Source organism: Anopheles ziemanni, chromosome 2 (genome assembly GCF_943734765.1).
Source record: "Anopheles ziemanni chromosome 2, idAnoZiCoDA_A2_x.2, whole genome shotgun sequence".
Classification (NCBI taxonomy): Eukaryota; Metazoa; Arthropoda; class Insecta; order Diptera; family Culicidae; genus Anopheles; species Anopheles ziemanni.
This window is the reverse complement of record NC_080705.1, coordinates 72,787,877-72,859,965: the sequence shown is the minus strand read 5'-3', so window position 1 is coordinate 72,859,965 and position 72,089 is coordinate 72,787,877. Positions and strand designations below refer to the sequence as shown.

Here is a 72,089-nt window from a genome sequence, read left to right as displayed (position 1 = left end):
CGTTTGATCTAACAAATTCTCCAACAAATTGCACCATCTCCCACTGTCAGCCTCCGTGGCCCGAGGTGATTGCAAATCAACGACTTCCTTCAAATCACTTTCATTTATCTGCCGTTGAGCAGTTTACGATATCTTTCGATTTAGTTTTTCCCTTTTCTGGTCCATCGGCGACGAAGGCGAAAGGGCTGAAGTACGCCAGCGGTACGCCAGCGGTACGCAACGCTCGCAGGCGCAGCTGTTCCGTGCGCGAGTCGACATCCGTCAGGTCAACCGGAGAGGTTAATGTTTGTCGGCGCAATGGGCGCAATCCCCGCCCCCTGCCCACCGGTCCGCGTTTCACACACTATCAACACCGCGTGCAACCGCAGCCCAATCATTATCCGTCGGCTCATTTCCCCCCCATCATTTGCCCTCCCAGGAGCCCTTCCCCATAGGCGTCCTTTGGCCTTCAACCTCGCGAGATCGCGCACCGGAGATGTCGAATAAAGTCGCGAGGCGTTGAGCCGTCCGTTTGGCGAGTGTGCAGATTACGGTTCTAAGCGAGCCCGCTGTCTTTATGCGTTTGTCGCCTCCCCCCCCCCCCCTCCCACCCTTCCACCGCTTCGGATCGATTGACGGAACAGACAGCTTACCGCCTAGACCGCCGCTTCGGGTGGCGCTGGGCGCTGTCGTCTCGGGCGTCGCAGGAGATCGCGACAGGTTCAGGGCGTGCTTTCTGTCGGCTCAGCCCGACCCCCTTCCGCGCCCCGCTCTTTGCGGAGCGGTGTCTAGATCTCAGTGATGTTTGCCGACGATAAACCCTGTCGCGCCCTTCCATTCCTTCTCCTTCGGGCAAGTCCTCGATTATGCAACGCACACTTGCAGCAACTTGCGTAGAGCTGCGTGTCACACCGGAATGGCAAGCGGCTGACGCCGCCGACGACGACGGCGTGACAGCGCAGAAAAGTGCCATTTGCGCCAGGGCGAACTCGCGGAATCCGAGGACCCTCGGAGCGGCGCGCACGGAAAGCTCTATTTGTTGTCAATAACAAATGGAGTGTGTGTACGTTTGGCCGCGTCGGGTGACAGCATTGATTAGCTGCCTTTTATTTATTTTTTTTTGTCGCTCCATGCCGCGATCGACCCCTACCCCTCGGAAGGTTTATTGTACTGCCTAAAGATCGGGTCAATGGGCGCGATGAAAGCGAAAGCTCTAGAAGAAGGTTGTCTATATGCTCCATATATCCTCCAATCGAAGCAACGGATCCCGACCGCAGACTCTGAAGTCGAGCTTAAGACTTCTTTAAGCCGGTAAATTATTCGATGGGCACAGCAAGTTCTCCGCCCGGCATGGTCCATTTCTTCGCCCGTGGATTAGCGCCCATTCCGTCAGCATTTTAGGAAGAAAAGGAGAGCTGGACGTTCGACTTTTCCCTAATCCGATCCATTTGAAGCGTTTGATTTCAACTGGTCAGCGATACCTAGCCCGATGAGAAGTCACCTTTGTGGTGTCTAGGGAAGGGCTGTAAATCCAGGTTGACCCGATTATTCAACGCACGTCGTGTGAAATCGACGCGGATCGTGTGAAATACAGAGGGCGCCCCCGGTCCAAAAGGCGTGCATAATCCGTTCGCCAATTTATGGCATCGTAAAATATACATTTATCACCACGGGGTGCACCGGTGCGTGCAGCAAGTGCAGCCCAGAGCACCGTTAAGGCACCACCCCGGGAGAGCAACGGTTGCAATAGTTTTCTTGGTCGGTTGACGCATACCGGTTTGAACTATTTTTTTTTTTCACAAAACAAACCTACTTCGACGACCGAACGAGTGGAGATCGTAAAATTTAATTATGTCGAGAACTGTTTCAAGAAGTAATTGCAAGAGAAAAGTAAACAAAATGGGCCCGGTGGGGAAAACGAAAAGAAAACGCACCGAGACGCCGGCCTTTGAAAAAAGACACCCGGTTTGTTTCAATCGCATTCGACCCTTTCAATAGCCGAGAAAGTGGTACAGATTAAGGGTTCGGATCAAAGGGTTCGAGCGAATGTCTAGTCTAGAATCTAATCCCATCGAGGGGAGTTCTCTTTGTTTTGGCATAAAAACGCACCGAAAACGAGCTTTCCCTCGCCGAGCGGTAAATTCGTTCGCTAACGCCGTAAAGTTCGCCAAAACGATGAACCTCATTAGGCCGGGTACATTTTTCACTAATTGAAAACACACCGGCACATTTAAGCACAGGTGGCCCCGCGCGTTTTCAAAATATAATGAAGAAAAAATTCACCTAGCTCCGCTGCTTAATTACATAACCCACTCCGAGGCGCATCAGCATAAAAAAACATGCTGTACATTCGAAAGGTTAAGAAGCAAACTTTCGTACCTCGGTCGCTCGGTAGCGCTGGCTTTTACCTCTTCATGCCTCATTTCGGGGTGGTCTTTGAACATTCCCTCTAAAATGAGCCTAAGAGCCGCACGGGGATTTTTTCCAGCCTCTTTCGTTTGATTATTTTAACCAACCCGGCGAGCCATTCCGGGGAAATGGGACGGAGATGCATTTTCGTCCGTAATTAAGCCAAGGTTGGAAGTTTGTAATATGCAAGGGTCCAGTATTACTCGGCTTATCAAGCTAAAGAGCTCCCATTCCTTGCACCGAGAAAGATTGTCCTGGGAAAGCATGAGTAATATGTTGTATTACAAAACGCGAAATTAATTGCGAAAATCCATACCACGCATCATGTACTAAATGTTTTACAAGTTTATCAGATAAAATAACCTTTGATTTTGGATATCTTATTAGAAATATTTGGTATGATTTTATCTCTCGAGATAAAAATATTTTTTCTGGGAGATTAATGTTTCTAGTAAATGTTACATTTTCATTCTCTGTTGAAAAATGTTTGAGGAGATGCAATGAACATTGGTTTTTTCTCTGATAAACTATTTAATGCAAAGAAACTTGTCTTAATACTATCTCATTGCATTCTGATGGCATTCCTTATTAATAACATAAAATAAAATTATTGTAATAAATTAAATTTAAAATGAACAAACAAATGAAATAGAAATGAGCTAACACACACGTTTATCGGTTTGATCAAATTTTCTAGAGTGCAAGAATTATATTCACGATTAATCAATTCAGTGAATCATGAATAATTTGGCTCTAAGAAATGAACTCCTTCTGGGAAATTATTAGAAGCGAATACGATTATTGCTAAACCTCCTGGAGATTTTATACAGTAGATCTTATTAAAATCTCTCTCTTATTTAAATTCCCACGAATGGAAGCGAAGGTACAGGAATGTAAATCAATTTGGTTTAATGATTTAGGGACACAGGTATACCACATCATCATTCGGACAAGACAGGTAATTTGACTTGACTGTAAATTTGCATTTAACCCCTTTCTGCACCACGGCCGTGACAGACCAGATGTCTATGTTTGAGGTCCCGGTCCCAGCGAAATCCCCGTTGCCCCGAAGCCGCACGGAATGGAATGGTTGCATTAAAATAAAAATAATTGAATTATTATTATTTGCTTCATTAAATCGATATATTCGTTTCGCTCAACGACTCCGGCCACCGTTCGCTCGATCCGCGTATGATCGACGGTCCCGATTGTGGGGACAGTTTGCCCTGAGCCCGCGGTCGGCTCGTTGGAAACCCCGCCAGACCCCTTAATCGGTAGCCAACGATCCACTGGCAAAAGGCTCGCGAGGGTTTTGCGAGCAGCAAACGGGGGATTATTCGGTAGCTCCCTGGTTTCGGTTTAGTTAACCTCCGTCCCGCAAAAACGAAAAAACTAAACGGTCTCGGTCTTGTGGACCTGCCCCGGTGGCGTGCAAAACAAATTGTGAGCTTAGCGGTGGCTCTGGGCGTCCACCCACAAAATGGGCGCCGGGCAGACATGGCATGGCACTTGATCGGTTTCTATTTCGCCTGCAAAAAGGCACCTTTCGGTTGTTGGCAAAGATAACAAACGGTCGCGGGCTGTCTGCAAGGGTGCTGCTGCTAACTACATGCTGCTTAGGGAACCTGTGCACGGCCAATCTGATCGACATGGTGTGAACAACAATGTTTTCCACACTCGAACACACGCCCGCGGGTGATTGGAACATCACTTGTGCCCACCCACGAGTGTTTATGTTTTGACCGTGTCAAAGAAACACATCGCAAATGGATAATGATTATTTTCAAAAATCAATAACATATTAACCTGTTGCACGGTTTAAATAAGTAATAATTTAGGCTGAAAAGTCCAATCAAATACCTAAAGCTTTAAAAGTATCTAAAACCTATAAATCATGCTGATTGCCAATTTATTTCAATAACATTTAAAAACCGGCTGCTCTCCATTGCTCTATTAAAAAAAATTACTGCAGGAAATGCAATTCAAAATCTAAATTAAATACCGTAAATCGACCACAGCTTGCCAATAAATCGCTACCGGTATTGGCGATCTTACTCGGACACCTACGGCCCCTTTCGATGGTCGATGATGCAAATGAGATTTTAGTGGCGTTTTTCAATTGCTCATTTCAAACTCGTTATCGAAATCTTCCCTGAGGGGCCCGAAGCGTGCGAAACCGGGTGATACTTTTCCCCTGTTCGTGGGTCGAACGGGTTGTTGTGACCGACGCCAATTCCAATCCGGAGCACTTGCACGTTTGAACAGGGTCAGTGCGTCGTTTTTAGAAGGCGTAGAAAGGATCCAGTAATAAATGATAGTTATTAATAATTTAAACATATTATGTCATTATTACAGGGTCCCACACAGCACCGGGGGTTGGAAATGGCAGTACTAGGAAAAACCCCACCGGTTGGGCTGGGTCGCCTTACCGGCCCAACACCTCGTCGGGATCTCCGGTGGACGATCTCGGGAGTCCCGGGCTAGGGTTCGGGTGCGTGCGCCATCTCACGCGATCTGTCCCGTACGGCGTCTCGTGGCAACGGCAGGCAAACGTACAGATTGATCTACGTACATGCTGGGGCCAACGAACAGGTCGCGCCCTGGGCCAACCTTTGCTCGCAGGGTTCGAAAACGAGGTTAACCCGTACTCCTCGGCCCAACCCCGCCCCGGAGGTTCGTTGCGTTCGAAACGAAATGGAAATGTGCATCGTCAGCATTTGCCAGTCGGTGGACAGAGGGTCCGAAAAGGGCGGCTCCAGCTCCCCCTATGTTTCCACAGGGATTCGACCCGTACCAGCGCCTCACTGGAGCGATCGCTTGCGGTGATCACTTTACATAGTTTGCCATAAATCGACGGCGCACTTTTTCCCCCGCCCGTTCTTCGGGTCAAAACTTGACAAACATCTCGAGAGTGGCCCGAGTTTTCTCGGTTTGGTAGCAAGTCTTTCGGTTTCCCCTGTTTTATTTTTTTTTCTACATTCCCGTCACCAACTGCATTAGTTTCAGCGGACATTACCATTGCAGGTTGTTTAGTCGACGTAATGACTCGGATCGGTTAACGAAAGCGAAAGGGTTTTTGGATGGCGATAAGGAAGGAGTCGGCAGTCGGTCGCGACACACGCAAACGCTGGAAAAGTTCCTCTCTAACGCTCCTCCCCGTTGCCACGGTGCCACCCACCCCCCGGGTTGACAAATGATCTGTTTGTTTTATGTGCGATTTTATTGTTGAGCTGCAGCTCGCCGAGCGCCGAGAGCAGAAAAGATAAATCGTTCCGCAGTTGGCGCGCTGGTTTTTGATGCATTTTATGCATGTTTGATCGAACGCTGAAGTGTTTTGTTCACCCTTTTTGTAGGGTGGGTGATTGTTTAATGAGCACTAAACACGATCGTTACAGGTTTGCTTGGAACAACGCGTCGATGTAATAAATTACCACCAGTTAGACCCTTCCCGATTTCTGATTAGGCGTGCAGCAGAGGCAGGCGCAGGTCCGTTTGGGGGCGAAAAAAGGTGAAAAAATATGGCCTCCGAGTGGGTGGCAATGGTTCTGGTTGATTAATGAAGGTTCGTACATTGTCCGGGCGCACGGTTGCAGAGATACTTGTCTGCGGGTACAAGATGTTTTAATTAGGATCAACTCGATCGCGAAGAGGTTGAATTATTGTTAGCTGCCAAACAGTAGAAATGGGTTATCGTTTTGACGATAACTACGTGATTGTTAGTAGGAGCGATAATTAAAGTAAATTAGTCCTAAATTACGTTTGGATTGAGGTTTCAAGATTGAGATCCTTAAATCGCATGTTATTTATGACAATTTGTGTAGGAGTCGATCGATTAAAACTTGTCATCAATCAAAATAAGTACTGCATTGAAGTAATATTGTCTTTTGTTTAGCACAGAGTTTCCGTTTTTAAATTCGAATGTGGAAAACTGATCAAAATGTTTTATAACATTATATTCCCTCAGGATGTCTGCTTTTCCTATGCTCGCCACGCTTGTAAGTAGTACATAAATCCCACGCCTAACGAGTGCATGCAAATAGACACATAAAACAATTGATGATGGAATGATCACATTAGACCGCGGCAGAATGGGGTACATAAATTGTATCACATTTAATCCGCCGACCAAGCAGCCACCGACTGCTGATTTATAGGGTCGTTTATGAGCAACCAATAAATTTAAATTTCAATTCTGCCGATCGATCTTTTTTCCGCCGCGCCGGCGGGACGAACGCTCTCCAATCAAATCGCGGTTCAAACGGTTCGAACCATAAATAAGCACCGGTGCAGCGGACAGCGGGAGTGCTTGCGATCGGCACTAAGTAATATAATTACCACCTTCGCCCCCCGGGGGCCTGACCGCAGCACAGTCGTGAAAATGAGTAGCGAATGAGTACGCAGTTATTATGCTGCTGCTGCGTGACGAGCGCGCCAGTGGAAATGGTAAAGTCGATCAGTTGTTTTTGCTGCCCGTTTCTCGTTTCGATTTCTGCCCTCGGGATGACGCCGGTACGCACACCGAAACTCGTTTACCGAGCTGCTGTCGAACGTGATTGGCCGTTCCCGGTCGGGAAGGAAGTGCAACTGGGCAAACCTGAGCCGCATACAGTGGTCACGAGTGGCAACGGTGCATTCGTGTCATCCAACATTAGCGAATAGCTGAGGGGTTTAAAAACATCAACCTCCCAATCGGCAAACCGTTCGTCACGATGCGTACCACCACCACCGAGCACGTTCTCTTTCCCTTTGCGTTCGAACCAAAAAAAAAACCTGAAGCTATCCTAGAAGCTTCCTTCCGCAGCCCGGCCCACCACCAACCCTCTCTCACGGGAGCCGGTGCGTGCACGGGATTGAAAACTTGTGCGAGCCCACCAAAACTGAACCGCACCGAACACCGAACGCGCACCGCTAATCGATGTCAAGGTGCACCACCATCTCAACACGACGACGACGACGACCACTCCGTTTGGTAAGTTTTTGTTGCCCGTTTTTTCCAATTTTTTGCACCACCTCAGCCCGATGAAACGTAGCGAAATGCAGTTAACTTTACGTTCGTTGCCGATCACGTTGGCTGTATTTCTTTATTTCTTTTCCGTCCCTTTTTTATGTTGTTTTTTTGTATATATTTTTTATTTCTGTCAACAAGCTACAACTTGGCCAGTAAATCAGTCCCTGCTGATCGTTCTTTTGCCATTTTTATCAGCCTGTTTCGTTCGGTTCTTAATACCTTTTGCATAACGCTGAGCTTTGGTCTTAAAATGGCAGAGCAAAAAAACACATCAAAGATAACTTTCTACAAAACATGGTAGTGGACACTATACATTCTTAAATCCTATTACAAATGCACCTTTGACCCAAAAATCATCGCATTGAAACGAAAGACTTCAACGACCGGTAAAGAAACGAACTCCAAATAGAAACAAAATAAAAGTTATTTTTACTGCTCATGTGATGATGATGCTTTTTCAACACCCTTTTTCACCCATTCTTTGCTGGCGGAGAGGTTTACGTGCAACCGGGTGCACTAGTCACCAAGATGGCCCTAGAAGAGATGCTAGCGGTGGTGATATCAGAATGCATGCCCGCCTCGGAGAGGGTCGCATGAAATCGCCATTCGCAGCCACTTCTCGTTCGACGTGCGTGGCGCAAATCGGATAGCACCGGTCGGACGAGTGAAGTGGAATCTCGTGACTTCGGTGTGCAGCCGATGGGAGTGGTACCCGCGTTGACATGGTCCAACTAGTTCGAACCATCAAACCGACGGGCTGGCGGATGGCGGGCCGGAGATCGATCGGTTTCGAGAGGCCAAGGGGTTGAGATTATTTCCACACCACCCGAGGAGGGAAGCGAGGAGTGGTTTCTATGTTTTCTTGTGTTTTTGCTTTTCATTTTCACTATTACGAGCGGTCGGTTTCGTGCAATGATCTAAGGAGCGTGCCTTTGCGTCAACAGGAACCTCCGTTTTAATGGAAGGAATGGAACTGATCGTGTCGTAATAATTGCACGGCCCCGGGAAAACCCGCATCTTCGAAACAGGTGTCAAGAGGCCTTGACAAGATCGCTGCCGTACTTGCTTGTGTTCGTTCGAGTAGCAACGGTTCTGCTGTACATGCGATGAGAATGTTGATCCATAAATGGGATCCATAGTTGTGAGTCGTATTCAATCAAGCATGGATTCGTGGGAATAATGGAATACTTTCTCGAATTATTTAAAATAATATTGCAAAACGTTTCCTAGACTTACTTCTATGACGTTTTTCTTTTTCTTCACTCGGCAAATAATTTGCTTCAATTCCTCCTCCAGCTAATTGAAATCGAACCGCCAATCCCCAATAAGCCGCCTAATATCCTTTCACTATCAACGGCTCTGTTGGGTAAACATTGTCTACTTTTACTGCCGTCTAGCGAATCGAGTCCCCTCTTCCTCTCCGTGCACGCCCTGCACGTCTCAGCATCGCCCCAGATTCTGGTATAATCGGCTCCAACCAGTCCACGAAGGTGCGCGCGATATCACGGCGCAACATACATGCGCCTTCCCCCCTCTCCGATAGCGTCTTATCCTTAGTATGCGTAAGCTTGCGCACACAGGTCGCCCTCAGCTGCAACCAAGCTCAATTAATGTTTACTGCGTCTGTGTCACTTCACCCTTGAACGAGGTGCATGAACCATTGAACCCGCCACTCGAGTCGTGATAAAAGGGTGAGCTGAACGAGAACCAACAAAAAAATGGTGGCAATCGCTGAAACTGAACCAGGTGGGCACAGCCGATCGATCGTCTCCGCATCGAACGCACGAAACGCACAAGCATGTGCACGCAGACACTGATACAGACACCTTGGGTTCGTTTCGTGCCCCGGTGAATGTTGTTGTGGGGCAATTATTAAATCATAGCTCGGGAACGGAGTGCGTGCGTGCAGAAACACAAAAAAAAAAACTCCAACCCCCTGAGCGGAAAAGCAAAAACCTGCCACCGGACTGACAAGCTCGGCTTTTAGCACTACGGTGCAGCCGAGGAAGGAGGAAGAACACTTAAGCGAACGGGTTTTGGAGGCGAAAAACAAAAGCGCCAAACGAAAATGGAAAAACACCAAACACCTAGAACCGAACGCACCCCAAAACAGGATGTTGTACGCACGGTTTTTCCTTGCCGGTGCACGCGTGAGGTCGTCGTGGTGGACGGTGGAGGAAAAAGTACTGCAGGTAGCACTCTTTGCCCCATTATTCCGCCCGACCGGTGGATGGGTCCACTTTACACCGTTTAAGATTGAACCGCGAGCGCGTTCAGGGTAAACCAGAAAACCGGTGCGTAATCGAACGAACCCGGTGTGACAGTGCGAAGGTTTTTGGGTGCAGTCCATGCACTTCCTTTGGTCATAACGGAAAACATTTCGCTCGCATTATTCAATTCGAAACGGAAATTGAGTAGTAAACAAAAAGTTTTGCGGAGAAAATATAACTTTGTACCTTCCTTTAGAAACTACTTTTTTTTCGAAATAAAATAATATTGCTGCTAGATTTCATAAATGAGGTTATTAAAAAATTGTGAAGGGCACGGTAAACGAATCGCTGTTCTGTCGTGTATCGTCGATATTCAGGCCAAGCGTCATCTTTGCTTTGTTTATATTTTGCATTTTGGTAAAAATGGCAACATTTCTTGAAGCTGCTGCTATTATTTTGTTGTTTAGTTAAAATACAAAAACTACGCTAAATAACCATAGAAATTTGATAAATAATCACGGATGAATAAACTATTGATTCGTTTGCTTACGTTCTGACAAGATTACGCATGCGATTATTGGGTAGGTGAGTCAAAATTCTTTTTGACAGATTGACCAGCAGAATAACACGATTACGCTAGCGATTACGCTTCGTTTCCCGTCCCATTAACTATACGTCATGTGTCATGATGTTGATTTTACTACTTTTATACTAATGGTTATTTTTACTTGTTGAAGTTTTTTCGCTTAGAAAGAGGATGTTTATGTTGGTTTCTTGTTGTTGTTATCTAAATTTAATGATGAATAAATAATTCAAAGTTCGAAAGTTCTGTGATCTGTTTCCAAAATGTGTGCTAAGTATTTTGAAGTAATTTCTAAATGATCTCCAATCAAGTTTATATGACATCTAAAAACATGGCGTATCTAGTTCAAACCCTACCATGACGGCGTTGGTTCAAATCCCAACCGACTGACCTATTCCGAGGTCCGAACGTTCGAGATTTACGTTCGAGATTCGATATTTGGCATTAGCAAATTCGAATTCGAAATTCATCAAAGTGTATGCGAAGTATATAAAGGCGTTACACTTAATGTTTTAACACGTAGCGTACCAAGCGTTTTAGCACAATTTTTAGTACAATTTTTTTAATTACAATTTGTTTATAATATTTGTTAAACCAATTGTTTTCGAAGGCCAAGCAAAAACTTAGCTTCACAAAAAGTTTACATAAATTATTACAATAATTTTTATGTTGCATTTTCATTCATTTATGGGTCAAAAACTTTTTAGAACTTAAACTGCTGTCACCCATATTTGGGTGACGCGGTACGGAACGTGTTAAATAAATTTTGGGTGACGTTTCGACCGCTCGTGTTAGAATACCAATTAAATCTCGATTCAAGACAATCTCGTTCGAGACAATCTCGAATCGAGTTTCATAATAGCTCCGCGCGTCCGGACTCTCCCCTGTTTGAGAGGACTCTACAGTCTAAGCTAAAGTAAGCTAAAGTGTAATAAGCTCATTAAGGAAAGGTAAGCCCAAACCGGTTGATGAAAGATGAAAATTAATTTAATTTATCTTGGAAATGTGCATTAGAACAAAGCCCCAGTTCGTTTTTCTTTTCGTAGAAAAAAAGTTAACTCTTTCATTTCAAGCTTTTAGAGCTATTACTTCAATCTAAACATAAATATTGTAAACAACCTACTCAATCGTTTAGCCGGTTGCATTTGTCTCCAAACCTAAGCAATCGACACCAGCGGAGAGGTCAATTTCACTTTCATCCATAAAAGGGGATGGCAAATATCATGCGCCAAGGATTGCAACCCTCCCAACAAACGCCACACGACGCCACATACTTTGCATAATCGACCTACTCGCCATCCATCGCCCCAAAGTCCCGGTGGGCCTCGACACGGGAAACGCATACGGTCCTCGTGCTGCCCGCTCCCACCGCCTCGCGCACCAATCGATCGTGTCCAATGGATCCGACTGTCGATCACCACCCCATTCGAAGGGGGTGGCTCCCGGGATCGCACGGCGCGGCAATTGGTTGCGGTGCAATTTTTCGAAGTAATTGAAATTTTAATAGTCCAAGCACAACCAGTTCCTTCGACCCTCGGCTCCGCCACTTCCCGGCACGGAGCGGATCCGAGCGATCGGAGCGACTTCGACGGGTGCGTACGCACGAACCGACTCCGCTGCATCGGTTGCATTCGTCTTGAGCGCGCGCCCCTCATTCCGGTAACGAAACAAATAGGCAAAACCGTAGCCCACCCACCACTTCCTCCGTCTCCCCCTCCCTCGGATGAGGGGATGGCGGTGGATGTTCGCACCGACATGTGCTAAAGATCGCGATACGGGCGCACGAGATCGCGTCGCGTAGGTGGATATGTTTGCAAATGTCGTACACGCGTGACCCGCGCACCGCACAGCCCGCCCCGTCCCTTCCCTCTGGTTCCGAGACGCCACACCACGCTGCCCCGACTCTCGGGCATACTTTGCATATCGGTCCGCCTCCGTCGCAGCCCGACCGGTCGCTAGCGGCATGCCGCCGGTCGTCTAGCAGCCTCGCAGACGCGAGCTATGCTGCCCGAGTCACTGTTGCGTCGACCGGCGTCTGCAGGCGGTCTAGCCGGAGCTGGCATTGCAACGGAGCCACTCTGCACACCCGGTGCATGTGCATAATTGCAGCTCGAGCGGCCCGCTGGCAGACCGATGAAAGGCGCAAGGGCAAACCGTCACCCAGCATTATTGTGTTGTGTCACCGACGACGACGACGACGACGACGGCGGCGACTACGACCAAGACGACGGTGGGAGACACATGCACAGGCACGTGGTAACAATTTGTCACAATTGTCAACGGAAGTTACCGTTCATTACCCGCGGCTGGAAGTTATTGAGTGGGCTCAATCGAAATCGATTTCGATGAAGTATGGGCATATTTCAACCGCACTGAACGGTATGCTAAACGTTTGGAAACGTTTATCAAATATTTTCCTTTGGAAAAGCATCGCATAGCTTTGTAAACCGGTTGGTAGTGAGGGAAGTTCTAAATTGCATACACTATGTTAACAAAGAAATTAGAAACTATTTGAAATTTAAAAAAAATATATTTGGAGGACGAGTATAGAAATACCGTTGAATTTTGCTAGAAATAACAACCAGGTTAGTCGTTTTGAGAATATGTTAAAATAAATGTGCTATTTTTTATCCCATCTAGAGTGTATCTTGATTTGTATTGGTTTGTTTGTTATCACATGCATGCATGAAATGAAACTTTGAGAGGTTTCTTTTTTGTGCAAATAATTTTTAAAGTCTAGATTGTTTTTTTATGTTCTAAAATTTTCCATTATCTACAAAACTCTTTTATTCTGCGGAAAAGCAGAGGAGCAGCAATAGTATTTTTCTTGTCGATCGGAATGATCAGAGTTTGAATATAGAAAAGGTATATTGTTTTGCCATATGCTACAACCGTTGTTGTACCAATAATCTTAGGAGCAAAAACTCATGGAGATGCTAATTCCACTCGCTTGGATCAGTCTAATACGAATTCCATCTTGCTGTTATTGACTTCCAAACACTCGCGTCACCAAAGTGCAACATTCTTCATCACCTTCCACACACCATCGAAACAGTTTTTTTTCCATCGGGAAAGCGATAAAGACGACCCCGTAAAACTTTCGCGTCCGCAGTTCATTTGTTTTGTCTGGAAAGTTTTCTCGCTTCAAACCAGCGTCAGCAGGGAAGCATTTCTCGGAACGTTCGACCTTCTCGGCCGTAGCGTAAGAACTGCAGTTTTGACACCGTCCCATTCGCACCAGTTCCACCGCCATCTTGGCGAAATAGCGTCGCTTCACCAGAAACCTACTACTATCCTGTCCGATGACTAGCGGCAGCGAGCTGCATTGAACTTTATCGAAGCGAACGGAACTTGGGATAGTGTCTTTTCGAAACTTTTCGTCTGCCGAGGGCAGTTTCCGAATCGATGCATCACGGGCGCCCTTTCCTAAGGACGGTGAAGCACCCGCAGCGAAGACCTATGACGAACTTCGAGCGATGTAACAATTAACGGATAATTAAATCACCCAAAACACTCCAACGCGATTTGGAGAGTGGTGTCATGTGTGACGTCGGAGGACAGGACGATTGTTTCCAGTTTCGTAAGCGATTGAGATAGGAGTAGTCAGTAAATCCCCATGAAGAAATGAATTCAGAATCGGTATTTGGATGGCTTAAGAGATTAAAAGGAAGTTTTTTTCGGGTGAAAACTATCACGATTTGCTTCAGCGGAATGCGAGAGAATAATTTATGATTATTAGCCCAGCTCAAAAACTCCACTCTTGCTAGCGGTTGATCAGATAAAACTCCAAAGCAGAAAGGAGACCTGGTTAACATCGGTATGAAATCAAATCGATACTTATCTTAACCAATAACCGAACGCGGTGTACAAAACATTTACACGAGCTACTCACCTACTGTTGGGCGATGGGCAAACCTTCCCGTGGAAGGGAAAGAGGGAAAATAGAAGGGATATGTATATGCTACCAGAGTGCACTGAGGCACTCCCCGAGACTCCACGAGACTCCCTAAGACTACCCGACAGTGTGCGACATTATTATTCATACAGTTATTAATGCCCTTGTTTCTGCACCCTCGCAGAGGTACGTCGAAGCAACCGAACCTGGCAGGAGTTTGGACCGGTGCAAAGGGAGATGTTTGGGCCATGCCACATTTGCATCTACATCAGGCCACCCCGTTCTAATGGAGTTTGAGAGTGTGTCACTTGTAGGAACACGAATACCTTTTCGCCAACCAAGTAGGCTGCCTGTGAGATCCTCGAGATCACGACCTCGCGTGGCAAGGGGGACCTTTGGCGACCTTTTCTTTGGCGAACCCGAACCAGACTCGATCCGAACTTGTGTTTAGGCCCGGTGCATTATTCATGCCAGGTCAGCTTAAGGTAGCTTAGCGCACCTTGTCCACGTTGGCTGACTAAACTCTCACTCTCGTTAGTGCGACCATTGATCGCGCCGGGGTAGCGACGACCCGGGTGGACAGGAGCATTTGTGGTTTCGGTCTGCTGATTGGCCACCGGAGTTCGCGACATAATGAGGTGAGAATGGACTCGGGTGGCCTTGAATCGGAGGCTTATTTATGAACGGATCTTCTGGCGCGCAAGATATATGATCGACCATCATCGCGGGACATTCTAGCGGACTGTCATCGAGCCGTCGGCTGGATAACACGCCATAAAGCGAAGTGTTGAAAGTCATGTACTACGTCGATGCCGACTTTATACGAGCCTAACGATCGCATACATAATCATGCACCGTCCAGCTGGTGACTTGATTTGCGCGATTTACTCGCTCTCCAAGCAAAAACCACTTTGTAAGTGAACGACTGCACTTAAAATTGATTTTATTGGAACTATATATTCTACACACTGCACCGATTAACCGATCCCCGGAGTCCCCGGACTTAGCGTCTCTAAAGTGCATTATGTCGCACCAAATGTCAGGCACCACCGCGGGCAAATGCTACGCACCATATTTAGCTCCCAGCTTTGGCAGAAATACGGGAACAGCCTTCGGTACTACGCGCCGGTCCACGCTGTCGACCAAATGACAAAGTTGGTGCTTAATTACAACCGACTCATGCATCGCACGGTGGAAGAGGCCCATTGCAGCTGCGATCGTCGATGGCAAAGGTATTTATGCATGCTCCCCATAGAATGACATCGAGTTCGCGACGGTATACTCGAAGCGGGCATTTGCGATCGCATTTGATCAGTGTTCCATCGATTGGATTGAGCACCGAAAGGGAGAGTGGAAGGCTTCCGAGAGCTCCGGATTCCAGTTTTGGGTGGCTCGACACCCCGTCGGCTCGCATGTATATAGTATATGCGTACGAAGCTGGACGTTCCAAAAGTACACATCCAATGGGGTCCAGGTGGAAAGCCAAGGTTGTCGAGGGACGCGAGGGATACGTGTGGGGAGTAGTTTGTCATGTCTCCTGCATCCAAACATGGTCCAGTGCGAGGCGGACGAGGAACTTGGGGAGGGCATACATAGACATAGACAGGAAAAGCCAAACTACAATAAATTGGAAAACTAAATTGAGGACAGTATTATTGATTACAAGCGTACGCGTTTCTTGGTCGAGGCGTACCAGTTCGTATGGCCGGGACGGCACCCGGTCCCTTATCTCCTTCGCGCGCGGGAAACTTCCCTTGGCCTCGCACCGCTCGGTTGACAATCTGTCCGCCACATTTGGCTCATGGCAGTAGCCGCAGTACCGAAGCCCGGAGGAGTTGACCGGTGGCGGGGTTTACAAATCTCGTTTACCACTCTAGCACGGTTGGGGCGTACAACGTTGCATTTGTCACACTCGCGGTGGAGACCAAAAAATAAAAATGTCCACCCTGTCTGTAGAGCCTTGGTCGAGGGATGGATGCGGGTCTCCTTGTGCGATAACTAATCCACCAGATGGTCGGCCGCGGTTCATGCTCCTTATGCTGGGTTGCAATCGGGAGCGACAATCTCTGCGTAAGTGCAATGCGATCCTATGGCGGGCCCTAGGTTGGCCCCTAAACGGGGTTGTACTGTGAGAGGGACCGACTTGCGTAGCCATTTGGATTCGGATAGTTGATACGCGGGAAGCAAAACAACCACTCCCGACCGGTGTGTGGCACTCCTCTCGGACTGCGGCGTGGTAGGCTTTTGGATAAAAAACAAACCTTCGGTGGAAGAAATCGAAATCTGGCCGAAGCCAACCCGGCGGTTTCCATCTGGCACAGAAGACACCAGGGGGTCCTCATGAATCTCACTCTCGGGCCGCTTTTGGTGATTTGGCGGTCGAGATTTTCGTCGGTCAAACGCGCGGCCCACCACCCGGGCTGATCTACTCAGATCTCCTCGGATCTGACTCAATAGGAACTCCGAAAGTGATGGATTTTTTGTGACCACAATCTGGACTCACGAGATATTGCGCGGATGATTGGCCGCGAAGATTTTGGGTTGAGCTTAGTGGAATTTTTTTCATATATTCCTCCACTCTAGCTAGATTCGAACCAAAGCCTACTAATCCCTCAAATGGTGGGTAGTTTTTCGTGGTTCCTTCGTAGGGATCTGCTGGAATGTCAGCTATGCGTTATGCGCCTACCGAAGCACACAGCTGGATTTATTGGCCGGCGTAATTGGCGTTTCGAGTTCGGGCCCCTTGGGGGAGCCGGCGTTGTCCCTCTGGCTCAAGCTTCCTCAGTGACAACTCGGGTCCATTTGAGGGAGCGTTGTGCAAATCTGAACCACGACCCGGGTGATTCATGGTGGTGTCGAAGTAAAGCGGCCGATTTGTAGTTTCATAGGCACTCGTCGGAGCCGTGAGAAGGAGTCACTGGGCGCAGTATGGCGGAGGAAAGCCGTACGTAGTAGTTCTTAAATGCTAAGTTGATAAGTCGTCCATTCCATTTTGGAGAACAGTACAAGATCTCGTTTAGACTCTGTACTATGCAATGTATACACACAAGGAACATTTTTTTAAAAGCATTATGTAAGCTCGCTGCGTGCGTGAGAATTTCAACCCAACGAACCTAAGCAACCCCTACGAAGGTCGTCACGTACCGAAAATACTTGACATTCAATACCATTGCTTTTGTTTGAGGATGTTATGGTACTTCAGCTAACCTTATAACATGCCCTACCATTCAGGTTTCCCTTAACACATTTTTGCCTATCTCTTCCGTTAATTCATAACTTCCTTCATGTTTCCTGTGGCTTGGTTTTTGGGTACGGAATCGTACAGAACGTGCTCCGTCGAGCGCCAGTAAAAGCAAACGGATCGTGACCGAGCTGGTGACATTAGGTGTTCTCACGTAGCATGTGCAACAACTAGATCCTTATGCAACGAAATTTGATGGTGAACTCTTGGTGGGTTCTTTATTTGAAGACACTTTTTCGGGCATTTGTAGGAATTGAGGTTCTTAGAGAAGGTTCCAAAAGAAGAATTATAACGCATGTGTTAGAGAACAGTGTGATTATGCGAAATTGGACACACATTAAGGAGTGTCTCGACCTCGGTTTCCTACGATCCAACTATCCAGCTTCGACATCCAATCGCTGAGATCATCAAGATTCTCTTATTTTGTCTTCTGCGTGTCTCCATTACAACCACGGCCAGGCCCACGATTTAGTCATATCGATTGCGAAACGGTCCCTCCCTCTAACAGCTCGCCAGGAGCGCTTCTCGCGCGCAGCAATCGGGTAATAAAATCGCATAAATCTGTAACTGATATCGATTGTGCGATAAGAGCTTACGGGAGGCTATCCCAAGCCCTTCCCAAATCGCTGTAGGCCGCAGGCCAGTTGGCATCGAAAGTGACCCGCGACTGTTTTGCGAGGAAGTCCAGCCGAACAATTTATGATCCCCGCCAATTCTGAGCAACGCCGGCCACACTCTGGTGTGACTCTGGCGACGCAGCTGTTGACGCAGCTCACGCTGGAGTGTTGTACCTGAAAGAAACAGCACCGTCCAGAGGGTGCGAAAAAAAGGCCAAAAGGCTGTACCCCTCCAGGTGCTGAGCAGGCCTTCACCAAGCTCGGCAAACGCCTTACGAAACGTGCGCACCGTACGTGTACGCATGTCCGCTACGCACAGCATGGTGCACTTCTCCGTTCGGGGCGCACGCCAGGTTCGCGTAGTAAATCAAAGCTATGCTGTCGAGCCCTTGTGGCCGCGCTCGGTGGTAATAGGGCATGGCATCCACGCCCCCACTGGGCGTCCCCTCCGGCTGTCGTTTGAACGGTTGTTTATGTTAGTCTTTTCCAATAAGTGTTATTAGATAAATGTTTACCCCGATTGTTTACGGTATTGGTTTTCGCCGGGAAAATCACGGGACTCCCGACGCCGACCGTCGATCGGAAATCTCGCCTGCTTGCTGAATCGGCTGATTAGATGCATGATCCTCTGTTTGCAAATTGCCTTTCTACACTCGTATCGCTATCTCTCTCTCTCCCTCGCCAAGTATTATCCAATACGTTTGGTGCAAATATTTACCTTAAATCTCATTCATTCCACACCGCCACAATCGTTTGCGTTTTGTCGAGCTCAACAGTTTGACAGCTATTTTCTGCAATGTCGGTTCAACAATCTCCACTCGGCGCTGAATGGTCATTACTCAATGTCCAACCATTAGTACATCGTTCCGAGGATCGATCGAGAACCGTCTGTGTGCGCCTACACGAGCTTCAAAAACCGTCTCTCGCCGAATGCCTGATGATTGATTCTCCACCCGCGTGAATGTTGCATGATTCATGACTCATCGACTCATCGACTGGCTGTCAAACGTGCTATTCCGATCGATCCGATCGAGCCGAGTGCTACAACGTATTCAAGAGTTTATTTCCAATAACGGTAAGTGCTAATGTTCCTTGTACTTAAGAAGGCATTCTTGGTTACGACGTATTTTCAAACCCTTCCAAACCTAAGGCTTTAAAATCATATTATTTGTAAAAAAGATGCTGTTATGCAATCAGCTTTATCTAGAATAGCTCTCCAATAGCAGAAAGGAAAGGAAAAGTCAGCCGAAGAAAACATGAATAAATATTGTAACAAGCTACCTGCGGGGTATCCTTCAGCGTCAGAGAGACCTGTCGCTCTCCATCACATCCGATAAGCAGATAAGCACTTCTGCTGTCCAGTGGCGACCAGTGGTCGGCGGGTTTGCCCAATTAAATCCATCCACTGCCCCGACAATGTAAGCGTGCTGCAAAGTGCAACAAGTTGCACCTAAAGCTGGACTAATCTAGCCGTTCACGATCTCACCCGAGCGGCGCGGACGTTCACGTTAACGGTGCGCACGGGCGAGACTAATCAATCACGGTCACAATCAACCATCATCCGGTGGTAATTGACACAAATACCGTTGGAAAAGAGCAAAACGACCCGTTTGAAGCCCGGGACAGTTTAGTTGTCGCTAAATCCCGAGCTTTGAAGCCAGCTTCCAAAGCGTGTTCCTTCAAGAACTCTTCGGACGGAGTAGTGCGCGTGTCAGTCTGTCTGGCAGACCATTAGCTCGCCGATTATGTCCACCTACATGGCACGGGACGGACCCCCAATTCCAGCGGCGCGATCACACATGGTTAAGGCGAGGATTAACTCGGACCCTGGTTCGGGTTCGGGTCAAATCAACAGCGGTAGCGCACGGCCCGTCACTTCGAACACAAACTGGGCCGCCGTAGGGCTGGACGTTGCGTTGGCCTTTTTCCCACACGCCGGGTTGCGTTGTTGTTATCCCGCGGGGAAGCCACCGGACCTGACGCAAAGCCGGCAGCCGTGGCCAAACATTTATCACGCGTCGCAATTCATTACGCCAAAAACGGCAACGGAGCAGGAGCCGCGCGGTGGCAATAAATAAACAACGAACACGGCGCCGGGGGCAGCGGGACCGGGACCGACCCCGCTCGTCTCGCTAATGGGCAATAATGGTCGTAATAAACAGCCAAATAGCCATATCGCAAAAATTGAATGATTGAAAGGTACGACGCGGTACCCCGACCGTTTGGGCTCGCCCTTTTTCCGGGGCCAAACAACTGGATTTGCGTTCCTGCCACCGTTCGCCTGGGTCGCGATTTTTCACCGTTCGATCGGAGACACACCATTTGTCCCATTAGTAAGCCATCGACGGTGGCGAACCCGAGGACTGGGGAAGGAACATGACCAGCAGGCAAACGCTTACATTGCTGCAGAATGTACGCTCGAGCTCGACTCAAGATCAAGCGACACGATCGGTGCGGATCAAATTTCAAACCGACCATTTTTCTGCCCTCGGAAGCAACGCCTGCATGCACGGGCGGACGGATTAATCATCATCAACCTACTCTAGCCCATCTGTCCGTGCACGTTAGCTGCTGGATCGGGTGCATGGGCCTCAGGAGAGTTCCTTTGAACGGTTGTACCGACCAGTTGGAGCAAGATTGTTGAACATACCTGCAACGTAAGATAAAAGAAAGACACATTAGAGCATTTGATTTGCGTAATTGAACATCATAGCAATGTAAGAAGTTATCTTAATTATACAATCGTGTTAAGTCTTAGTCTGTTATTAATAGCTCGAATTCTAAATTATGATAACCATTACATATTACCTCAAAGATTAGTTTACCACAAATATACTTTTTGAAAGTGGGTTTAATGACTGATATTGTGTATAGCCAAATACGAATACGTTTATCATTTCAACATCCGGATTGAATGCATGATAATAGACTTAATATGTTTAGAAAGAGTTAAACAAAACTAAATGCTTTGCAGAGAAAAATAAAATAGGCATTCCTAGACAATCTTTCATTTTTAATTAACCCAGAAAAAGACTTTTAAAAAATTGAAATTAATTTAAGAAATAGAATGAAACGAAATTGTAATAAACTCATACGTAGATCATACAATATCGGTTATGCTCTTAACTCAATGCTGAAACAACTAGGACACGTTTGAAGGTACTTTATAGAAAAAGAAAAACATAGAATTTGTTCAGCTTGGAAAAATAGTCCCACACCCTTAGCGTATAGACCGGAATTGGTGGGAAAATCTGTTATTGTGAACAAACCCAAACAAGTGACAACACGAGTTAACCCCTTTTTGTACCGATCAGCAAATCGTGATCGCTTTAACCGTTCCTGGAAAAGAGGGAAACGTCAGTTGAATTTTCCTGGGTCCTACCACAACCGATAATCGGCTTCCGGTTGAAACCAGCACACTTGTTGAACCTCGTATTCTTCTGCGATGTGAACTGCCGAGCCCGAAATAGATGCAAGAAAACAAGAAACGCGAAGGCCAAAGGGCACCAACGCACTTAATGGTTCGAACGCGAGAAAACAGGGACTCTCGAGGATGCGCTAATGGGAGGAAAAGCCGAACGTGATTTTTCCGCTGGGAAAGATGCATCGGACCGTGCTGCTCGCTGCTCTTACCAACGAGCGACAATTGTCACTTGTTCCGAGGGTTATTGATGACTTCATCTGTTGGTGTCGGGTTCGTGAAAAAGACAAACAATTGAAGTTATGCAGCGAACGCAATCCTTTGGTCCTGTAACCGGTTTTGAGGGCACTCGAGGCACCTAAATCTAGGATGGTTTTCTGGTGTGGCTTTTGTGACTTATGAGTGTGCCACTTGAGCGGAGGATTGACAATGTAAGATCTTTCTTCGGCGAGGAACGGCGGATGTTTGTTTCAAAACATGCTTCTTGCGACACCGAAAAATATATGGGTTGTTTTAAAAAAATTGTTGGTTTCAATAGTATTTTTCCAGCTTCATCACAAAAAAACTGCTAGATTATGAGGGAAATTCCGATCGTTCTCAACAGAATTCGGGTCCCAATTTTAAAATTTAAATGAGAATCTTACACTTGGCCTGCCAAACAATAGATCATTAAAACAACGGTTCGAAAAAAAAGGGAGCAAAATACAAATTGCCATCCTTTCCTTCCCCTGGGCGTTTGCACCAACACCTCCGCCGAGACAATTATGCAAATTAATGATTTTTCCATCGTTCGTCAATCGGTGCGTACAAATTCGTGCTGCCCTACGACTCGGGCTCAAGTCGGGCACAACCTGTAAGTACCGGTTGGATTGAAATTAAAAGCAACCCCCCGTGGGTTTGACGATCGTGTCGGATAAAGTGATGAAAATAATCGTGACACACATCCTGCGGGCGAAAGGAGTGAACGAGTCAAACTAAAAAGTGTAAAAAAACCCTAATGAAATAGGAGGATAGCATAGTGGTGTAATGATCGCGTTACACAATGCGCAAAAGAGGTGGTACTGATTGAGACATTCAAAGTATGGATGAACATTAGTTGAATATAAATTGCAACCTGTAGCGAAGCGAGCTAATTATTGGCATTTGCCTTTGAGGGAGGCATCGCTCTTCGACATGCGAACCTCAAAGTTACCGAATGCAAAAGAAGTCAGATAAAAGAGCTGTTTTCAAATCAACATAAAATCTCGAATTGCAATTTGCACCAGCATAAATCACCGTAATGCAACCTACGAACACTGCGACGTTTATGGTACCAGCCGTAACGTCAAACGTTGTCGCGATTTGCGGTTTATGATTTTCGACCAATTTTCAGCAAATTGTTGGGCCATTAAATGGGACAAATTTAGCACCTCGTTAGTTCGAACAAAAAGGCCCACCTCGCCCAGAGCGGCTTCCCTGATGGCTTCATTAAAGTGCAAAGAAATATGTCCAGCGTAAAACTCGTCGTTTCTCGCACATCGCGCGACCGCATGGCGCAAATCGCCAACGGCTGCGACAGTACTTTCGCGGGCGTCCCGATGGGAAAAATAGGGAGGAGGAGGTGAATTTTTCTTCGACGCCATTTAAATGTATTTTTTTTTTCATTCTGACCGAAACAGAAGCAACGGTACCTTGAAGAAAAGCGGTCGACGATGGAAGGACGATCGCTGGAGAGGGTGGTGTGGGAAGGCATCCGCGAATGGCGTATCGTTCCGTTGCGATCGAAAGGCATGGCAAGGTGACGATGAATCGCGGGAGCTAAGAAAGAACGAACGAAAGTGAATGAACGTCCGTGAACGAAATCCGTGCGCGCGAGTTCGCGTCCGTTGCGTACGCGATTCCGTCAACCGTCCGCGTCCGCATCTTTGCCCGGATCGAAAATCCGCTCATTCTGCCGCAATTCGCCTCCGGCGATGACGTTGGCGACGCTGGTTGGCAATATGTTGCATGTGTTGCAATCGCGGTGCCGTTATAACTGAAAGCCTTTAACTCAGTAATGCATTTCATTTAAACTCTTTAATTTTTGAAGTGAAAGATCGCTCATGGCAGCTAAAAATAAACTTCAACAAATCGAATAGAATACTACAATATTGATCTACAATAAGTACTAATGTCTTGATGACAAAGTAAAAGAAAATAAAAAAAACCATTAAAATGTGTTAAAGCTAAACACAAGCACGTTACTGAGTCGTTTTAAAAAAGACAAATCTTCTTTTTGTATAAAAACATGGACGAAATCTAATGTGTTCCAAGTAAAATATAGACAATAGTTATAATGAAATTTTAATGAAACTACATGTTAATAGCCACTACAACAAGGCAAAAAAAAAGGGTTCATAAAGAAAATATTTCAAATAAAAATAAAGACTTTGAAATTAATGTGGGATTAATGTCCCACTAGGCAAGTTTTGCCATTTAAAAATAGGATGTTATATATTTATTTCGGCAATCCATATGTTTATGTTTTGTGTTTTTTGCATTTTAATTACAAATGGGGTTAAGTGAATCAGTCAATAAGCAATGCGATAATATTGTATCAAGATGCTGGTGCTCAAGTGCAAGAATGCACTTGAACATGATAATTACTAAGTTGAAAAGAGTTGATCCCCACAATTTAGGAATTTATAGATGATGAATTAACTTCCTTAACTACTCTACTACTACTACCTTTTTCTTCTACCCTTATTCTCGTTCCACACAAGTCTCGTGAGCAGCGAGATCGATCTTTTACCAGTTCATGTTTCGTTTTCATTTCGGCGAGACAACTTTTGCTTTTTTTTTTTGTTGCGTGCCTTTTTGGCAGCCGACCTTTACCGCGCTATTGCGTGACGATTCGCGTTTGCCGTTGGCCAGCGACGTCGGCGATGACGCAAGATGGCGAAGTAATCACATCCGACTGCGCGAATAAACGAACTGAAAAAGAAGGAAAAATCCCCGCCAAACCGGCGATTGCGTACCGCGACTTCGTTTTCGGATCGGATGGTCGGTGCAATACACAGTGACACCTTTCCGCAGCCTCCAAACGCCCCTCGGGTCGTCGGGGGATGGGGCGAAAGAGAGCGACGATGAAATGTTTGGGAAGATTCGCCGACTCGTCAATGCTCCGGGGGTTGGCGCTGGCGAGGAAGGAAACGCCAAATTCGCTAACCTACATTGTACCGTCGATGCGTATGTACGCTTAGGCCGGCGAACGGCAATGAACCCACGCTGAACCCAGCCACCAGTTGGTAGCGGTGGGTGTGGGAAGCCTTCGAGCCCGGCATTAGCATGAGAGATGCAGCACATCCGAGCCATCGACACGCGGGCCAACCGGCGGCATCAAAATGCGATTGCAGGCTTCCTCTGCGGGTGGCAAAGCGGTGGAGTCTGCAATGTTGCTGTTGTTGTTTTGTTTTTGTTTGCTTGCGTTGCCTTGTTACTTGCGAAAGAAAGATAAACCTTGGGCGAACTCCGGTACACGCTACGATGACCCGGTCAGGTGACCTACTAATTTAGTACAGCAGGCTCCGTTCCTGAGGGCTTTAATTGACTGCTTAGCGATTCGCATTCGAGAGGGGAAACACATGCAACGAAGTATGCAATGAAAAGTGCTGCCTAGTGCGTCGTTTGCCGGCATACAACAATATTTTGATTATGTTGGTGTATGTTGACTCGTTACTGTTTTTTAGGGGTGAATAATTTAACCCTGAATTAAGTTATGCGTTGGAATTAACACACTTGATGAACGAATTTGGATATGCAATCTATAAAATAACTTCTAGTAATTTCTTGTTGAAATAGTTTCTTATGTTTAAGGTAAAACATTCATTCACATTCTGTGGTTCTTGTGTTACATTTCCCCCCCCCCCCCCCCCCCCCCCCCCCATTTGATTCCAGACATTGAATTTTTCCCTTTCTCAAGAATTAAAAATTAATTAAAAGCCTCATGGATAATTTTACAGCGCCATTTATCAATTGGTAAGCGTGTGAAATCTATTTTTAAATAAACAAACAAGGTTGACAGGTTAAAAATAAAATTGTTTGTTCCAAGACTAAGCACGAAAACAAACAAAGAAAAAACAGAAGTGTATGAAGATCATAAAACCGAAAATGAATTTCAGAACGTCATATTGCTTCGTAAAGTAAACAATGATGCAAATATTTAACTTCACAAACAAAGATGAAGATGTCGTAGTAAAAAACGAAGAAAACGCCCCCTGCATGTTGTGTGTTGGCGATGGTCAAACTTGTCCGCAGGAGGATCAACTTGAAAACCGGATCGGTGTTGGTTTTGGTTGTTGTTTTTCTTTTGCAGGTGAAACCGGTGACGAGACCGAAGACGATCGCGGATTTTTGCCCGTGCATGCAAATGTGATTCAACCTTGAGAATCGTGATGCTCGCGGACACCCGATTGCACACCCTTGCCGGTCTTGAGGAGTGGACGGCGTTAACGGTATCTTTCGTAAATGCGGCTGTGCGCCGTGAATACGAAGCGATTGATGAACGTATCGACGAATGAATCGAAATTAATACCGCGAAAGATGGCGTCCTTCTAAAAATTTACTATTTCACACCATGAACGAGTTGCAGCAAAATGATAAAAAAAGGGTAAAATAAATTAATGTCAATTTCATGCTAAACATATCGTACACTTTCGAACATTACGCTGTACACTTTGTGAGAGGCGCCGTTATGCAATCGATAGGAGCGATACGAAAAAAAGGGTGGAATTCTCCCGACAGCCAGACACAACCAAGAACGGTTTATTACCATTAAACGATCGGCCGCTTTTGGTTGCCTTTCAGCTCGGTTCCGCACCCCGTAGAGGAGGGGACCTCCCATTAGCCGCCCATCAAATTCTCACACCTTTTGCTTTCATTAGAGCGCCCGGGGTACGGGGGGCTCCGTGGCGAATCCATGTTTGGTGCGCGCGACCTACTAAACGGCAAACAATAAAGCTCTCCAGTGTGCGCAAAGTGAACGCATTAGGCGTTTTATGTTGCATCGGGGCGAGAGATTTGTGCGCACTGACGAAGGACGCCAGCGCTCGTCTGCAGCAAGACTTTCGAGAAAAAACACAACACACCCCCTTTCATACCGCGCTGTCACACGTGGATCCGCCATGTTTGACGCGCGTTCATCCCTAAAAAGTACAACCGAATCGAACCGACTTCTTCCAACACCGAGCTGGCACAGTTTCTGGGACGACCCAATTGTTATCAGCGAGTGTAAGGCCTTCTCGGTGCATCGTCGGTGTAACACATTGTTTCGGCCGGCTGTCGGCAGCTCTTGGGCGATCAATGTTTCCCATCATTACCGCATCGCATCTTCCAGCATGCCACAGCAGCACAACAAGCGGCAATTACTACAACCACAGCAACGGAAAGCACCGACCGGAGGGCACCCGCTTCTGTGTGTGTGTGTGTGTGTGTGTGTGTGCCGAAGTGCTTTGAACTTTTACCTTCGGAGTCGATCGCGCGCGCGTGAAGCCGCGAAAAAGGCCGGTCAAAACCGGTAGGTGGTCGTGGGGAGGGAAGGCGCGGGTTGCCGTGGGCCGCATTTCGTGGGGTCGAAAAACTTCCAAGGTCCGCCATGGTCAGCCAGGGGCAAGCAACGCCAGTTCGAACGGATGGCCGGAGCCACCGTGAAGCAGTAAAAATAGCCGAAAAAGTGCCCCACTGCGCAGCGAAACAACAAAGGCCCCGAATGTTACAGTAACACACTGGACTGTCGGCTCGAACTCGACCGAAGGGGGCAGCGGGGAAAGGGGGGAGCTCGCGCGACGAAACTACCGTTCCGTTGGAGTGGTTCACCCCGAGCGCGAAACCAGCTCCGAAAGCGGAACAGCCATCTCGAGCCTCCGCTCCGGGACCGGCCGCCATGTCGGCGCGCACCGACTCGCTCAAGGTGATTCCTTGTACCGTTTTTGGTGTTGATGGTGTCCGCCATCGTGCGCTTTGCTCCTTCCACGCGCAACAATCTGCACTCACCGAAAATAAACGATCCGAACGGGTTTCTTTGGCAACCGGCCAAAATTCGACCGATCTCGCCTCGCTGGAGTTCCTCGACTTTGGAGAGGAGTCCGATTCGAACCACTCAAAACGTGATGTACGTTAATAAGCTTCATAGGACGCTCCTTCTCCGACGATGTGGGGAGCGACGAAAGTTGAGGACAAAGCCATGCCAGAGCCTCGAGAAGCCTTGGGAGTGCGGCAACAATCCACTTCTATAAGGCACTGCCATAAATGGCACTCTTCATCAGCGTCCGTACGGTGTGGTTTTTATTTTTTCGGGGAGACTCCAGCTGCTCCAGCTGCCCAATTGACGAGCCAACTCCCATATAGCGGTGGCCCAGAGCTGGACCTGAGGCTTGCGCCTGAGCGGTTGCGAAATGGAGTGCTTCATCCAATCTGGAAACACACACACACAGAGATCGGCCCGTTTTCCCCGGACTTTTTGTGATCCAGCAGCGAATCATTTGTCAAACGTTCTCCGTGAGGTCAAAAGCAATAGCCGAAAAACGCAAAACCCGCTCCAGCATGTGATTCGCCAGCAATGTTATGGCATCGAATCCGTTGCCGGGCGTTTCGCGTGTGAAGACTCTCCAGCGCTGGTGGCCACTGAGTCACTTTTATTTTCCGTTGCCCGTTCCGAGCCCCGATGAAGAGAATGTTTCCCTTCGGGGCATTTCGATCGGGACACTGGCTTGCGAAACCTTGCCGTGCGATGTTGCAGGAAATTGGGTTCGAATTTTTGGGTTAATGAGTATTGCTTGTTATTTTGGCTTTCGGTGCAAAGAATGCCCAGGAAACAGATGATTGGATCGGGTTTTCACAATACTTTGAGTTTTTTTTAAATTTTGTCAGCTTATGTTGATCGAAAAACCACACATTGTATAATCTTAATTTTATAATTTTTGTTACATAGATTTCGCATCGGAATTATTTGTAACATTTGGCATTTTCCCGGAATCCCTCAATTTTTTTAACTTGCTCCACTAATAATGACAATTGCCTAGAGGGAACTACCCGACATCTCAAGAAACATGCAATCTAAGAAAAATATAATACTCAGGAGTTGGTGTGCAATATTGAAACGTAGCAACTTTTTCATGCATTTCATTCAACTATCCACCTTTCGCTTCTGTTTCAACCGAACAGAGGAGGAAATTGACTGTTGCTAAGCAAGCTATACTAGAATGCATTTTAGCACCCTATATAAAGCAGGTTTTATGAAAACACAGAAACCTGTACAAAAAAATATTTCATTTATGGAATCAGTAACAAGTTTTTATTCATTTTCACGATTTATTTCCTCTCCCATACGTAGGATGGAATGCTAAATTTGCGTTAAGGTGTATCAATTAGATATGTATCAAATTTCTTAAGAAACTTTGAGTTAAAATTCTTGCTTCATATTTCATTAAAGCAAGTTTCCTAGACATCTTACTACTGCCTTTGTGTTCCCAATATTTTGGAAAGCTGGAAAAAACTCAATAAATCTATTGTGGTTCCATCCGATTGGCTATGCACCATCAGACGCGGTAATTTAGGTCTGTTACAACTCCTAAGAATTTACCAGCAAAACCCCGGAGACTCCTCCAATTGCCATGCAAAACAGGTACAAGTAACATATGTTACAAGCAACCTCATCGCGCCATAAATCAGTAGATAAGCAACACAACCCCCCTTCGGAGCTTAGGATCGCAAAGCAAAGCACGCAGCTATACGCTATATAGCACCACAAACGCTTCTCCTCACCCGGGCGTCCTGGTGGAATCTGGAACAAGCCCAGCGCGAACACACACCCTCCGCGTGCCACGCCATGCGTTCGCATGGCGCATTTCGGAAGCGACAGGCCAGCCTGCATTGCCATTTTGCATTCGATTTGCGTGCCACGATGCGATACGGTGCCTACGTCTTCAAGGTTTTCCAGAGGCTAGATGCGATTCGTAATTCGGTGCCATAGATCGATGCGTCGGACAATCGAAATGCATTGGGGTCACCTAGGTCAAATAGGAAATGTTTTGTTTAGCAAATACTTATGTTTATGACCTTTTTCTTCGATCTGGTACATAGCAGAAAATAGTTCCTCAAAATCACTGACGCATCTTTGGACGTGAACTTCGTTAAGCTTCTCGAACGATTCCTAATGAAGATCGAGATAGATACGACACCCGAAAGCGTACTCGAACGCTTTGAAACACGCACCAACGCAACGCGACCATCGAGGAATGTTGTGCTGGCACATGGTGGTTGCTTCCTACTGAAACGGAAAGCCAGCGAAAACATGTACCCTCGAGTGGCGTCCAAGGACAAACGGTGGTTCGCTCGGTAACCAGAAAAGGATCTGCCGAGGATCGTGTGAAGCAATCGAGGTATAAGGAAGCGTACAGGCCTGCCAAAGGAAGCCAACCGAACACGCACCACTCGAACGCTGCTGTTCGGTGCTTGGAACGCACTTACGATTTTTGTGCGTCATGTACGTGGATGTATTCGTGCCTGTGTTTGCAGGGGCCAGTGCGTGTGCAAACCGGCGCGATCCGTGAGAGGAGTTCGAAAGCACATAAACAACTCCGCGTGCACCAGTCGAGTAATCCTTGACCGAGTAATCACTTCGGCTGCTTGACACGACGCCATTAAGGTGGTGCTGGTGGTGGACCCCTTCCACGATCGACGTGCATTCGACGTGGAGGAACAACAGCGATGGCAAGACATGATCACCGATCCTCCTCCCTCCGATCGTGGTTGGGTGAAAGAGAAGGGAATTTCGCTTCGCTCGGAATCGGTAACCCGCCACCAGCCGTGTCACATGTCACATTTTGAACAGCGCCCTGCCCTACCTCTCCTTCCTCTTACCCAAACAAGTGACACACAAACATCCAAAAACCCCAGGTCAGGAAATTCCTTTCCTGTGAAATCCGTACCCGCGCGTCCTTTCTTCGGACGGAAACGGTTGGCGTCCCTTTCGGTGACACTCGTTCGCACGTTTCGCCACGCGAAGAGCGGCTTGGCGGGGAGAGATTGAAAGTGTAATTTACATCACACACTTTATGGCCCATCTGGGTAAAGGGCGAGATTGTAGCGCCTCAGTCACGCCTCCCGGCGCGCGAGATGGTCCCCCTTTAATCCGCACAGTGTTTTGTCTCTAACTAACCTAGATTATAGCCGGCCATTTGCTAAGAAGAACAAAGAATCGTTCAGAATTGAGTGCATTGCACCGACATTGGGTTCACGTTTACTGCCGAGAATGGAGAATACTTTAACATAAGATGTCACTCGTTTAACATTGGGAAAGGAAGGATTGATTTTACGATAAAAGAAGTTAGTTGAATCATTTTACGAAAGTTCTGGGTACAAAACAATTCAATCGAAGAATTTTTGATCTACATGACTCGCGTGTGACAACGAAAGAAAATTATATTTACAAGATGTTAAAACAGTGCAAATATGGTATACTCAAATATTTTCAATTACAGGTTTAAGCCAATTTAATTTTCCTTAGTTCATTTTACGACACAAAAAGTATTTCGAACAAAAGCAGTTATTTTATCATATTTACAAATTCTTAATTGATACAAACATCTTTTTCGTAAAAAAGCCATTAAAGAAAAGTTGAGAGGACAACAAAAATATAAATTCTTTACTTTTATCTTTACCCTTTAATATTCTTGTTATCTTCTATTTCACAAATGTTTCATGGGAACATATTAAACCCTAACTGTAAAATTACTGTACTGTTTTTTTTTAAATTGTCAACTCATAAAACTATTCCACAATTGTGAACCGAATGTCATTCCAACCAAAGGCGGGCAAGGCATATTAAGATTGAATCATTTCGAACTAAAAGTAACTCGATCCCATCCAAACAAGACACTGCAGAAAAGTGCATTATAAAGTGAGCTTATTAAGTGCTTCATTAAAGGTATCATGTTGCATTTCACGATTTATGAAAAATCAACCCAATTCACGCTTCCATCGCACTTTCAACCCAACGTCCGTTCACATCGAGCTGGAGGAGTTGGATAGAAAATCTCACGCCAAACGAGCTTGGACTCGGTAAGTAATTCGCGTAATCGCAATGAATTTGTCAATGTAGCTAACCAACCTTCAACCCACTCCGGGGGAAATCCGTGGCACTCCGCCTGTGCTCTGCCTCTGCCGGCGTGACCACGAGTCCCGCGTCGCCCGCTCACCGCAAGGGAGGCTTTAATTTAAATGTCATTTTTACCCATTTATGACAGTGTAACCACCCGAGTCGGGCCGAATGGGTTGCTGCCCGTCCGATAAGGCGAACCCGCCCGCTACAAAGTGACCAGCGGAGGTCAGCACGGAGGGTCTTTAGGCCAGGTGTACGCCCGCCCCAGATGCGGTCGCAGGATGAATCGTCGGGCGAGTACGGGACGGGTGTTGCGTTGGCGCAAAGTCAGGCCGCTATCACGTGTTGACGATCGCAGGTGGAACAACGCCCCAGCTGCCTGCGAACCGACGTAATGCGGCACCTTCGACACCGCGGGCCGGAAAGTTCAGCGGTTTTCCCCGCCGACCCCGGTGCTGGAACATAACCGATGACATGCGCGTACGCCCGTAGTTCCCGGCGCCGCTCCCGCCGATCGTGATTGTCCATTTATGGCCCGGGCCGGTTTACGGGACCACGGGTTAACCGTTCGACACGGTCCAGCTTCAACTACGTTGTACCTTTTCTTTAAAGTCACGGTACGGACGCGTCCTGGCGCCCTCCGTCTAACGCTACAACTTACGACGCATTACGCATTGGCCGTGCGACAAACGATCCGATACCGCTCACGACCGGTTCGCGCCCACTTCTTCGACGCCTACTCGAGCGTCCGAGGGGATTCAACGAGTTCAAATGGCACTTGTTGTGCCGGCTGGATCCAGGACTGACCTGGCTCACCCTCGGGACTCGGCCCCTTCTGTCTCGGCCGGTGGCAAAAAGTCCGCCAGTGTCTCTGCCGTTGGCGATAGAGGGCAATAAATTAGCAGGGCTTTCGCTTTCCTTTTCGGGCCGAAACCGAGTCACACAGGGATTTGTTGGGCATGAGAAATGGCTCGAGGATGGAAGGATTACGTGGGCTCGGTGAAAAGCAAAACCGAGAGCGCCAAGGGAGTCGGTGAAATGTTACACCACAAATACAGAACGAAAAAGGAGCCTCGAGGTGCAGTTGCAAACCGTGCAAAAAACAAACTGACAAGAGATCTGCAATTCCTTAGCTCGCATTAAGTGAAAAGTTCCCTCCGTGCAGAAGTCATCCCAAATTTATAGAGTTATCACATAAAAATAATTCATTTGCGCGCTAAAAGCACCCTCCTCGCAACAAGCATTGATTTCCTTGGGCGACCATTGCGAATGCGGTTCATTAACTCCTGAATGCACGGAAAGATCGATGGCCGCCGGAATGGAAGCGCAGTAAATTACTTCACAGCACAAACGAACCAACAAGGTTTTAAAGTAAGCAGACGGCAAAGCAAAACAAACTTACTGTAAACCACATGCTCAGCGAAAGATCCTTGTAAAGATGTATAAAAATCATGTTCGTCTTGGGATGGGAAGAGGAAGACGACGTGAACAAACCTCTCTCAACTCAACTTCTACACTTTTCCTAATCGCCCAGAGGTGCACTTGTTTCGTCGGGTTGATTTATACCCGAACGGGAGCATCCTTAGGTTCAGTCGAGTCGAGCTTGTTCACGTCCTGGCCGAAAAGCAGTGGAAAAAAGACGACCAAGACTTAAAAAAAATGGAGCACCATCGTGTTGCTTAAAGAAAAGAACTTTCACTTGCCCTTTCGAGGACGAAGTGAGTGGAAAACCGGGAACTGGGTTTCCAAGGAAGTCGCAGAGTCGCAGTACCCTAGCGTGAACTCGCTTTTCGTCCAACACTCTGCATCCAACACGTCGGGAAAACACCACCCGGGAAAAAGGATGTTAATGCAGTGATGCATTGGTACAATTTATGATTCTAAAGGGGATTCTTTTGGGTTGAAAAAGAACCAAAAAACACTTGAACAATTGCATTTTGTTTGTCAATGTGAGTTGGTTCATCCGAAGTGCTTGGTTCCGTCACGAAAGGGACCACGGTTGCTAACAGGCTACCAACAACACTTGTTTCTTGAGATTCTCGTAACATCATTCGTACAAATAAATCTCTCGTTCACGAACTCTTTAAAATCAATCGAAAATGGGCTGAATGAAAGTGGAATGGTTGGGGGTCCGCGACAGCCGAGCGGTAGCGCCGGTTAGAAAATCGACCCATGAGCGCCGGGGCTCACCACCTCGACGGCGTGGGTTCGAATCCCAACCGAGACCGGACCCTCCCCCTGTACGAGAGGACTGACTATCCACGTACAACAGGGAAACAAGTCTCGTAAGCCCTTAACGGGCAGGCATGACCAAGAGGTCGTTACGCCAAGAAGAAGAAGAAGAAGAAGTGGAATGAAAGACAAAGGTTTATTTTATCAATTCAGTATGATTATAGTTAAAGAAAACATTTGAGCATAGAAATGTTTCTTTACATAAAATCTCTTTTCTAAGTTTATAAATTGGTATTTAAATTTGTAAAAAATGCTCTTAAGATCTGTTAGGAAAGGCATTACAGTTTCAGGTAACAATTACTTGAAACAATCAAAAACATTTTCAAAGCACATAAAAATTCAATCATTAACACATGGTTATTTTTACACGAAAATTGCAGATTATTTTGTAGTGGTGCTTTTCGTACCTGTGTTTGATCTAACTGAACACATATCAACTATAATATAGTTGTCAAAATATTCCACAAAATTTCCAAATTATATAAGTTTAAAAATACGACAAATGCGTAACACATTTTTTCCGATCCGTTGTGATGAAAACAAGAATAGGAAAAGCTTGACGAAACAACAGCAACCACAACACAAACTTTCCTCCGGTATGTTGTATGTTATTTAGAGAACATAACAAGCTTGGGGTTTTTGGTTTTTGATTTTCTCCACATTGGATTTTAACAAACACACTCCCTTCTTCTCGTCGTATTCCCCCACGTAAATGCTAAAATCTTCCCTTCGAGGCTGATTTAGAAAAGGCAAAAGTTTCTATCTGGTGCATGTGCTTTCGGGAAATGAGATTTTTCCCGGTTAACTTTCCCCAACAGTTTTTTCCATGGCGTATCCTGGGGATGGAAGGTAGATGTTTTCAATACCTGCATCCACCGAAGCTCCCGTTGAAAAGAGATATTGGTTTACTGCTATGTGGGAATTCTCTTTTTTCATCATAATGATTACCATTTTTTCTCCCCCCGTTTTCCATCTCAATACAACGAGCAACTTTTTGTAGTATGTTTTCCACGTTTCGCCAAACGGATGATGTTAAGCATTATGCTTGGTAGATGCTCCTGTTATCTTCCGCTTATCCTTTAGCTACCTTTGCGTCCAACTTCCCGTGCTCGCTTCCAGACGAGATACCGGGCTCGCTTCATTTTCGTCCGAGGCTAAAGTTAATCAAATTTCATTCACTGGCCACTTCGCCGGTCGATGATTTAGAAGCGGTTCCCAGTAATTTTCCTCCAAACTGAATCCCGCAAAGAAAAAGGGAAGCGAACCCGATGACCGGCGGTGAGTTAGTGTTTTACTAATTGGATGACGTTAGATTCGCTTTGATTCGTTCGCTTCAGAATCGCTACGGAAGGTTAGGAAAGTAAATTTGTTATACACTGGCAGTCCCGTTTTCCCGTCGAGGTGCGATTTGGTGGGATGATCCATCACACATAACAGCTCAATCGCAATGGTGGGGGGTCGGTTCTCGCTCGCCGAAAGGAACGGGAAAAACGTGACCATTTGATCCTTCTTGGTCGCGCGCGCTTCATCCAGACAAACAATTTGATGAGTCGGGAGAAAAATAAAAGAACGCAAGTCCTTCCACATCCCGCCCTGTAGTGGTGTTGGTGGCCAGTCAATGGACTAGTGTGTGATTTATTTTCCCACAACTTTCTCGTTTCCAGGAGCTCGGGAGCCGCCTGACGAGAAACTGATTGACGGCTTGGGTTGTGAATTGGGTTGAGTGGCGATCGAAAAATCCACACTCCACACGAACCCTACCTCAGCCGTCGTCAGCGTACGCTTCAATCACGACCGAAAGTTTGACGGATGGACAAAATGATGATGTTGCAGATGATATGAAATTTTATCCACTCGCTCGGTCCTTCGGTTTCCGTTTTGTCCGCGCCACCCTTGGAGGCCAGTTACGAGTAACCCGGCATCGATAAATCAGTCAGTCGTGACCGGCAAGGATATCCGAAACGGAGTGGGCGTGGGATCCACCACACATACGCCAGTTCCTTTGGAAAACCATGAGCCTCTGTTGCATATACCGATACGGGCGACTGATGAAGTTATAAAGTAAAATAAGAAGCTAGACATACCTTCAAGCTGCTGGAGGCCGGAAGAAAGCTCGGCAAGTTAACTTCTCCCATACACATACACACACACACACACACAAGGTGGAACGTTCGGAAGCAGCCGGGACGAACTTTATGGCTACGCCGATTACGCTGACGATGGCGTCGGGACATTGTGTTGACTTGCACTTGCTTCTTGCGAGAGTTCCTTCACCCGCCCTCGGCTCTTTCGGCTACCCTCGATTCTATCTACGCTTTTCACGTGGCGATAAAAATAAGGATGTCCCGCCCCGAGGCACCTTCCCTGGCGGCATCCTCGGGTTTTCCGATGGATACGTGAAGTTTCAACGGGGCACTGAGTGATGATAAAAATTCGATTCCAAGTTATGATGACGAGACGGGCAGTATGTGTGTGTATCTGCCACCATTCTCGCCATGGTTGCACCGCACTCACTTTTGTCATCTTTTGTAGCGTCTTCAAATGTTCACGTACACGTACGAGCTACTTTATGCTTCTCGGTGCCCGCAGCACACAAAGTTCGTGCACATTTTGAGCATCGTTTACTTGGATCGTAAACTCGGAATGCATGCTCATGGGAAGTGTGGATTTTATTTAGTTGCCCGTTGGAAACAAGTGGCTCCACTGGCGATCATGGCGGACCTGATGGATTTTCGAATGTCCATCAATCAATCAATGAGACAAGGGCGGTTTCTGGCTAATTCCGACAAGTGGGGATTTGTTGTATATGGGGCTTTATAAAGTTACTCGATCCCAGTCATATATAAAACCATTTACACACGAGGCATTTTACATCCTTGTGGAAGGGACTTTTCCGAAATTACACTTGAAATTGGATCCTTTAAAAATCAAGCCACAGAGTCACAACATTTATAGATCGAATGATAACCATACAAGCATCCAACTTTAGTGCTACATCAACAACATCTAGTATCACACTTGATTGTTCTCAGATATAGAAATACAACTAGAAACGGTTAGAACGGCTCGTCAACAATGTTTTTCAAAGTTTCATTTTAGCAAGGAATCAGAATTTTTATGAAAATATTCCCTTGGTAGTAAAACCGACTACAATCTAGTTAAAAAACGTACAGTCCAATCAGAAAGTCAAATATAAATATGTTTTGCTCAATGTATTTTTAGATTGTAAATAAATCATAGATATACCATGCTGGTATTATCAATATTTAACTGACATCAGTTCAAAAAATTTCCCTATCATTCTTTAATATACAACACAATTGTTATTCTCGTTTCGTATATGTGTCACCCAACACTGATGCTAGTTAATATTCATATCGATGTCCGATGTCCTGCAAGAGAACAAACCGATCGTAAAACTGATCCCAGAGTCCAACCTTTTTCAGCTAGAGGACCACACAATCCGTCCCCAGAGACGAGTTGTTACTGCGTTTTTGAAAGGATAAGAGATGGTAGTAAAATTTTAAAGTGGCACCATACGGGCTTTCCACCACCGAAATGAACGTAGTTTGTAGGGAAAGTTGTCCGGGTCGAAGCAGAAAACAGAGAATGTTTGTATAAAATCACCGGATGTGCTTGGGGAGATGTTTCCGAGGAATCTGTAACAAACAAAAATCACTTCAAATCACCGTTTCCACAAACCATCAGTCCGGTTGGTTTACCCTCACTCCGAGCACAATATGAGCTATGTCTGGAGGGATGGAAATGAGGTGAGCGGAAGGAAATCCGGCCCAGTGCCATGTCAACGGATTGTCGTAAAACCCAAGTGCCCGGTGGGCTAAATGACGCTGCAAAGCAATGGTCATTAAACCGCCAGAATGCCATCGATTCAGCAGCAGCCTTGCATCCCTTTTCCCGGCAGCGCTTCAAAAACGGGAAAATATTAGATACCAGCGGGTTTTGGGGGAAAGAAGTGGACAGCTTCGCAACATTCTAGTCGCCTATCGCAGCTCCGTTCTGCTTCGATTGCGTCCAACTATTTTGCGGTCCCTCTGTCTGGACACGCGAGCGTCACCCACAATTTCTCGAATTTGAGTTCCATTTGGCTTCCCTTTGGCATTTTGCTTCAGCTGCCCGCCTTTTCCACGCCGTCTGCACAATTGACGCCAAAATCAAGACCACGACAATGGCATTGGCACTGACACTCACCCGTGCACGGTCGTGCTGACGCTGACGATGGAAATGTCGCTGCCCAGACTTCTCGCACGCTGATCGGTCCCCGGGAAATCCCGGGAAAATGGTGTCAGCAACCGTAGGGGCAGAAGAAGATAAGGAAAAACGAACAACCCGACCGCTCGGCCCCATGAAACCCAAAACATTCGCCACTCAGACTCCGGTTGTGCATCGGTCGATTCATTCTGTTCTTTGCATCATCGTTTTCCCCCTTTCGGAAAAGCGGATGCCCAACTACTTGCTCCCAAATCGTTCTCCTGGTTTTGGTCCCTGATGATTTTCCTTTTTTTCGTTTTGTTCTGGGTTTTTTTTGGTCCCGATGCATTTTCTCCGGTTTTCCCGGGCGACGAATGCCACCGACTTTTTCTTTTCTTTTTCAACCATCGCATGCCGTTTGCGGACGGAAATTTCTTCGCCGCGTCATCTTCGTCATTGTGGCCCAATTTTCGGTAGCAGGTTTTCCCGCCACGGGTGCGCTCGGGAGGTCGGTTTACCGCGGGCTGCCTCGCCCCGTGGCACGGTAGTGGATCATAAAGTTTATTGCTTTCGTCTGCTTCTTGTCATTATTCTACTTCCAGCGCTAAATATCGTCTGGGCGGTCGCCTTTCCGAGCACGAGACGCGGTGCGATGTTTGAGCGAGTAATTTTCTTCCCAAAGGGCAGTTAACCTTTTTCTTTTTTTTTTGTCGGAGAATTTCCATCCCTTTCCGCCCGTGCACGAAGAAATGCATATGATTTTGGATTTTGGCATAACTCTCCGTTCCGTTCCAGTCTCTAAATTTTGGTTTATCTAGCGCTGGGAAATATCCAATCCCAAGATTCTTGCCATCCCGAACAATGATCGAACGGAGATAATATTGATCTCGGATATTTTCACCCGGAGCTGGTTCATAATTTGCATAATGCCCTACGGCGAGGAACTTACTTTTTTATTTTTCCTTTCTTCACCCATTAGGGGAACTATTTGCATTTCCCTTTTTTATCGTGGCACGTGAGGCAGCAAAGCGGGAATTTATGCTTCCTCCCAACTGCGCCTTTTGCGAGGAAAACTTGGGTTTTTTTATCGTTCCCGGCGGGTCGCATTTTGCATGCGAGTTGCATTGCGCCAACCGAAACCCGTGCGTGTGGAGCATATTGTCCCAGAAGGAAGAAAACGTGGCGACGACGAGCGGCTCGGAGGATGGCAATGGCGTTTTCCACCATCGCATGCATGCGCATTTTCCGGTGCACCACCGAATCAACCGGATGGTTCTGAATGAGTCTGGCCAGACTGTCTGTGCCGTTTGCTATGACCCAAGCCTCGGAGACGATCGTCGTCCTCCTCCTGATGGGCAAAAAACATGACAGTGTGACACCCAACACTGCGGCAAAAAGAATCCGCCCAGAAGACAGGACGCCAGACGATGATTGCATGACAATTTTCAATTTTGCCCCTTCCGTCCACGGGAAACCGCGAGGACGATCCGGACGAGACTAGACTTTCACTATCTTTCCATCGACCTCGATCCGGCGGACCGCACTGAAGTTGTCCTTCGGGGTCATGTGCACGGGTTGGCGCTTGGCATCGCCTTCTTCCCATTTCCTGCGGTCCGAATCGGCTGCCGGCGGGATTTTCGCCCATCGTTCGGGGTGGGTTTGTGTTGTTATCATGAGCACGGCGCATCAATTTTTCCTCCGGATGGTATCCTTTTATTTTCACCTTGTTCTTTTTACTTGGCGCTAGGAGATCGAATCGGTTTCAGACAACGATGAGAGCAGCGCTCGATGCGCTTCGCTGCAACGGAGGTAGTTTTTCCGCCATTTTATGACGTTCCCTCGTTTTCCACCCAAAGATACGTTCATGTTGTCTGTTTTTGGGACAACGGGCATTCGACGAGAGTGAAGCCTGAGACACTGGAAAACAAGGCATTCTCATTCGGATGATGGGAAACGAAAGTGACACCAGTCGATCTATTTTCGGGCATTATTATGTTACAACAGCGAAATAAAAACCACTTTTACCAAAGGAACCAAAGTTTTGGACGTGAAAATGGATGGTTCATGGAATGCGTTTTCAATTTTCTAACTCTACTATTTTCTATTTTGTAGGTTTACGAAACAAACTCAATTACCGAAATCATACACAGAACGGATAGAAATTGGTTTTATCTCGATATCGAAGGCTTATATCAATCTATCAAATTTTTTAACAAACAAACATGTAATTAACATGAAATTACTTAAGCAGGGGGTCCGCGACAGCCGAGCGGTAGCGCCGGTTAGCAAATCGGCCCATGAGCGCCGCCGAGGCTCACCAAATCGACGGCGTGGGTTCGAATCCCAACCGACACCGGACCCTCCCCTGTACGAGAGGACTGACTATCCACGTACAACAGGGAAACAAGTCTCGTAAGCTCCTAACGGGCAGGCATGACCAAGAGGTCGTTACGCCAAGAAGATACTTAAGCAAAATCAATCGACTATTTATACGCAAAATTCATTTGTTTTGTCTTATTGCAAATCAGATGGTTGTTCAATCAAATTCAAATGTAAAAACTTACATTGAAACTTAAAATGACTTGCACAAATATTGCCTAAATGCTAGAATGATTCCAGGCTGATTGAAAGAACATAAAATAAGTACAACTCATTTTCTTTAATTGAGTTCTTCACTACAACAATCGGAATCAAAATGATTTAGTTTATCAAACCATATAAAAACAAAAATAACAAATTAATTCTATAGAACACCTATTCAAATCGTTCCCCAAATTTTTAATAACGTCTACCAGCTTAAAATGTCTATATTAAATATATCAGGAATTTGACGTCCCTTCACTAGCCATTCGTTGCAAAATGGTAACGTTTGACTTAATTTAACCTTCCTCCGCGCGGGGCCTAAAACAAAACCGACCGTTCGGTAATCGAGAAACGGGTGTTTTTCCTCTCCGACCTCAACCTGCCACCGAGTAAACAAACAAATCCAAGCGAAGCAAAAAAAAAGCTGAAACGAGATTCCAATTACCATCAGGACAGGCACGGTGAGCTTCACTATCACTCCCATCTCGAGCAAAGGCTCTCCCCCCCGAAAGGCCCCCCGCGTGGATGAGAAAAATGAAGCACAAAAATAAGTTCAACATCTCGATAGTAGTGACCCAGGCCCGGCAGGCTTAACCTGCAGCGCCGGAGAAGTAGGGCAAAGTTGCCAAAGCTAAAAGGATACGTGACCTTTACGGGGGAAACCGACGACGGCTGACAACGAAACGGACTGGACCGGGTCTGCGCGCTCACACGAAACGGCTAGAACTTTGTGCTGGATCTAACCCTCAGTGTTTTGCAGTGCTGCCATCTGGTGAAGTGCGTGCCGGAGTTGATCGTAGAATCGGCCCAAACGCCAAATGGACACACGCGTGGTATTTAGAACGCACCCTTTCGCGAACGCTCGCGGAGTTCTACAATCACTTTTTTTCTTCTTCCTCCGAATGGGGGTTCGCTGGAAGTGATACGAATGCTGGTGACGGAAAGCGGTTAACAGCATGTCGCATGGGAAGTTAAACGTCCACCGTGCACAGCGCTCTCGAGGAGCTCCATTTACATAACTGTGCGCAACTCGATGAGACGAAAATTTCCTCTATCCTCAAGACAGAGAGAGAGAGAAAGAAAAAACATGAACCAAAAAAATACAACCCCCGCAGTGAACTACATCCAGTGCCCTCCAGGTACGACAACCTTATTCGACACCGCAACTCCAACAAATCAATTCGAAATGCAACATGACTTCACCGGTCAGCGGCTGAAGCAAACATCGACGAATTCCTCACAACGGCTTCCCAGGTGCAGGTCTTCCCGGGGATCATAGACTTACAGAGGTATGCGGGGGTGAAATATGTCGAATTCCTGTTGCCCTCCCACACAGAACACGTTGGAGGAAAATATTCTCATCCACGCAATAACTCAGCTTGTGGAAAAGAGTGTGACCCGACTTCCCTAAGACAGTACAGAGGACTAGGTAGGAAAGAAACCTAACGTATCCTCGCACACCCCGTGCACGCGAGTTGGCCGGCTGCACACGCGATCAATTATGATTTTCCATTAAAATTTCATCTCCAGTCAGTTGCGGTTAATTTGTGCCAATTGACCGGCCACCCTCTCGGTTTGGCGGAATAAATCAGCGTTAACCCCGTGCGCGCGTTCGGTTTGTTGACGGAGACGAAACTTGATACGTGTGCGGTCCAGTTAGCTGCCCAGTCCCTGCGCAAGCTACCAGCGCTCGTGTCAACGAAAGAAGTTGGCGGCGCAGAACAGCGGCCTGTTTCGGGAAATTATATTAGGCCGTGGCTAGCACCGAAGGTATGGCGAGCGGAAGCCAAGGAGATCATTATGCCAGTGAGTTGGGCGAATGAGTTAATTGTACCGGATTAATTTCAGATGGATCGCTTCGTCATGCCAGGGATCGCCGAGTGTTTGTAGATGTTTTTGAGTGAGTAATTACCCAAGGAAGATGGATGTGGGTTGTGCTCATTTGTTCGGAACAGTTCCGAATTAATTCAATATCTATACCACTTGATCTTCAGTAGTTGAAGTATTTGAATTGTAAATGATAATAAATCAGTACTTCTAATATTACCTTAAAACAAATCAATGTTGTTTCATATAAAACCTGATCATAATTTAAAAAAAAGCATAATAATTTTAAAAAGAGTCTCCAACTGTTGTTTACAAGGTTGAAAATATTTTAGGGTGGATAGATAACACTACACACTTCCAGTAACATTGAACACTATAAACTTCTAATGATTCCTACCCTTTAAATGATGGCAAGGCATCATTCCAAGCATCAGCAATGAATATTGAATAATACAAAAAAAATATTCGTTCCAATTCCACGATCAAACTTGGCAAACATAACCAATCTTATTTGGACACTGATTTAAATCGTTTCTTATTTCATAATATTACGCTTACTTTACTTGAACCAGGTGCTAGCTTTTTCAAAGCTTGCTTGATTGTCAACGGAAAGTTCTTGGTTCACAAACTCCCCGCGTCTGACAAATTGCCTCACGGAAAATGCAAATGCCAATTTCATACGCACCAGATGTCAGTGCACAAGATAAACGTATGCATAAGGAACCATTTAGCGTAGGATATCGTTCGCTCGATTAGATCATCGATACCGATCACGGTTAATCGATCCGGCGGCGAATCGACTGGCCCGGTATTGCACTCCTTTTCGGACAAGGCGTCCCCGGTTGGCCGCTAGTCAACGTTAAGGGGGTAGGTAGGTTTGTTAATTAATCGGAAATGACTCCATCTCGCCGTCGCGATCCCAAAAAACCGGTTGACGAGCGTAAACGTCGTGGAGCGATCAACCTGTCCACCCGGGCCAGACCGGAGGCCTAGACGTTGCGCTGTCGTCCTGTCCGTCGTCGAAGTCTCTCTCGCCGAACTCTTGCGCCAGGCTGTGGGCTCAAACGGATTGCAATCCGGTTTTCGGACGGCAGCATCCGTCGCGTCGTGGCCCGAAGAAAGTCACCTTCTCGGACCGATAAAAGGGGCTAGTAGATCCGGTGGCGGAAGGAAGGGTAAAACTGCGCCGAGGCGGGCGATGGAAAAGGAGGCGATGAAAATAAAAATATCCGCTCAGCCGGTTAGCCATGACCCAGTCGAGACCGTCTTACTGGACGGCGGTGGCTGCTGCCGGTTGAGGTAGTCGTTACCGTTGCTGGCGAGGAAAATGGAGGGGCAGGGTAATAGTCGTGTGGATCTCACGAGACAAAGTGCCACGAACGAAGCAGTGGGGCCTTTTCTCGACCCTTCTCCGTGGTTTGAACTTCCGAAAGCGCCAAATGTCACCTTTCGGTAGGAAGTTGGATCCCGGAGAGCAAACGAAAGAGAAGGGAAGGATTGCGTAATGGAGGAAGCGTTTTGGATTCCAATAACAATGTCCCCTACCTTTTTACATCCTTATGACCATATGTGTGGATGACGTAGAGTTCATAAATAGCCCTATTAGATTGATATACATTTTGCTGTCTTAGTCAGGGTTTCAGAGTCAGTATATTTTTTAAAGTACTAACAAGATGTAACTTTACAATAAAATTAACTTCATTAGCTTGGTTAACTTTTTGCGTATCGCTGATAAAAATTTGTCAATTTTTTTAAGGCAATCGTTATATTACATTGTTACGACTACTCTGACAACATAAATGTGTTCATATAACATTATCTTTTGATTTGCAATGGACCAAGTCACGTTCGTTTTCTCCAACTCATTTGAGTCTCTATTTTACATTACTATTCAAGAGACAGGGCTTGTTTCTAACAATGGAAAGTTTCTCGTTTTTTTATTGTTCCTTTTTTTTGTTAAAGTTGTTTGTTTCATTTTTGTTAAAATTCTGCCATAGATAATAAGTTCTGTTTGAAAAGTTTGAAACCCCACAGTATTGTTCTAATTTAACGATTATTTTTGACATGAACGAACTTCAGATAGATTGATTTCCAGCCATTTGTAAAAGTTTTATCATGTTGTATTGGCTATGTGAGCATCTCCATCAACAATGGATACACATTCTTGGTAGCATCGAGATCATAAGCCACGGCAAAACCGTGGAAACCAAAACAATTTCATGATCTCTTCTAAGCCGCAACTGTTAATAAGCCCTTCTTCATCCTTTTTCGAGGATACGTTGCAAATAACGCTGCAAATGGCACGACCGCAAGGTTTCATTTGCCCCCGGCTCAGACCCTCAGACCCTTCGCATGAAAACTGGGCACTTGCGCAGAACATCCAACATGATGATGACATCATCCGGCGGACCCCGAAAGGTGACCCCGCGGGAGACATAAAACGTTGACCCCAATTATTGCAAACACATTCCGACGGCGATACCGGCACGACGTTAACGCCTCCCGTGGGTCTGAAAGCCCAGCTTGATTGAGGAATTTGAAAAGCCATTTCGCGCCCTTTTGCATCCCCGCCGGGGAGTGGGTGGGAGGGAGGTAGCGGGAGGTAAAAAGCATGTGGCGCGATGATGCGCAATCGACATGAAGCTATTGAAGGCTCTGCTGCTGGAGATTGTCACAAACTCCTCCTAATAGCGGTTAGCGCTTGAATCGTCCCGCGTCGATGTGCAAAGAAATATTTCATTAGTTTCTGTTGTTTCTTGTACTACACGAAGATGGCGCCTCGGAGGAGAAGGTCCCATCCCGAGCCAATCTCGGTGTGGTTCTTTTAATTTTGAAATCCTCATTCCATATCGCCAATCGAATCGATTCCTTTTACCATTCACCTCAGTCAACCGTTGGGCAGATGATGATCTTCGCCGTGGTTAACGATCACGACAGAGTCCTTGTATGGGCGAAGTGTAATTTTCAAACGAAAGGCCCTCCTGGCCAACGCCAAGTGCTGCGTGTGCACATTTTCGGTGGGTCTTTGAACCGAACCAACTGGAGGACAACCGACGTCTCTTTCACACCCCGGAGAAGAATAAAAAAACCCAACCCTCAGTTATGCAACCACGACACCGGGAAGGGTGCCCAAGGTGGCGGAAGGAACGGGTGGCACGGGTGACATGGTCCAGTGCAAAAATCGCTAATGATCCCGGGCAGGAGATCGTGCTGCGAGCAGCAAAAAATTGGGCAACGAACACGAGCGTTAGATTCCAATATTTCTCTCATCCGTTAGCGGGTTTTTTTATTTTTCTCTAGAAAACCCGCGATCCAAGAAACACCAAACGCTTAACGCTTCAAAACGGGGCCAATTGTCAAAACAACGCACTTTCGTGCTGCGGTTCCTCGGTCGATCGATCACCGTGGATCATATTTCATCGCGATCGACGTCGTGCATGTTCCCGTTAGACAAGCGTAAGGAACTCTGGCAAGAAAAAAAAAATAACCTCCACCTCGAAGCAGGAGAACGCCCAAAATCAACACCAGCTTAACCAACATCCGTAAAAGGACACTGAAAAATTGCAAACCAAACAAATCGCACACGGTGGTTTTGGCTTCACGAGGCAAACACAACAACCCGACCCGAACAAGTTAGAGCCAAAGAAAAGGAACATCAGCAATCGTAAAATGTCATGGTTAATTTTTCACTTTCCTCCCGCACACAAGCCTGTCCTCATGTTCCTTCCCTCCTTCCACAGGGACTGACACATGTGGTACATGTAGCTCGAGCCTTCGGTTTAAGTTTTGTTACTTTCGATTTCTTTCGGTTCTTCCGCCTCTCCGAGAGGGAGAGTAATAGATCACGCGAGAAAGGCAAAGATATGATCGTACCATCGGGAGTGTAATGGGATGGAAACAAATTGTTCCAAAACGAATCGGAGGTTCACTCCCGCTTTTTAGTTTTGAGAAAAGAAACAACCCCGTCCCAATTATCAATATCAACGATACGACAACGGAAACGATCGCGTTCGGTGACAAAGTGGAAGCAAAACAGACGACAGCACGAGAAGATTAGAAAAGAAAGCAAAAGAAAATGTTCGGCACAAGCTGCAGCACGGGACAAATTCATTATCGTGACACACATTTTTCAAAACACGCCAAACGAATCTTACATAGCGTGTTTTAACCGCTTCCTTTCTGGCCTTTCGAGGGGTGTCTTTTTGCCCTCGCCTTGCGTCAACATTCTCCACAGCGTGCAGTAGTAGAAGCATCCGTCGGCATTGATTTGGGAACGAGAAAAAGCTTCGCTTACATAACACGCTCCGAGATGAACGCGAACTCTTGACCGATTGTTCGATTGTATAAAAAAAGAAGCCGTCTCAGTTCGCGGAAACCGACGGAAGCCACGGAAAGGGCCGACCAATTTTGGGATGTTGGTAATGGGGTGGTAATTTTCGACTAGCCACCGAATTTCGGCAAGATCGAGCTGACGATCCAATTAACGTGCGATCGTGGAGTCGCTGAACGGTTGAAGCCGACCAATTGCATGAAGTTTGGCTTTCGAAATACATTTCGCTTCGTGGTGGAAGGATTTAGGTAAAACTGGTAAAAAAGACTATTTTCTCTAAATACTTTGATGAACACTAAAAATAACGGCAAGAGTGCGTACCTTATCTTACCGTTTGTGATCAATTTTACACAACACATATGTTTTCAATAAGAGTTTCCTCGTAATTTCCTCAATCACATTAATATTACATTAAATCAAATTAAGCATACCATATGAGGTTCTCTGCGAGTCATTGAAAACATTTGAAAAGATTATCAAATGCTTATAGTTATAAAATAACTTTCTGCTGTATTTCTGCCAATACATCAAACTATTATGGAGATATTTTCAAAATTCACCGGAATGTTTAACGTGAATGTTACTATAAGATGATCATTGAATTGAACAATCAGTGCAAAAACAAAATTCCCATTTTAAATCCAGAAATGTCCACAGTAACAACTTTCAAACCCATCGCAAGTATCGAACCTGTACCTCCCTGAGAAGCCGTTACGGTCAACAGGAAGCGAACGATGACCCGGCGGCCAGTGTCGTCTGTCAACTGAAGGAAAGAAAACTCCCTCATCGGTCGGACGGTACGAACAGGGAAGGAAGTGGTGCCTGGAATGCAAACGGGCGTTTCCGATTTCGTAACGGACACGAAGGTTTGCGCTTTATTTCGCCCGGACGATCTGCACCAGGGGCCTTGACCGTAAAAGGACACTCAAGGAATTCGGGACCATCGACGGGGTTTACTTGTCAAATCCGTCGGAAAACAAACATCAAAAATAAAAAGAATAATCAATCGTCTTCGCTATGGGAGTGGCATAGCTGCACACAAAACTCCGGACCGTCTTAAGACAACCGCAAATGCAAGAAGATCCATGTCAAGTCCAGCAAGAAATAAGTCCGCAAAACAAAGCTGGACGCAATCGGATGCGGAAATAAAAAGAAAAAAAAAACATTAAATTGTCTACACACCACGGACACGTACCGTTGTGCGTCGCGAGCCACCCAAGCCTACAGGTCGAAAGAAGAAGAACCCGCCGACAGGAACAAACCTGCTGCATCGGAACATTTGCACAAGTGCGCGGCCACTGCCCTTGGCCGCTTAAATTCGATCGCCCACCGGTCTGGGACGGGTTGGGCCAGTTCCGTTTGCCGGTGCATTGAGGAAGCGCACAACAGTAAAGCGCATGAAAAATAGCAAGCGGCTCAGCAAAGTCCCACTGAAATTGGACCGCCCCAAAACCGACCCGACTGGGTAGGGAGAGGGTTGGTGGGCGGTATGAGTCGCTCCACGAAACAAGGAACTAGTGTTGATGGCGTAGTTACACAAAAAAAATCAAATGACTAATGGCGATTTAACCCGCAATGAAGCGGAGACGACCCAAATGCGAAATTTATATCCCCTAAGACAGGGTGACGGGGATGCAAGGAAGCCGGCGGCAAGGGTGGCAATGTTCACAGGAAAATGCGCACCATTCACCGACTCCAAATCGTGGCTTCCTGCAAGAATTGTGCTGCGTCGAGCTTGGCGTACCTGTATTGCTTTATGTTGCACATGACTGTATCCATCGAACCCATTTGTTTTATTTTTTTGAAGTTTTAGTCATTTTTCGGAATATTGATTGATAAGAATCGTTGGTTGAGTTTTGCTTTTATGATAGGTTTGTATGGTTTGTTGTGAAAAGTAAATTCCAAAGAACACTCTATAATAGTTTTAAATAATTCTCCCTTGGATTGTATGAAATGTGAGGTTAAAACGGGACATAGATATGCATACTTTGCAGTAAATGCCTACTTCGCATAATGCATAAAAGATGTTGCTAACTTGTGCTTGTCAAACACTGCCAAATGATATACCGTTACATCAAACAGAGGAAGTAACAGCATTGGGTATCGCTTTTCTTGTAAATGCTTCTTATTTTGTACCATTTCGGTTGGTAAGATGGCTCAGATATAGAAGTAAAATTCAATTCAAGACTAACTTAAAATGTGTATATGCAAAAAGTACTCACGTCGTTTTGTGAAATTATCAAAGTTTTGTCAAACAGGGAGGAAACCACATTCATGCTTATCGCATTCTTCTATTGGCGTTGAAGATTTTTGGTTAAAATAGAACGTGGTTCGACTCAAAATGAAATAACAATTCAAAGCAAAGGAACGTGCTTTCCTCCTGTCGGACTGAGTTACTTCTGGAGTGCAGGAGTATTTTCTTTCCGAAACATCATTAAAGAACCAAACGGTGCTTACCTTTGATGACGATATCGGGCGGCTTATTGGCCCTTCCACCATTACTGCTACTACTGCTACTGCTATTGTTGTTGTTGCTGTGGGGATGGTGGTGATTGTTGTTGGTGTTGTTGGATGACACTCCGAGTGCCTCCAAGCTGGTAACGCCATTCAGATTGCCATGTTGATGATGGAGCTGCTGCTGCTGCTGTTGTTGCTGCTGATGGAGCTGCTGTTGTTGCTGCTGTTGTTGATGGTGGTTCTGCAGGAGTTTTTCGGCGAGCAGCGAATTGTTAAAGCGATTCTGCTGCAGCAAACCCTGTGCCTGTGCGATTAGCAACTGTTCTTGCAGCTGCTGGGTAGTGAGACCGCTAGAGCCTAGCAGCTGATCGTTTCCACCCGAGCAGAGTCGGTTGAGACTTCCGTCGGACTCGTTCGGGTCGCCGGAAAGGGCACTGAGCTGGGCGGCGGCGGCAGCGGACGAGAGGAACTGATTGCAGCTCTGGAGGAAGAGTTGGCCGCTCGTTTCCTCGTCCAGCTGCAGATCGTTGTTGTTTTCCTCCTGTGAACGAAAGTAAACCCGACACGATTATTTTCATAGTTCATTAAGGGGAAAACGTGTGCGTTGCAACATACGACTTTGATTTCGGTGGGTGGAAAGTCTTGGAAAAACTGTTCCAGCTCAAACGAGTTTTCCGTCAGCTGCCGCAGCAGCTCATCCGAGTCATTGTCCAGCTGGTCGTCGAGCGTGTTCAAATCACAGCCACCGTTTGCCAGTTCCGCCGTTTGGCTTGCCGTTTGATTACTCTCCTGTGCGAGGAAGAGAAAAAGGGTGGAAAAACCTTATTCGTAAAACGAAAACAAAATTGTTTCCCGGCTCATACGTACCGTTTGCAGACACGCCTGCAGATCCACCATCCGTCCATCGTTGTCCGGGGACCACAGCAGCTCATCGTCGATAAATGGCATTGCCACGATGGCAGAGCCACCCCGCAGACTCGCTAACGCCAGCGTTGAATCTGCGGTGCCACGGAAAATGAACTGACACGACGAACGATCACTACTTAAACTATCACTTAACTTCACTTTACGACGATCAAACCGCGCGATCACTATTAACCACCGTTATATCTATGCAACAGCTTTTTTTGAATTTCAAACACATAGGAACACCTTTGCTTAAGGCACCTTTTCTTAACCTCCGTAGCACACCTTCGTTGCAACTACCTACTAGTAAAGGCACGAACCGCACTGTGCTTGCAATTCAAGACACAAACCGTCACGAGCTTTAAATGAACCGGTTCAGTAACAAACAATGCTTTCAAAGCTCCACGCTAGAGGTCGATAGCAGTAATCACTCTTAACCGTTTCGGTGACCTCTGTCGAATAGATCCCGTTGAAAATTTGACCTCTAATTTCCCGTTTCACTTAAGGCAATCGACCAAGGTTGCTGCAGAAAGATGTGCTGCCAACCGAGGTGTAGAAGACACGGTTGCTAGAAGCAAAGCTGTGGAAACCGATTTAAACTTCACTGATGGAATTTTCAAAAAATAAAAAATAAACTTCGTTTCACAAAACTGCCATTCTTAAGGTTGCATGTAAACGTATTACCTTATATGTTGATACTCATTTAGCGTGGACATGTGGCAAAGGATGTCATCGCCAGACGAATAACTTTAAAAACATTCTACGAAAATATTGTTTATCACAGTTTGATCTGATTCACTTGATTCATAAGCGTGGTTAACGTATGCTGGTGCTAACATGCGGTTCTTGATGCTGGTAACTTAATCCGGTGGGTCGTTTATGTTGACCCTTTTGATTCGTTTCAAACCTTGCCGTGTCGTCCACAGCTAATTTTGTTGGTGGCGATCTCGCAAAAGTACCATCTATATTCGTCGAAACACTGTTGGCAAGATTGGGATCAAATGAATGCTCGAGGTACATTTTCTGGGCTCGTATTTGTTTTGCAAGCCAGATGAGGGATCAATGATAGGCCGTTAGTGTATGTTCGGTGTATATTCCTGTGGAAGAAAAAAATGAAGAAAATTCATTAGGACAATGGCTAATAATTTGGTAAAATTATTTTTAGAACGAAATTTGTTCGTCTGAACACAGTATTACTGACATAAACTCGTTAGTGCTCAGCACCAACGAGCACACATAGAACATCCGTTAATGAGATTCAATGCTCGACAGAGTACGTCTCCAAGGCGTTCAAGGTGCAACATAGTACGCCAATCGAACGCATTAGAAACAATTCAATTAGTCGCATTCTTCACCTAGCCCTTTTCCTGCGGGAAAATGTCAATGTAACTTTCACTTTCTACTCGTCTCTGTCAGATCATTGGCATTGAAATCGATAGCCGCCAGCGCATTCGCGATTGTAATCTAATAATAGCGACGCGTTGAAAGAACTTTGGTCTCAACCCTTTCCCAATCTTGAGTGGCAAGTTAATTACATCATTACTTTTCCACCAGACGAAGGGTGGGCGCGAAACCGCGACATTAATTAGATTACTCGTAACGGTTTTGTAACACGTGATTCAAACTAACTTTATATCGTTACCTTGGCTATACAAACCTTGGCTGAAAATTGTCAAATTTTGACATGTTGTTTGTTTATAAATTTTTTAAGCCCAGCAATTTCCGCGAAGTTCTACGAGCAAAACACTTGGTTAAATAGTATTTTAAAGTTGTATTATGAGTGAAAATGATTCCGATGGTGAAATCCATTCCAGCTCGGACAGTTCCTCCGAACTCGACGTCAGTGGAACGCGTTTCAATCCCCTTAAAGCGCTTTATTCAACCAAAATCAAGGTGCCGGTCGCAAAAGCGAAGCTGCACGACAACGTGCAATCTTTGGAATCGAGACAGAACATTCTTGGAGGTTTTGATCATCCGTACGACGAGCAACGGATCAAACAGATACGAGCTGCCAACACATTGAAGAAAAAACTGCCGGAACCAAGCGCGCAACCGATTAGGCGATTTGCACCAGAGCAGGGTAAGCAGTTCTTGCCCACGATGGCATGAAGAAAAGTTTGTAACACTCGTGAACCTCTTCCTTTTCAGGGCTTGTTCAAGTGCAACGACCGGTACGCCACCAGAGAAATATATTCCTCCGACTGGAAAAAGGCTATGAGGGTCCCCTAGCAAAGCTACAGGAATGGATGAACAAGCGGACACGCGTACGCATCTACACCCGCAAACAGAAAGGTGTTCGAGGGCACATTTCGGGTTTTATAGAAATCTTCGACCACCATTGGAACATGGCCGTCAGTGACGTATCGGAAACATGGCGCCGACGAAAGTATCGATATTCCGAGAACAAACTGGCACCGGAAACTATCGGGCCAGCGCAGGACTGTTCCGAACGGCTGCGTATGCTTGGTATAGTTTTGCCCCAGAGTAAGGCACGTTGTGATGGTAAAAAGTATGTGATATGTACCCGCAAGGTACCACAACTCCTGATCCTCGGTGAACAGGTGGTTCTGGTCACCCCCGAACCACCGGAACCGGAAAAGACTGATAGCGGTGAGTTGAAAAAATAAATCGATCTGTACAAAACGATAACCCATACCGTTTGACTTCGCGTTCGTACCGGGAGCTTAAGAATCACTTTCACCAGTATCCGACCCCCGCGGACATCCGGTACCGGGTCTACCACGAACTCACTGTCAATGACTCTTGCCAGCAGTGCAGTGGCGAAGCCGCAAGACCGGAAAGTCTATTGCCCTCGCCTGCGTCAACGACGACGTTAATCTATCGTACATTTCCCAGTTATGTTTTACCTCCTAGCCCAACGCTCTCGCCCACCCCCGGAGCGATCCGGACCGTTTTTGCGCGAATAGTGCGAAAAGATAAAAGCAAGATAGAAGGAGAGAAAGTTGAAATCTTTTCACTTTTAACATTACGGTCAGCTCTACGGTGGTGCTGTTTCTCTCTCCTCCACCGAAAGAGCAAGAAAGAAAGCGCCCACTTCCCTCCAGCGGCCTCGCGTAATGCGTGTTGCAATCCTCCGAACCGGTGCATTGGCTTCCTCGTCGTGAATCTCACCGGCCCGGTCTAACGCGAAGACGGTATGCGATTACATCTGGTAGAGGTCGGTGGACGCCACTATGATAACTACTGGACGGTAGAAAACCAGTGTTTTCCCCTCTCTTCCCACCGGAGTGTTTCCGTCATTTAAGACACCATCTGATGGTTGGTAACCTTTTTGAAGTTCTTTTTTTCAATTTTATTCGGTTTGTGATTTTGTCCGCGAAACCAGTATTTGAAGCTATTTTTGGCATTCGAGCGGAATGGGAGTTTCCTTCCAGCAAAGGTCACGGTTTACAACACGGGCACTTTACCGAATGGATAGATGGGAGTTTGCGGATCCATTTGCATAATGGCAAAGGTCGTGAAGCAACAAATGCGGTTGGGTCGAAGCTGACTAAACGGTCTGTATTGAATAACGTGATAATTGAAAATATAATATTCCGATTGAAGCTGATCAGCCATACCCCGCCTACGTCGATTAAAAATTAAAATTCAAAATGAAGAATAAAATTGTGGTCTTCTGGTTTACCTGTGAGATCTAATTTTATTAGTTAGAATTCCTCAATACTTTAAATTTTACTTAACCTCATATTCAGATGGATATATAAATGCTTTCAACAAAATGTTCGAGTTGTCATAAGGCGTAAAAAAAAGAAAGACTTTTGATTTCACTGAAAATTGTCCAACAGTGGTTGGTTCATTGCCCTGCGTATTTTCCGCTATGCTGCAACAACGTTTAGATTTTCCAACTGCCGTAATGCGGCGGTGTTTTGTGATTTCCCGTTAGCGTAAAGCATGCCGGGTTTCCATCCCCCCCGTGTGACCGTTTGCAGCCATTCACTAAAGCACAGGTATGTCTATTGGCACATCCTCAACCGGTATAGAGGGAACGGTGCATATGTGCAAGTGCAACTGCAGGTGCAACCGTCCGCGACGATGATGATGCCGTTGCGTGCGGTGCATCATTTACGCGCCAACCGTATTCGGATATGGCGGCATGTCGGTGCCGGAAGCCGCGGTAAGGGAACGATGCATCCCCCATGCACCATACACCGCCACCCGGGCCGTCGTCCACCCTCCTCCGGTGGTGGCGAAAAGGTCATTTTTCTCTTTCGCTTTCGCCGGTTTTGTTTTGATCACGATCTTCTGCGTCGCCGTGCATCCATACCAAACCTCCCCCCCCGCTATTGGCCACATTATATGATGCTTCCCGACGATGACGATGTGTGGGGTGGGGTGGGAATAATGTGTTCCCCCATCGCTTCCTTCGCCGTGGTTCAGCGGAGTGCAACAAACTGCTGTCCCACTGTGAGCGTGTCATCGTTTTGCGGGCATCGTCGCGGAAACGGCATGAGCGGATGTGACGCGAGAGGATGATCGTAGGATGAGAAACAACAACTACAAAAAAACGCGCGCGGCCCATACAACAACGGCAGCATAGATAATAGGATAAAAGGCGCTCGCGCGCGCTGCTTGGAAAAGAAAAGAGGGTCGTTTGTTGCATTGGAAGACATGGTCAAAGATAAGCGCAAGACAGCATCGGCACTGCAGATTCGCATCTTTCGTGGGGAAGCGGGTGGAAAAAATGGAAAGCGTACGGAGCGGAGGGGCATTAGAAAGCTCTATGCCGGAGCCGGTCGACAGCCGAACCGCTTGATTGTGGACAATTTCTGCATTGAGTGAGTGCAAAGAGCGCTGCCAAATGAAAAGTGCAGCATAGGACAATGACTTCAGGACGGAGTTGCATCAGTTGGATCGAATGGAAAATGAAGTGTAACTTCCTGTACGAGAAAGGCAAAGCCTTGCGACAAAGATATGATCATTTTCACTCGCATAACGTAACTTTCGATGTGATAAAAACAATGTTTCCGTTATGAACAGTAATGATTGGCACATTGTCTCAAAGGTTTTTTTTCTGGCACTAAGATGTTTTTTACCGTTAGTAAGCCGGCCAACGAACATGCAAAATTGCAAATTTTCTAAAATAAAAAATAAATTTTGCAGTTCACTTCAATTTAAAAGATGCGAGGAATTTAATTGCATCAACATCAATTATTGCTTAGGAATTACTACGTAAGTTTCAATAACTCTACAGTTTCAAATATAAAATTTGATAGTATGAATAAAATACTAATAATCAGAAACGCTGTTGTTTAAGGTGTTTCAACACTTCAAGAACTATTATGAACAACCTTATGATTGGGCCAATAAAGCGATTCAATGTTATGAAAAGCGTTCTCATAAGTAGTGCGATATGAAAAGTATAATTATTTTTTCTCCTTTTTTAATACCTAATGGTCTATTATTTCGTAATATATTTTAAAAAGCAAGTGGTGTAAAAATTTTACATAAAAAAACAGATGTCTATAGAATAAATTGTGTGACATCGCAGGTAATGGTTCTCTAAAAGAAAATGTACTAGATTGAATGTGATAGCTGGAGATCCATTTAGTAATTTCCTGAAATATTATCAAAAAGTTTATTTATCAAGATATATCAAGATTTATCATCTTCATATCTGTTAGTGTGTCATAATTAGTTTTAAGTCTTTGTCCTAATCACTTGGAAACATGTTTCTTCGAATTGTGCAAGAAAACGATACACATACGACAATCCACATTCTATAATATTGGCATTTCAAAAAAGAAAAAAACCAGTGTACCCCGATGTTCTATACCTCGAAAAATATGTCGTTGGTTGAAGCGAACATTCAGCATCTTTTCTTCAACGGTGAAACAGCACGACTTTCACTCTTCATCTCCGTTAGCGAGGCCGCTCCTTCGTGCCGTGCACACGAGCGATAAATTGAAATAAATGAAATAATTATCAACCGAGCGCGCATTCTCTAGCCCGCGAGTAAACACTCCCATCTCGGGGTATCTTCCCGTGCGAACTGCGGCCAACGTCATCGTCCATACACGAACCGGCCACCGGACAACCGTTGATGTAATCCGCAGCAAAATGATTAACATTCCTGTCATTCGTTGCGGTCCTTTCGATTTCCAGATCGCGCCATCGATCGCACCGCGTCTACTGCACACGCCTCAATAAGGCGGTGCAAAACTGGGCAAAGTCGATCACTCCGGAAGCCGGGAGCGAACCCGCACCGGGAGACAGAAAAGGAGCGAAACAGAGCCAGTCTGGACCGTTAGATTTTCCCGACCAGCGGCTCCAGTCATCCGGGGAGCGCCTGCGAGATGCCAGTGAACCTCCCCGAGGGTGTACAGCCTTACGACAATGTTACCGGTTAATTACATCGTTGGTGCCTTTTTCTTAATTCGATCGATTAGTATTCTAATCGACCCATCGACCCTCGCCGGATCGAGACGCCACTGGGTGGTTGATTTATGCAGAAACCGATCGCCATGGACACCGAGAGAGTCGCTTATCTAAAGTGGTCCGCGTGTCCCCGGCATATGGGTTGTCGTCTCCCCCGTTACACACTGGGACGCGTGTGTCAGTCTGCCAAGTTATGCAAATGTTTTCTACGGATGTATCTCTTTCTACCCGACCCGTATGCCACACGCGCTGACCCCGTAGGCTTATGACAGGTCGTTTGTCACGGTGGGAATCGCTGTCCCGGGCTAACCCCGTCGAAGGGAGAACCGTATTCTGCTCCATAAATTCTCCACTCCACTCCCGGCCACCGTAAACTGTCAAATCGCAACGAAACTCGCAACTCCTCCGTGCGAAGTACGGCCGATTCGATGGAACACCTTCGAAAATGGCCAACCATTCGTTTTTGAGCCACACGAACTCGCCGCGTCGTACACGCTCATGAATCGCCGTGACATTGGACCTTGAATGGTTCGGTCCGCAAGCGGTGGGAAGGGGACTTGCAAGCGGGGGGAGGCATTTTTCGCGCCCCACAGTTCCTTCCACCGAAAGGGGGGGAGGGGTAAACCTGTTGTCGGCCAGGGCTTGCTAGGCGATCGATCTACGACGGAACGTTTTCCGCATTCGTGTGTCCAACTCGTTTTGATGATGTTTTGGTAGGAGAACCGTTTGATATCATCATCATGATCATCGTGCTTTAATTCCTTCGCAGACATACTTGTCTTAACATTGTTATTATTAATTTTAAAACTAGTACTAACTGGATTACTAACCCGTTTTTGTCTCGGTGAGTTATGGAATTTTATTATTGGCTTCACTAACGAAAGACTTGACGTCACGCTGGAAGCCATACTTTGTTGCTTCTAATAAGGCGTAATTCGAGACACTTGTTGTTAAAAAAAACGGTTCATGTTTTCCCTTTCTTTAGATTTTTCAACTCAATTTAAAAAAACGAACAACAAAAACGAGAAGTTCCCACAACTTGTTGAACTTGAATACTCGAGTTTTATAGCGATTTTATGAAGGTTGCTAAACACAAGAAAAAAGAATCGGCACCCTTTGATTCTTGTTTCGGTTTTTTACGTTTTGTTTTAGACTGGCATGCGAAGACGAATAGAGGAATAATAAGAATACACACAGGAAAGGAGAAGAAAAAAAGAACGTCCAAAATGGCTCCAAATTTGGACCGAAAACTACCCCAACCAACAAAAAAGAACCAAACAACCCTGCGATTTGCGTGACCTCTCTTCCTCTGTCTTTCTCACTCTCTCCTTCTGCTCCTTTGCTTTCCCTTTCGCTCGTTCTCAAGATACTCGGTTGCACACCTCCTCCCCTCCCTTCCTCCCTTCCCAATTCAAGCCACCCCGTTCGATGGTGGTGCAGTTTTACTACTACGCCACCGAAAGCGACCGACTCGGCCACGACGGACGGGTTTGGCCATCAGCGAGGTTTGAGCGGCGGTGAGCAGCTCAAATTTTCAAGATCAAACCCCCACCGGGCCGACGAAACTTTCGTAAGGTCAACCACTACACAATCCGGCCGAAGTGCGGGGCGCGAGGCGTGCAGGGGAGCGAAGGTGAAGCTCACCCCTAAAGCTTTGCCAAACGCGACGATCGTGTGTAGACCACCACCACCACCACTAGCGTGAGATCGGGTTCTCCATTCGAGAGGTGGGTAGGAACGGGGATGACGGGAAGGGTGCGAGGTGAAGCTATTCACGCGAGACGTAGTAGACACACTGCAACCTCTTACCGGCACACCATCCCACCTCTACCGCCAAGCCGTTTGCATTACCTCCTCCATCATTATCGTCATCATCATCATCATCATCAACATCATCCACCACCATCACGGTTCCACTCACGGTCAACCTCAAGGGGGAACCTTGATCGTGACGAATAACATGTTCACCGCACCCCGCCGTACCGTCACACCCCCTTCTCCACATCTGATCCGATCGACCCACCGATCACCGACACGCTGCCAAAGGTTTTATAGTGGCGCACTTCAGGGCACGATGGGGGCGCCCCGTGCTCGACATGGTGAAGCTGCGGGGTGAGTGAGATCCGATTGTGACGAAAAGCTTCCATTAGCCTACTCGCTCACGCCGGCGATGATCTCGTGACGATCGCGTTCATGTTTCGGTCACTTTTCGAGCAGATGACGTCATGTTCGGGGTGAGATTTTGGCAACATCCCCCCTCGGCCCGAGTTTTCGACCCCCCGCATCCATCGGTCTCACTCACGGTGAGCCGTCTTTTCCTCTCGAACGCTGGAGGCACAGACATGGCGCGGCCTTGCAATTGCCGTGGGCAGTCGCGATCGCGGAGACACAACGATCGATTGCAACCGTCATCGCCGTCGTCGTAATCGCTGCCATCGGTTTATATTTCCCTCTAGTTTGATTTGTGATGAATTCTTCGCTTCCACCCTGGGGTAAACGCGACACTAGCGTAAGGCCAGATCCGAAGGGTAAAGGGGTTGCGATCGATCGCGAAAATGATTGCGCAAAATTTGGCAACCATTAGACCCGCGAGCGATGGTGGGAAAATTAATATTTATGGTAGGACTTTAGTTAGGAAGATATTTTAAAAATAGTGATGTCAACATTTGATGTTAGGTATCAGGGGAAATAACTTGTTTCTCATGTTTCGTTTCTATTCAACCAGCTTGGTAAGTCTTGTCCATTTCTGCTTAAAACAGTTTGTTTTTAATATTGGGCACGATTCTATCGATTTTTTTCCTTCAACGTCACTAGTTGTGAATAATTCATTACCGATTTATTTATTACCTTTAAACACTTTATAGCCCCTCTTAAAAAGGGATAAAACTCATGCTGTGCACGTCCGTAAAATGTTGCCTCTGTGGCAAAAGTTTTTGATCACAACCGATAAAATGAATCCAATTTCGCTTCTAAGCCATTTCAGTTTGAAACATTTTAGTGAGTTTTCAATGGAGATATCAACTTCAAAAGAGACAAACCAATTTTTAAAGGAAGTAGACGTATTAAGTAACGAAAATTTGGATTGAGACAGCACTCATTTATTGAAAATTGGCTCAGAATCAACCGGAACAAGATCATTTAACTAGAAAATTGTCATGTTTAAACCGACATAAATCAGGAAATCCATAGGTAACAGACAAAAACTTATGGTTGGATTCGGTTTATAATTTTGTTTAAAAACTTTTGCTTAAAACTTAATAAAAGGAACAAATTGACAAAACCTTGTTTCCATCGTTTTCCCACGATATCCTGATTTGCAATGCAAGCATGTTAATGATTCAAATTGAATACTAACAAAATACTAAACATAAACCAACAAAGTAGATGTGCGAAGCTTACGGCCAGAAAAGGAACTGCTTCTTTTCCAAACCCCTCCTATTCTCCCGCCACGGTTGAGATAATTATCCGCCTCTCAATGGCGCAACACACAGCGTGCTTTCGGAGCATTGGAGAAGGGAGAAACTGCTCAAGATAATTTTGCGTACACCGGGGCTAATAACAGCGCCGCGTAATGTTCGATAATTGATTCGGCGGTGGGGCCTGCAATCAAAACCAGCAATCTCGAGCGGCGCACAAAGCTGATCTCGCCAATCATTTCATTTAACAAATCCTTTAACTGCCCGATCCAGATCCTTCACGCGGTGTAATGGGTTTTCGATGGCTGATGGGGCGTTCTAATGCATTGTTCGTGGGTTTTACGGTGTTAATTGGAAGTGGTGTTTTTTACGCAGGGTGGTTGGGCTCAAGGATGTTTGAACAGTGATACACGGAAGAGCTGGAGCGGTCGTCATCAAAGCTCAGTATTACCGTTAGCCAAGACGACTGATAACCGATTACAGTAGCCGCATGACTCCGTCACCAGTTCCGCATCAACTCCTCCGTAGTCACTTTCCCTAAAGCGATGGCGTGAAGTTTATGGTGACCGACTCCAAAAGCGGGCTTCCTGGGTGTGTCGCTGCTAGCGAGCGGATGTCAATCATTTTACAAGGGCCCATAAAAAAAAACACATGACAATCTCCGGCTTCAACCCCACACTCAAAACTGGTTTTGGAATGTTCTTTCCGTGTAAGATGTTTGGTTTGTTTGGTTTGGCCTTCTGCATTCGGTTTCACCGTTTTTACTACTCCGGCTAAAACTGTGCCAGGTAGTTATTTAATATTTGCATCGATTTGAGTGACTCGGACAAGCACAGCATTCTAACCTTTGCCGGGTATCACGATTAGAATCAACTTAATTTATTGTCCATGGGGATCCCCAAACGACCGGCGTACTTTCCACCAATATCCTGTTCATACCATGAGAAGCGACCGTGCATGCTATTTCCTGCTACTTTGCAGGTCCAGTATACGATCGAGAAATGATCACCTACAGTGTACTGGTGCGTTTTGCAAGTGATCACGTGAAATATCGCACCCGCCACCTTTGACACAACAAGGAATTTTTCATAAGGAAAAAGATCATAAGCTAGTGATGCTGTGACTCACACACTTGTTTGACTAGCGATCGTTCAGAGATCTTCTCTACCGCAACTCATGGCATTTTAAGCTTTTGATTCATTTACCAGATTGTACCGTGATGATTTCGCTTGCGTGTCTGATTTGTAGAACCGCTAGAACATGCTACACAAATCGTCAAGTTTTGAACGAAGAACAATGTTTTAATTTGAGTCAGCGACAATTTGCACCGACTGCATTCGTCTCCGTGTTGTAGTTTATTTTTGTACGACACCAAGACCAGACGCCCAACTGCATCCGGACGGTGATCGGGCCCGGGTTTCCTTTGCGTTCGCATTACATTCGCGCGAAACGCAGATTTGTCACGCCGCTCGTTAGTTTCTAGTTTTCTATTCTAGATGCGTTACGCCATCGGCCCGGTATGTGGTCGTGTGTTTCTTTTCGCGAGCAATGTGCGTATGCATTCGCCAACCCTTTCACCACGTGCTTCTCCCCTTGTGTCCGCGGGTTGTCCTTGTCGCAGGATGACGCGATCCACCATTGACTCCGACGGCGATGACCGACCCGGCGAACGATCAGGAACCGTACGGCCATGCTGAGCGTTCCGACCGCCAGCACTCGCAGAAAGTGTCGATCGGCCACCGGCCCTGAGGGAAGATTGCTTTTGCCAGCCAAAGGAAGAAAATAAATCAGGCGGTACGACTTGGGCACATCTTTGTTTTTTTTTTTTTGTGCAAACCAGAGACCATCCCGACCGGTCTGCGCTGGTTGAGGGAAGGGCTTTGTTCTGGCGACCATTAGCATAATTGGCTCTAACCATGTTGACGACGAGCGACGACAAAGTGTTTGCCGTAGCGTTAGTCACAGTGGATCGTTTCAAAGTGACAGGATTTCTCAACAATCTGTTCTAGGTGTGTTACTCCTAGAACGCGTGAAAGTGATTTCATAACTGAATCGATTGTTAGCGTCTTAGTGAAAGTAATGATTGTATAAATTTAATTCTTCCAAGAAGAGCTACCATAACAGGGTTCCATTTAGAAAGTAAATACGTTCTACTTCAATTAATGCCAGAATAATTTAACACAAATTGCATGTCAAAGCAGGATCTTAACTTTCCAATGAAATTTCTTAGCAAATGCTTCCTTTCTCTTTGATCTAAGTTGAATTGAATTTTGATCGTTTTCACATGAAATTTGTATTTAGTATAATAGGAACACTCTTTATAGTGCTAACGTTCTGTACATATTTTCTTCTAAAAAACGTCAGATTCATAATTATTATTAAACTAGATAATGAAAAATATAATTATAAAAAATTATTAAACTAGATTTTATCTATGTTCTTTTACTTTGTTAGCGTACTTTGCGTACGTGGATAGTCAATACAGTACATAACCACTCGGCTCTAACCTCGCTTCTAGATTTTATCATACGCTAATTAAATGGTAAGTTGTTTCAAGCCTATATTTACGGCATACTTAACGATAATTCTAGTATTAGTAGCTCTTCATGTATAGTTGCTAAAACGTAGCAAAAAGATACTTATTTACAAAACTATTTCTTTAGTCGTTTATTATTTTTTAAGATTTTGCATTTATCGTTTCATTGGATAGAGGTTTATATATAAATTTGATATTTACTTCCAAATTTGAAATTTTAAGCTACATATTTTATGCTTTTTCAGCTTTCAAGCTTATCTGTATGAAACAAGCCTTTCCTTAAACGCAACGTAATATTATCATCCGGAACGATGGCTGTTTTACATTAATTTATTTTTAGTACATGTGCAAGAAACAGATATCCTATTATCTGATCCTGATATAAAGTTCTGACAAAACAGGAAGGTACTATCGGACAGCGTAAAGACCAATTGAAGCTTAGAACAGTGGTCATCAAAATGGCACAGCATCCTCTAGTGTAGCAAATGCGTGAACACACAGCGAACGCAACAACCGCAGCCGGCCATGACGAGATCGAATAAACTTCCGACCCAAGTGCAGTCAGCTGCAGCCGCTGCGCCGTCGACGCGCACACGCTTCCGGTTCCGTTCAAGTGGCGAGCGGTGTGGGCCCTTTCAAGGCGACGGTCAGCTTCCTTGAACCTTCACACCCGACGACGACGACCACGCGCACGCACACAAGCAGGCAAGCGGTGCGACTACTACTCAACGGTGCGATTAAATTTTCCGCCCCGCAAAAACCCGCCCGGTGGTGGTGTCAATGATGTGACAAATTTTTCTCGCCTGCTCGGATCGCATTCGGTGGATTCGGCGTAGAAAAAGATCGCACCAAAACAAAACACAAACGCGAGCAGTTGGACTGCGAAAAAAAGGATTCGAACGAGACTTCCCACGTCGCGGCACACGTTCGAGAAGAACGTCATCTAATCGAACGCCGACATGCCTCGGTGAACCTTTCGTCTCCACGAAACCACATCGGGGATGGTGCGGAGGCTTTACCCATTGCCCTTGGCAATGTATCTGGCCCTGATCGAGCCAATGCAAGGCACGCGATCCGGTCAATGGCAACCAGCGTCGGATCGGAAGATCGGCGTCAACATCATAAACGATGTTACTACCATTAGGCATCTAGTAAATAAAACAACAATACTCGTACACACACGCAAGTCTTGTTGCTTTCAGAGTCGAACAAAAAATCGTCCACCGGGCGCGTCGTGTTCTGTGCGAGCCTTTTTCGGCAGCAGTTTTCGGCTGCTTTTTCGAACGATACGCTGTCCGTTCTGGCGGTTCAAAATGGCCGCCCATCTAAGCACAAACGCAACGCACGCTTCTAAGCAAGGTAATGGCGCGCGAGCAAGCAAGCGAATGTACCGCACGGTGTAAGGCGATCTCCCTTGCCGTCGGTCCTTCCCTTCCCACCCGGGGCCACCCCGATCGTCATCGATCACCACCACCAATCGCCAATTGCTTCGCCCGACTCGGCTCTCCGACGCTTGTTGACTGCACACTGCGCCGTGCTCGAAAATGGCGATGGCAGATCCAGGAAGTAAATAGTGGCACAAGAGTCCACCATAGAGGTACGGAGACGTCTAAGACCTAGCTCGGTCACACTGCAACGTACGTTTTTTGTTCTTCTTTTCATTATTCTCTGCCTCTTCTACCGCACGCTAAACTACCTCCTCGCGGTGTCGGTGCTCGCACCACATCGCGTAAACAATCATTTGTCCAAGGATACTCTAATCGTCACACTCACACCATGGCTTAGACATGGCCGTACAACTACCACCGCCACTGCTGGTGGACATTACTAATGTGCTTTTCGCAGGGTTTAAGTGGATCTAACAAAACTGGCACGCATATGTGTGTGTGTTGCATGCTCTAAAAGTGCGTAGGACAGAGGGAGATGGAGCTGGTTGAAAAAAAAAACCAGACAACCCCTTGGCGACTACTGCACCGCACCGTGCGCACTATGAGTGTTTGCGGAGTGAAGTTGTAGAAAGTCCATATAGGAAGTACAGCCGGGCGACGATTAGATTACTCGTGAGGAAGGTTCAATGTCGGACCGGAGCATTTATTTTCACACCCAGTGTGTGACTCGACTCGAGCTTGTAGTGCTAGTATTAGAATAACCGATCTAGCTGATTTGATTTCTGAGAAAATCAGGAATGACAATAATGAAGTATGTTCGACAAAGCTGCAAAAACTACTGCATTTGCACATCTTAAATGAGGAAAAAAACCCCATGTTTCCTTATAAGCCCGCTCAGCACCACCCTTTTAGCAAAAGACAATCTCCACCGACAGCTTGACCACACACATGCAGCACGAATGACACTTTATGATTTATGACAGACAGCCGATTACAAAGCACCCCTCCCGGGCCCTCCCCGCTCGATGAAGGTACACCTACAGTCGGATGCGCCATACACGTACGTCCTATGTCCTTTCCGATCGCCGGTCGGGTGAGGGGATGAGAAAGTACAGTCACAAGGACTTCTTCACATCCCCCCGGGTCCCGAGCGGTGCGCGTGCGATCGCTGATTTGACCAGCTCGTGGAAGTTCATGCCATCGCCTTGAAATTGTTTAGCCCTTTCGTGCCTCACGCTGATTATTACTATATTTACATTGAGTGTTTATTCTTTCCAATTATGTCCATTGCTGAACGTACGTTCAATTCCACGGCGCGACGACGGTGCGGCACAAGCCAAGTTCGTTGGTTTGACTGTCTCGATCAAAGTTCATCGTAAGATCTTTTACTTACGTATGCAACATTTACAAGCAATATATGAATACTTTTCGTTTTTTGAGGTATCGTAAGTTAAACGCTAGTTTTTTTTTTTTTGATATTTTACCAGTTCTATCTTTTGTTTTGTTTACAGCTGAGAGTATTCAGTTAAAGAAATGGTCATAGAGCGGAATTAAAAATGGCGTGCCTGAACGAGATGACCATCCAAGACGTATTCAAGCGATCCTCGATCTTAAATCAAAATGATGTTCACATCATGGATTACTATGGCTTTCCTTCTTTTTTCTTTCTTTTTCGGTAGCAAATCTCATTAATCTGTTATCTGTTATCATTTTAGTAACGTTAAGGACATTTGCGCACAGTCAATCTCGTCTTCTTTGAATTATGAAAATAATTGAAGGGACGAAAATAAAATCACCAGTTTTACAGTTCTAATTACAATTGAATATTTAAAATGCACATAGATATGTATTGGTCAACAGGAAAAGCAACACACAGCCCCTGTTATGACATAATTTCCATCATGCAAATCACCATTTTCCATATTTGATGAATTAATCATAAGCCAAAACGCACACCCATATCCGTGCGAACCCGTTCCCGGTACGCGAATGGAAGTCTTGTCATCTAATTGCCCGGCTCGGGAACGGTGCGGCAAATAAAACACCGATGACGAGTTCGGAATCTCCTGGCACGTTTGCATCGCGCTCGCCAGAGGGAAGCAGTAAAATAAAACAAAACTTCTTCGAATAGGCGGCGGCATCTACTGCAGGCTCTGGGACTCGACTTTGCTCTCCCGGCCTATCCCGAATCGTCCCAGCATTGCGGTGGTGTGAGAAACCGCGGCTCGCGCTGTCTGATCTATTTCTAGTTTGTACGCCGAGTGTGGAAAAGGGGAGGAAAGTGAAAGGCCGGGAGGAGGATCGGCGATGGGGGGGGATCTGTCATTCCCGGTTGTTGGCATAGGTCCCGCTGCCAAGGCAACCGCGCACCGTCACGAGATGGTTAAGAGAGCCATACAGCCAGCTTAACGGTGGTTGTGTGCGGGAATTCTCGGGAGAATCGCGGATGCGAACACATCGAACGCCTCGAACCCGAACCCGGACCTATCCCAACATCGTTGTGGGTGAGCGACACTACCCCGATGGAGGCGGATGGTGTCTCACTGTGAATTTCTCCCTCGCGGGGGGGCGGTCGAAGATGCTCCCGCATAAATACGGCAGCCCTACCGTCACCGCAAGTAAATACCGCGCCGAGGTTGCTTAGGAGTGAGCAACAGAGCAAGTAAGAAAAGCGTCGATAAGGGAAGGAGGGAGAGAAAAGACGGAGACGGCGGAGCGGCCATCGCATCGCATGCAAATGTCTAGCCCTTGGATGCGCGATGTGCGATGTGAAATGTGAGCACAAAACCCGCGAGCTAGACGTCGCGTCGAGAGGAAAACCTACACCGTGAGATGCATAACCTCGCGGGACGATTCGCGCTCGATCTTGACTCTCGCGCGTGCGAAAAGCACGACGGATCCAAGCGCTCTCTGTCACGCGTTGCCTTCGCCGTTGAACTTGATAGATGCCGCCATCTTCCCTTCCACCGACGACCAGCGCGCGGAGGTTGGCGGAACTTGTTTACATTGAGCCGTGCGAATCTCACTACGCGCCTCGCGAAGGTGAAGCTCACCGCGACTCACGCTCGATTGAGATGAGCTCGAGATTCATCTCACTCAGGCTCCACGCGCGCGGTTCATCTCGCTCACCCGCGAGAAGAGCGAATGAACCCGCTTGTTTGTTCAACAGAGCGCGTGATTTCGATGCACCTCAAAAGGGATTGTTATGTTTGGTTTTTGCTAATTCCGTTCCCCAAGTCCGGCGACGCGGGCTCACGTTTTTCTCAGGTGCACCGGTCAGGTGTAAAAACGCGCCCAAGAGGGGTACGCTCCTAATCCCATTTATCACCCGCTAGCCGTGGCATAGACATTTCACCTTGGACGACGAAACATGTGCACCGGCCAGCACATGGTGCACGCATCGTCCCTCGCGCCATGCTCCCACCCAGGGGGCACCATTAGGAGAAGGGAACAGTCAGACCTCTGGCCAGGGTGCATTTTGCTGTTTCCTTTCCAAAGGAAAGTCGAGTTTTATGACAGCATACGAAACCGTGTGGCGACTAATCGGTTCATCGCGGGCTTCTTTCACCGTGTTATAAGTGGCTCCCCGTTCGGTTCAAGTGCGAAAAATGACATTTTTATTTCAGCCAATGCTTGCTCTGTTTCGCACCACAACGGAACGCGGGAAATACATTCCTCACGTGCACGGGCAACGGGTTGCTATTTTGAATAGGCGAACGAAGGCGCATTTACGGCCCGAATGGACGGTCACACGTGCTCCGCTGGGTTGGCGAGGGAAAGTGTTAAGCGTGTCCGTCAGGAAAATGAAAACCCACGGCGATGGAGTGATGGTTAAATAAATAATAAACCCTGCACCGATGCCGATTGTTTTGGTGCGTGTGCCGGCACCGACTCCAATGTTGAGTGGAAAGGAGAGCACTCTTTGGATGCGCTTCCAAAACAGCAGCCAGCAGTTATCGCACACCAAACCTCAAAATACTCGCGCGGGAAAATATACTCAACCCATCCGCGGTTGTTTTTCGCAGGCGTAACACTTTGGGACGCAAAACTTGTTTCGTCAACTTTCAGCATGGCTGTCGGTCGTGCGAATCCGTATCGCAAAGCCCGAAAAGTCACGTACCGGCCGTTTCTGGTGCACTTGTTGCCGTCAGTTTGACAGTTCCGACGTGCGTTCCGGTTGGTGCCGTGTGTCGGTCCTACTCCGTTGATAGGGCAGAAGGGAAGCACCATTCCGCCACAGGTGCGATTAGTGGAAAAGAGGAACGCAGTGATTTTCTCGCTCACGCACCAGAGCCCCCATGCTGGCCATGCTTCGCCCCGGTGACAGTTCGTGCGATAAACGCTGTTTGTATTTACGCTTCGAGTGTGTAATTTGAACCCGAAAGCGTGGTTTTGATACTTTGCTGATTCCGAAATCGGCGAAAACGCGCGTCCGGTGCGTTCCGGCGGAGATAAAGCAATCGTACGTCAAGAAACGTTTATCGTACGCGCTGAAATATTCCATTTCACAATACAGAACTCTTTTAAGGCAAAACTTATCCAAAAGGAAGATAGCAAAAAGTTAGTGTGTTTTGTTATCAAAAATATTACTTCCCCTAGAAGCTCCATTTGCAGCTAATAAAATAATTCGCGATCAGCGGATTAATATACTTAATAACTAATCTTAAAGATCTTTTACATCTCTTTAAAAACTACTATTTCACTGCTAATGTCTTTCAGATCTAGCTCAAAACTATTATTCATTAAGATAACCAGACCCACAGATTTATCAAAATACATTATCGATCATCAAATAACCATAGATGAACTAGTCCGAAATAAAATCAAGCAATTGAAAGCGAAATTCTGCAACAAATTCGCTAGTTTACTTTTCACTTTTAGGTGAATGTTCCACTCCATCTCGTCACTTTCTTCTCACGTCCATTCGCCATTTCTCGCAACTACTCAGCATGCTGATCAGGCGTTTGCATCGCTCGGTTTATGCTCCGCTCAACAGGCTAGAAGTAGGTGCGAAACTATGGTGGCAAACAACGGTGGCGCACCAATAATGTCGACTACCATCGTGACGGCTTGTGCGGCGTTTGCAATGACATGTTGCAGTGATCGTACAGATGAGAAAACAAAAACTTAATGAACAAAATAAACTTGAAATTATTGTATAACCTTTCTCCAAGTGCCTCGCTCGTCATTAGGTTTCCCTGTGTTCCAATCATTACTTTGCTTCATTTCTGAATCGTCAATTACCACGTATGAGTGTGGTTTTGTATTGTTTGCATCCGTGTTTTATTTATGCACTCATCAAGATGCTGCATTTATCGAAACCGATCGCACATATTTCAAAACTCCCGGCAACCTTTCGGGCGCTCTTCTTTCGATCGCCATTCCTTTTTTTTTTATTTCTACCTTCTGATATGAGCACGATCAAATAGAAAGAAAGCAAAAAAAAGCACTCTCCACACCAAACGTGGGGAGATTTGCAGATGCGCGGCTGGCAAGGGGTTTGTTTTTATTTTTGTTCACTTTCGCGGTTTTATTTCTCAAACGCGAAGCGTGAGGCGTGGAACAAGTTGTTGTATTTTTTTTTTTCTACCTCTTTCCTCGTCTTTTCTGCCCGTTTTTATGCTGTTTTCCTTTTTACCTTTCTCCGGTCGTTGCCGGCGCGGTTGCGGTCTTTGACACGCTGCAAATGCGAATGCACGGGTAAAAAGCTAACGGAGCAATCGAAAAAAAACCTACCTCCTCTCGATCCGTTTCTGTTTTTTCCTCATTTTGTTCAATTTGTCCAGCCCTCCACTTTTGCAGCATACTCCGCTGGTCAATGGCCACCGAAATGCTGCTCAAGTGCGTCAGTATCGATAGCGTTTATGTTGTTATTATCGCTGCACTCGAATGATCGTTCCCACGGACAGGAAATGCACTGGAGGGGATTATTTTTTTTTTTGTTTTTTTTTTGCTAATAATTGATGTAATTCGGTCATTCACCGTGCTCATCGATTGTTGCCGATGAAGCATCATTAAAAATCACAGAGAAAATGCAACATAAAACGATTGTTAAAACATGTTTGTCATAAGAGGTCTTGAACGATGCTTTTTATTCTTCCAAATAAAATTCTGTAGTTTTGAAAAAAAGACTCGTTCATAATTGCAATGCATTAACGAGAAAATTTCGCGATATTTTCAATTAATTGCATGTTTGACATGCGGGAAAACCATCACTGGCCACATCGTTGAACATAATAATTGATAAACGACTTTGATTTACATTCCAATGTTTCCGCAGCCTCTATCTGTACACAGATTTTGGTTCCTTTCTTCCAAACGCATCATTTATTAGTGCTGCGTATAAAAGGCCACAGCAAAGGCCAGCAAAAAATTGTTACAATGTTGCAGTTTCTTGGCCAGCAGAAGGAAAGCCGCACGAAAAAGTCAAGCACTGTGCGATTGCAGCGATTAGATAAGGCCACGGCAGTACGTATTGTCCGAGGTCAGTGGAAGTCACGCATTAGTCTCGGCGGCACAAACGACCGTGCCGAGCCGATCATCCGTGAAATGGATGAAGCGTGAAGAGAAAAATGATCCATAACCGGTGGCTCGGGCGCTCGGGTTGGTTTCGCCCCGTTTTGGTCGCTGCCATCCGATCCGGGAGGGCTCGTCCGATGCACCCACCGTTCGTTGCACCCGGCTGGTGCACACTTTCCCCCGTATGCTCCATCGGCAACAATGCACGTTGGGTAACTGTACGCTTGCATAATTTTTCTCCTCTGCTGCATTGCAGCGAGGAAAAGAAAATGAAGAATGCCGTCGAACTTGCGGCAAAGAAGGAAAAGAGGAAACGTGATAAAAAAATGGCAATAGCATGATGCGCTTCAAGACCGAAAGTGAAACAGCGGGACGCCGGCTGCAGCCAACGGTGAAGAAAGATGAGCCGAGAGAAAACCAACAGACGCAAGATGCTCGGCAAAACCGGTTCTGGGAAGTGCAATTTATCGTGGCAGAACTGCGCGCAAAACGAAGTGTGCAATAATGCTACTTCCCACGAGTAATTGAAGATTCATTCCTTTCATTCGTAATTGCCAAAATTCATTACTTGATTTTCTTACTTTGCGAGGAAAAAAATACGCTTATGCTTGCTAGCGGTGGAATAAAATTATTTGCCTTTCCATACGGACGTGCAATTATGGCACACAAGAATCGAATACATTAGAATGTTATGCGGAAGACACAACTCACGCGACCATCTTTTCTGGTAAGCGCTACTTCGATCGTGACTCACCTGCAAATGAAAAAGAAAAGAACGAGAGCACTGTTATTACATGTTTCACTTTTGTGATAAACGTTGTCGTTGTCGAAGCTGCGGGAAAAATGTACCAAATTATAAAATACCATGCGTCTCCATCAGAAAAAGTGGCGTCCCAATCAACACCGAAAATCAATCAAAGATTGCGAACCGACTTTGCATGTAATCTCCAAAACATAAGCAAAAGTCAAACATCCGCCAAACAGCAAACAAACGATTGATCACCGATCCCGTTTCTATTCGCACGTCTCTGGTAGGTAATCTAAGAACGTGAGCACACGCTAAGAAAACGTTGTGTAAACAAACACGGTGTACCATCGTCGTAGAAAAACACACTTTGCATGTATGCAGTTTTATTCGCTGCAAGATGTTGTGTTGTTATCTGTGGACAAGGCATCGCGCATCCGACAAGTGTAAGCAAAAGTGCCTGGCCCCTTCATTTATCATGGGAGAAAACTCGTTCAAATGACATCAAGAGTGAGAAATCGGACCGAGTTAGAGAGCATCCCTCTTGGGCTGAGGAATGTCAACAACCTTCAACGGTGGTGTTGTATTCCTGGGAGAAGGAATTGGCATTGATGGAAAGTATGTAACTCATCGGTTTCAAAACTAGATGATCGAGACACCAAAAAATGTAAATAAAAAATATTTTGCGAAAACTTTTAAGTAAAAACTATATAAACACATTAACTTGAAATAGTGGAGAAAAACCATAAATTATATGCAACCTTCGCAAACCAGACAGTAAAATGAGAGTCTAAAAGTATAAATATTGTCTGCCATTTAACTCAAACTCTGTTAGTTCCCTCCCCCAGTTACCGCTAGCAGCCACAGTCGAGGGAAACTGATATCTCGTCGACCGATAAACCCCTTTGCGTTCACAGCAACAGTTCATCAGCCGTAGGGAACGAACCGCCGTGGAAAGGAAAAGAGAAAAAATGAAGAGAAAACTGCAAAAAAAAGGAATGGAATGGCGAATCGCCACACGCTCATGATGATGGTGATGAAGTGCTGCGGGAAAGAATGCAACCG

General features: G+C 46.2%; 2 protein-coding genes across 2 annotated transcripts; one reads left to right on the top strand and one right to left on the bottom strand.

The window, feature by feature from the left end:
• Positions 1–20,533: 20,533 nt before the first annotated feature.
• Positions 20,534–50,066, bottom strand: LOC131294293 (ecdysone-induced protein 74EF-like). The gene is made up of 5 exons (XM_058322340.1): positions 49,986–50,066; positions 49,734–49,907; positions 49,331–49,659; positions 49,119–49,255; positions 20,534–20,592 (listed from the first exon to the last, which is right to left on the bottom strand). The coding sequence occupies exons 1-5, from the start codon at positions 50,064–50,066 to the stop codon at positions 20,534–20,536; spliced, it is 780 nt and encodes a 259-aa protein (XP_058178323.1).
• A 1,684-nt stretch (positions 50,067–51,750) lies between these two features.
• Positions 51,751–52,656, top strand: LOC131281501 (U7 snRNA-associated Sm-like protein LSm11). Its single transcript, XM_058310835.1, has 2 exons — positions 51,751–52,104; positions 52,173–52,656. The coding sequence occupies exons 1-2, from the start codon at positions 51,801–51,803 to the stop codon at positions 52,649–52,651; spliced, it is 783 nt and encodes a 260-aa protein (XP_058166818.1). The 5' UTR covers positions 51,751–51,800; the 3' UTR covers positions 52,652–52,656.
• The last annotated feature ends 19,433 nt before the right edge of the window (positions 52,657–72,089 follow it).

Excerpts from the sequence above, each read along its gene's own strand:
- LOC131294293 (XM_058322340.1), bottom strand. The coding sequence starts at position 50,066 with ATGCCATTTATCGACGATGAGCTGCTGTGGTCCCCGGACAACGATGGA. Across the intron at positions 49,908-49,985 it reads TGCAGGCGTGTCTGCAAACG|GAGAGTAATCAAACGGCAAG; the intron begins GTACGTATGAGC and ends TTCCTCGCACAG. Across the intron at positions 49,256-49,330 it reads CAACAACAGCAGCAACAACA|CTTGGAGGCACTCGGAGTGT; the intron begins GCAGCTCCATCA and ends TGGCGTTACCAG.
- LOC131281501 (XM_058310835.1), top strand. The coding sequence starts at position 51,801 with ATGAGTGAAAATGATTCCGATGGTGAAATCCATTCCAGCTCGGACAGT. Across the intron at positions 52,105-52,172 it reads GCGATTTGCACCAGAGCAGG|GGCTTGTTCAAGTGCAACGA; the intron begins GTAAGCAGTTCT and ends CTTCCTTTTCAG.